General features: G+C 36.9%; 1 protein-coding gene across 1 annotated transcript; it reads right to left on the bottom strand.

Annotated features, from left to right (window-relative positions):
• Positions 1–28,464: 28,464 nt before the first annotated feature.
• On the bottom strand, positions 28,465–29,213 carry LOC110573053 (divergent paired-related homeobox-like). Its single transcript, XM_021681496.1, has 2 exons — positions 28,961–29,213; positions 28,465–28,709 (listed from the first exon to the last, which is right to left on the bottom strand). The coding sequence occupies exons 1-2, from the start codon at positions 29,211–29,213 to the stop codon at positions 28,465–28,467; spliced, it is 498 nt and encodes a 165-aa protein (XP_021537171.1).
• Positions 29,214–72,089: the final 42,876 nt, after the last annotated feature.

Genomic DNA, 72,089 nt, shown 5'->3' on the forward strand with positions numbered 1-72,089 from the left:
CAAATGAGTTAATTTCTCCTATCTAATATGAACATTTCAGACTTGAGAGCAACTAAAAACTGACCAGTATGCTAATTGCAAATACCAGAGATAATGGATTCAAAATATGAGAGCCACTTACGCATGAACAGCCTTCATTTCAAGATAGAAAACCAAAAGCAGGAACTGTTAAAGCAAATCGTCCTCCTATGAAAGTACTCTTATATAATTTCAAACTGTCCATTTCTTTAGAAAAATCTTCAACTGGGATTGTGAAAAGATTCATGTCATTTAAATATCTAGTGTAAGGCTTTAAACTGTTGTACACGTAAATAATTTTGCGAAGTTCAAAATAATTATATATGACTCCCCATAATTAAAATAAAACTGTTAAATTAAAAAAGACAATTAAAGCTGGAGTAAAATGATCTGTGTTAAAATCATAAAATCGTCATTGCTCTAATTATCAGCACGATCCATCTTTAATCTATGACATTTATAAAGCAAGAGATTTTACTTTATCCAGTCTTATTAGCATAATAATCATTGCACTTTACATGGCTTTAACAATAAATTACTTCCCTTATATTTAAGTTTTGCCCAGACAAACAGAATTAAATATGTATTGAACTTAAAGGTTAAAGCCCCTTCATTAATTCTGTTATTGTTTTTCATAAGCCAATTTCTCCATTAGGGTACCTCTTGACTTCATCACATTGATTCTAATCATTTTCTAGCAATGAACCCCAGACTGACATGAGATAATGCCTTTGGGCATTTTCACTTGTAAGAAACCTCAACCCTTAACCCCTTTCACTTCATTTACATAATCATTTGCATAGACCCTCCTACATTTGGGATGTGTCTGTGTTTTTCTGCATTAATTTTCAATTTCACTACCTTGGAACCACTTCTTCCTTGATTAATTTCTCTACATTTTTCTTCATTGCCTCCCCAGTCCTATACCCATTGCACTGAGGTTTCTTGATAGTGGCTGGCCTCCTAGCCTCCACTCATTTGGTCATTACTTAGAAGACACTGTTAAGGATTTTGAAGGACTTTGACTTTGATGGATTTTTTTTTTATTTTGATGGATTTTGATGCACATAAACAAACCACTATAATCCCTCTTTTTTAGGCCATTGTATCCATGATGAAGACTTCAGGTCTTCAAACAGAAGTTCCCCTGGTTCACACAATCCTACTCTCCAAGAGTTCTAGATTGTAACCTGGGGAATGCAGTGGGAACTCTCCCTTTTATTCTACACGTTCTTCACATCATACTTTGTTATTACAAATAATTTGATTGAAAGAGCTGTTAAAATGCAATGTAAGGATTCTCAAACTACAGTATATATGGGGACAGGTAGCATACAGTCGCCTTTCTCCCTTTTAATGTACACTTGGCCTCTTTTATTAGTGTCACCCAACTTCACTCTTACTGTCACACTACTTCACTCACAGGCCAACTGGGAGTTCACTCTGTCCATAACTATTCTTTTAAAAAAGTATTTTTCTCAGTGGTTCTGTTTCCCCATTCCCCCCACCCCAATTAATTTTCCTCATCTCAGACACAGAATTTTTATCTGTTCTGAATTAAATTAAATTCCACTAACTGCTCTTTCTTCAAGGATGGAATTTGACCAACACAGCATCCACTCTAGAATTTCTTTGGGACTTCCCTTTTCTCCAGACTGGGTTCATGTCCCCAGATCTAGTCATACAATCCCAGCTGCTTTCATTACTCATTGATCCGTCTGCTGTTGGTCAAGTATTAATCTATCACAACCTTCTCAAAACCTACTTTTGCTCCATTCATACTTTCAAAAGAGATAGCTACACTGAGCTGAGGCTCTGTATATGTTAATGCCTGTTTAGACAATGAAGAAACTGGTCATGTTATTGCTATTAATCTAAATTCTGCTCAAAATTCTTCACTGGCTTCCCATTGCATTTAGAATAAAATGGCAACTCCTCATCATGGCCTCCAGGCCTGCATGATTTGGCCTCTGCTTCCATCTCCAACATAATTTCTGAACACTAATCCCACCCCCTGCACTGCAGTTTAGAAAGGTCCAAAAGGTCAGGCAGGGTTACCCCTGCCTCTCCTGGAATGTTTCCACAGAACTTTGTCCAGGCCCAACTCTTTCTCAATTACCTATCTTTGTCAGCTTAAATGTCAATTCCCTAGAGAACTTTTCCTGATTACCCCATCTAAAATATAGCCATATATATCCTAATACATCACCCTTTTATCGCTTTACATAATTTATAATTGCTTCTCATATTTGTTTACTTATTTATTATAATTTCCCTCCATCGGAACGTAAGCTCCATGAAAGCAGAGGCCATTCTATCTTGTTCATTCACTCTTGTATCCTTGGCATTTTGCACAGCATCTGGTCTATAGCAGAAACTCACTAAATATTTACTAAATAAATAAACAAGCAGATGTATGTATAGAAACCATGTTAATGCAAGGAATTAATTTCTTTTTGCCAGCTGATGTATGTTAAATCCCACTCTCCCAAAATAAGTGATGTAGGACTCTTAAAGCAATCCGAATTCTCCAAAATCTGTTTGGAACTAGTAGACATTTCATCCAATCAAAAACTTCAAATGACTTACTTTTTATAAGCCACAATTTCTAAATTTCCAAATATTCTAAAATATCTTATTTTCTTCTTTTTGATGTCTTTTAAGCCTAAATTAAATGGAGGGATTAGAAATCAAAGTACCTGGTGTTTCCAGGCAATTGAAAAAGGCAATTTCATAGACTGTAAACTCCTTCCTGAGACTATGAGCTCCTTGAGGGCATGTCTAACCACATCTCGGAAACCCTATTAGTGCCTATAAAATGTCTCCTTGTGAATACACAGCAATAGTTCACAGAAAGCGATGATAAATAGTTATGCAAATTCACTTCAGAGTCTAAACTATTTACAAATGCTAGAATTAACAAAATGATTGTGGATACTTTTTTTTTCAGATTCAAAAATGGAATCCATATTAAATACACATTTGCTCAGCGTTTCGGGAATAATGAGTGCTGAGCACTCTCAGGTAAAGTGCTCTGCGAGGCACAGTCATGCTGTCGGCTCACAGGAAACTCTTTAAAGTGGGAATATGTAATGCATTCAATGGCCTGATTATATCCTAAGGGAAGACCCAACTAAGGACTTCACTTAGTGGTTAGAAATGATTCAGAAACCTGAGGAAATCAAGTCGACCAGGAGGCAAATAATGATTAGAGACTCTGGGAGTCTTTCTTTGACATCAGGAGTTTTAAATGAGAGAAAATAACACTTAAGAAGACCAGATACTAGGTAACATTTTTATATACCATTTTTTTTTAAGTAAATATCTTAGAGGCTTAGTTTGGAACCAATAAACTCTCTGGATTTTGATTAAGAAATAATCAGAAATAATCAGAAATCAGAAATTTTTCCATGAAAGTATTTCATTAAACCTTTTGAAAGCATTCCCATTAAACCTCTAAGTTAGCTTTCAGTACATTTTTTTTTTTTTTTTTTTTTTGGTGTTATGAGCATTTTGTTGAACCGGCAGGGGGGGTGTTAGACCCCGAGAAGACTCTTCCCTTAGGTAGTTAAGTTTTGGAAAAAATGTTAAGAGTTAGGAATCACACAATGCTTGAATAAAAGACATTGTTCAAAGTGATTCTGATTAAAGTGGGCCAAAGAACGCATGCCAAATTATCTAGGCAATAATGTTCTGGTAAATCAGAAAATTTTATCCAGAAAGACTTATCAGGTATAAAGATGATAAAAGCATTAAAGGCAGTCATGAAGCAGCCTGGCAGACTTTCATCAAGGAAGACTACTTCCTTTAGGTGATTATATCATAACTTATTTGAGGGGAGAAAGGGGAAACATTTACCCACCAGCTCCCTTTCCCCATCAGTCAATGACTCATTTCCAACAAGCGTTAATGCTCCTGAATTTGGGGGTTACCCAGATGTGGACACTGAAAGTTGCAAGCATGAAACTAGGATGAACCTCCAATAAGCTGTCAAAGCCCACATGGAACTAGTCTTTGCAGTGGTGCCTGAAATAAGAGATATGTAAGGCCAGGCGTAAGCAGCAGTGCAAAGGAGGTAACCAGTACGCTTCCTAAGCAAGCTCTGGATTCTTGTCAATTTGGGTTTAAAAAGACCCTGCTTCAAATAAATAAATAAATAAATAAATAAATAAATAAATAAATCCTGCTTCAATTCATATATTTATGTGTATTTGTGTGAGTGTGCACAATAATACTACCTTATTAAGAAGACTGGCTTTTTCTCTGTTCTTATCTTGGCAAGAATATTCCCCTAGCCCAACTCTTCCAATCAGTATACTTCTCATAGCTGGACAGAATCTTTAGTGACAGCCAAATACTATCTAGTTCTTCACACACACAAAAAGATAGCTGTCAGGGACGCCTGGGTGGCTCAGTTGTTAAGTGTCTGCCTTTGGCTCAGGTCATGATCCCAGGGTCCTGGGATCGAGCCCCACATCGGGCTCCCTGCTCGGCGGGAAGCCTACTTCTCCCTCTTCCACCCCCCCTGCTTGTGTTCCCTCTCTCGCTGTGTCTCTCTCTGACAAATAAATAAAATCTTAAAAAAAAAATGAAAAAAAAAAGATAGCTGTCAGATGAAATCAAGCATGGCTCACTTTATTCGGAAAAGAGTATGTGTGGCTATAGAGTGTTTTGTGTGCATAGTCCCATTCTGCTCCACTTTTACCTCTGAAAGTGATGGGTAAAGACCTTGAAGATTTACAACAAAAATTATTCTACATTTTAATGAAAACTTAAGATTATAATTACACATACATGGGTTTTTTTTCCCGTTTTTGTTATTTCTGAAGTGATTTGGAATCATATCAAGTGCAAAAATTTTCCTCTGCTTACTGTTACCAGGGCCAAAAAATGCACATGCATGGCATTTTATGTTGTAAAATTTGGAAAATATGCAGATAAGTTTCCCATAGTTGATGCAATTCTAAAACTATAATTATTTATTTCTAGATTTGTAATAAAGACTCTTAAAACATAAAGAAAAAATTCTGAATAATAGCACAAAAAGGGGGGGAGGGGGCTGGGTGGCTCAGTCGGTTAAGCGTCTGCCTTAGGCTCAGGTCATGATCCCAGGGTCGTGGGTTTGAGCCCTGTATCGGGCTCCCTGCTCAGTGGGGAGCCTGCTTCTCCCTCTCCCTCTGCTCCTTCCCCTGCCTGTGCTCTCTCCCTCTCTCTCTTTCTCTCTCTGCCAAATAAATAAATAAAATCTTCAAAAAAATAGCGCAAAAAAAAAAAAAAAAAAGAGCGTGAAACAAAATAGTGATGGGGCAGGTCAGACACTAGCCTTACCAGATATCAGAACTTAACCCAAAGCCACTTGTGGTAGGAAGAATAACAACCCCCAAAAGTTGCCCCCTAATCTACACAACCAGTGATTATGTTATATTACATGGCAAAAGGGATTTCCCAGGTATGATTAAAGTTAAGGATCTTGACATGGAAAGATTATCCTGGATTACCCAGGTGCACCCAACCTAATTACATAAACCTTTATGAAACAGCCTGACTTTAAGACAGAGGATAAGGGCACTGAGGATAGCATTACAGTCCTATTTAAATGGAGTAGAGAACTTTTCAGCTGCAGAGAACCAGGCAGATGGCTGGCTGCAAATGACTTGACCTGTTGTTGCTGGCTTAGAAGACAGAGGAAGGAACTCCATGAAATAGGAATTCGAGCAGTTTCTAGAAGCTGAAAAAGGCAAGGAAATGGATTTTCCCAGAGCCTCCAGAAAGGAACACAGCCCTGCCAACACCTTGATTTTACTGCAGTGAGACCCATGTTAGACTTCTGTCCTCATAACTATAAGATACAAACTTTGTATTGTTTAATTCACCAAGTTTCAGTAATCCGATACAGAAGCAATAGAAAATGAATTCACCAGTATAATCAGGTTCAATGTGATGTTGGAAGCAGAATAAATAGCAAGCAGGTCACTGAAACATAAGATAATGTAGAGATAGATCCCAGTTTACATAAGAATTGAGTATTTGTCCAAGATGGCCATTCTACTCAGTGTGAAAAGGGAAATGGTGACAGGATTATAAAATTGAGCTGGTACAATTTCTGTCTATCTGGAAGAAAATAAAACTGTGTCCTTATTTTAGACCAAGAAAAAGGAAAACTTTTTTTTTTTAATATTTTATTTATTTATTTGACAGAAAGAGAGAGCAGTAGGCAGAGGGAGAAGCAGACTCCCCGAGCAAAGAGGCTGATGCTGCAGGACTCGATCTCAGGACCCTGGGATCGAGCCCCGCATTGGGCTCTCTGCTCTGCAGGAAGCCTGCTTCTCCCTCTCCCACTCCCCCTGCTTGTGTTCCCTCTCTCGCTGTGTCTCTCTCTGTCAAATAAATAAATAAAATTTTAAAAAAAAAAGAAAAAGAAAAACAAAGACTTATTTTAAAAGTATGTATGATATAATAGTGTTTATATATAAAATTGTTTACATATAAATAACTTTTAATAAAGCATAAAACAATTTTCATATGCACATCTCTTTCCTGTCATTTGGTTTCAATTTTTCATATTGTTTTAGCGATAAATGAAGACTATTTGAACACCTGTATAAATTACTGTTAGTAATATATTCAGATCCCATAGAACACAAAGTGTAAAGAAAAATGCTTTTAGATACGACCTTCTTAGTGTTCTCAAAATGCCCACAGGTTGTTCAATATTATTAGTTGTTCATTCAAAACCCTCACTTGCCTCGAGTATCTCTGATCCCTGTTTTATCATCCTTCCTCTGCTCTGTGCTGACAGCTCTCGAGTTGAAATTATCTTCTCCTTGCAGTCAAATTTTAAAAATCCAGTTATCTTTTTCTCTCTTTATTATTCATCTGTCTTAAACCAAATGAGAGGATTTTTTTTTTCCAGTGGGACTTACTCTTCACACTTTTTAAAAATGAAAGTAACTTTCTTTATTGTAGAATTGAATTCATATCAAAAAAAGGTCTGAACCCCATTTAAAAGACGGTTTTCTAATGGAAGAGTTGAAAGGATTTCTTTATGAAATAGCTTCACCTTAAGACAGAGGGTAAAGGCCCTGAGGACAGCATTACAGTGAATCTCAAAGGTACTCTTCTAAATAATGCTAATACAGCCAAAAAGCAGGGTATGATGAAGAATTTGGAAGGGCACTGTCTCAGGAGAAACGAGGGACCGCTTATCACCCAGGACAGCGGCGGCCTTCCTCTGTGATCTGCTGTCTGAAGAAAGGCCTCATGAGGAGAGACAATAGACAATGAAGAACATCTGAGAATGGTAGAGAAAAGAAAAAGGAGGGAGCAAGAGAAGAAAAATAAGATCCTGTGCAAGTAATACTATGACTTTACATGGAACAAATCAACTTGTATTCTCTAACCTGGTCTGACGTGTCACGATTAATAAATCCGGATTGTGTAATATTGTGAGGTGAAAATGGATTTTGGAAAGGAGAGTTCCCTGGGGGCAGAGTAGAGGTGGTTCACTCCATTCAGGCCACGTTTTAGGTGGCCTTTGTTTTATGACCCATGAGGACAATGTATAACTGTGAAGTTGTTTTATTAGACATCATGGAGGGGGAAATACTAGATCACTAGTGTTAGAGATAAGCACAACTCTGTCCTTTCCTGAACTCAGTGGCAACTCTTCTGGTTATTAATCAAAGCTCCTCTGACATAACTCCAGTGGATGAAGGGGGTGGGGGGGAGAAAAGACACTGAGGGTGAGGAAGTGGTGATATGGCTGACATTCTTCAAGAAGCTGTGACTCTCAGAAGATGACTGGCTTCTGGAATTTCTAGGAAAATGCTTAGCCCCCTCAACTCTGGAGGTCTGTCTGAAACTCGGAAGAAAGTTGACTGAACATAATACTGCTGCCACATTTAGAAACTTGCCTACATCTTCTGCAGAAAATATTGTGGGCTATTTAGAGTCTACTTTAAATATCTATAGATTATATTTCCAGTTTAATACTTGGGGCATTAACTCTATTCATTTCACCAGCTTCAGTGAATTTCCCTTTTAGAGCATAATATTGCATTGAAAATGTGTCCTCTAACCTATGATATTTATGTGTCATTTAATATGAAATTTATGAGGTTCCATTTCTGATTTCCAAATGGATGCAAATAGAACACAGAGTATTTACCTTCCTTCATTTCTAGCCCACATACATAAAGTTTGACTTTAAAATGCCACTGTGCTTGTCTGCTTCATAGAAGCCGTATGTATTTGTATGTCCTTTGTGTCTCTAGAACATTCGGGATTTTAGTTTTTAATTTAATATTGGGCAAGGGTTGGTTATAAAAATACTATGCTATTGAGGGTAGAAGTGAATCTTTTTTTTTTTCTTTTAATTCCCGAGACATTTATAGGTTAGAGTAGAATTTGTAACCACATCATCATCTAACATTTTCATGTCTTCTTTGGAGATTAACAGTTAAAAGTCTATAAATTCTTTTTGCTACTCAGAAAATATTCTGGGTAGAAGAGATATTTTGGTCTGTTCCCATTTACTTTGTTCAGAGAAGATAGATCTTTAGAAAATGAGAACCCTGTTTGTTGCAGATAAATGTTTGTTTTCAAAAAGAAATATCTATATTCCCTTTCTTTTAATAAGCATTTTATGTTGGTTGAATACTGTGAACTATTTGCATTTCCACAGGTGATATTTTGGTGGTGAAATGCAAACCTATGACTTAAAATCATAAGTAATTTTCTAAAAATTCTTTTTTTTAAGATTTTATGTATGTGAGAGAGAGAGAAAGGGAGAGAGAGAGAGAACAAGGGAGAGCATAAGGGGGGTGGGGGAGAGGGAGAAGCAGGCTCTCCGAGGATCCCAGGACCCTGAGATCATCACCTGAGATGAAACCGCGCCACCCAGGCACCCCTAAAAATTATTTTCTAAGGTGGTGGAAGGCAGTGGTTGGACAAATCGCCTGTGAATATAGTCACTGACTTTGCAATGGTAATTGCAAAGGGAAAACCTGCTGTAAAGGAACCAGTATTTTTTGTGTGCAATTTGGACAAAATATTTGAAATGCCAGTAATTTTTAGATATTATTATTGTTGATAAAATAGTGCTCTGTTAGTAATTCTGCTTCAGGAATTGAAATACAGGAAAATGACATAAATATTTCAAGAAAGATATTAAGACAGCACGTATGTCTTCTACACCTTCATCATTTTCCTTCCAATTGCATTTCATGTAAAACTATTTATACTTACAAATTGTCACTTTTTTGTCTTCTGATAAATTTGTGATACATAACCTGTTCCTTCACTTTCCAAAACAAACAAAACCGTTCATTCAGCCAACAAAATGTCCTTACCATACTGATTATTAGTCTTTTAAAAAAAAACATTTTATTTATTTATTTGAGAGAGATAGAGCAGGAGATAGAGCAAGGGGGAGGAGCAGAGGGAGAGGGAGAAGCAGACTCCCCACCGAGCAGGGAGCCCCAAGCGGGGTTCCCTCCCAGGACCCCGGGATCATGACCCGAGCCGAAGGCAGATGCCTAACAGACTGAGTCACCCAGGTGCCCTTAGTCTTGAACTCTATAAAAATTGTGTTAAAATACTTTGTTAAAAAGGTCTGAATTAATAAACAAAACCATTTTTTTAGAAGTGGAAGATGAGTATTTAAAAATGTGTTTGCATAGGGGCGCCTGGGTGGCTCAGTTGGTTAAGCGACTGCCTTCGGCTCAGGTCATGATCCTGGAGTCCCAGGATCGAATCCCGCATCGGGCTCCCTGCTCGGCAGGGAGTCTGCTTCTCCCTCTGACACCCCCCCCCTCATGTGCTCTCTCATTCTCTCTCTGTCAAATAAATAAATAAAATCTTAAAAAAAAATGTGTTTGCATAAAATCTGAATAAAAACTAGGTTAATACAAGCAGATAGAAAAAGAATTGATCTTCTCTCTCATATTCAAAATAAAATCAAATTGGTGTGGGTAATATACACGATAAGAATTCAGGACACCTGGGTTCCATGTCCTGATTTTGTCACTGGGTATGTAACGGTGGTGGATAAAGTCTCCATTCCTTTGTTTCTTTCCTTGTAAAAGCAGGCTACTAATTTTTAACCTTACTTGATAAAATTATTGTGAAAATCAAATATGTAAAAATGCTCTGTAAATAGTGAAGGTGTCAATAAATATAAAGTGGCATTGTCATAATTCCCAGACTTTTGAATAGTGTTTCGTTGTCAACTTGGAAGGAAACAAATTCCAAAAATATGCACATATGAGTATCCTCTAGATTCCTCTAGAGCCTAGAGCTCTAAGTCAGTGAAATTTTGGGAATTAAAATATTGTGGCCAAATCAAGAATTTTGCTTTTGTGGTTTCTAGCCTTCCATTATACATTTTCTTTGCTTGTTTTTTATTGCCTCATTAAATAGCTCCAGAACATATGCTAATATTAATATCAAAGGAACTATTTTCCAACAGATTTACAAAGTTTTACAACTTGAGCTCAACAATACAAGAAAAATTCATGTTCTGTTGTTTTTTACACCTAAGCGTTCATAAGTTCATGGAAATCTACTTTGAAGTTATAAATAGGTGCAAACTTGAACATATAAATATTCCTGGACTTTCTGATAAAATTTGTCTAAAAAAAAAAAAGTAGGGGTGCCTGGCTGACTCAGTTGGAAGAGCATGCAACTTATGATTTTGGGGTTGTGAGTTCAAGCCCCACGTTGGGTGTAGAGATTGCTTAAAAATCAAATCTTAAAAGTAAATAAATAAATACATAAATTTTTAAAAAGTTAAATGTATTTATTTCCATTTGTTATGAAGAATAACTTTGGACAGTATTTTTTTTTTTTGGCCAAACAAACAGATCTTACATCACTTCAGTAGAGATTTATTTTGTTTTTATCATGTGCTTAGGAAAATTGGACCACTGACACCTTTTAACAGTGTAATACTATTAATATTAATAGAGAACTTTCCCAGCAGTCCAGGATCCAGTCATTTATATGGTTCCAGTGCTAATAAGAAACTAATCGTTCTAGATAATTAAAGTCCAGAAATCAAGATTCTAGAATAGAATCATACATAAATATCCTAATACATACACATAAATATGCTAATGACCCATACCATTCTAATATTTATTTTCTATAATACCCATTAAGGTACATTATTTTCTGACTCTATAATAATTCTATAAATGTTTTACTGGCTTTCCGGTTTTAGGAAAACTTGATAAATGTATTTCGGGAACTTCAAATGTTTGAAGATTAATAGAATTAAGCCATACATTGAGGTATATTTATATGCACTTAGGTTTAGTTCTTAATCTTCATTCTGTGTTTATTTATCTTACATTGTTATTTTCTCTGTTTTTCTTTTCCTTTTCTTTTTTAACTTCACTGTTAGTCTTTCCATTTTTCTTAAGTAAATTATTTCCCCTGACCTAGTAATAAAATATATATTTTACAGTTATTCGTTGAATACAAAATGCCCATCTCTCACATCAAGATAGACCATATTAGGGGTGCCTGGGTGGCTCAGTTGGTTAAACATCCACCTCTTGATATCAACTCAGGTCTTGTTCTCAGGGTGTGAGTTCAAGCCTGGCATTGAACCAGCAGGGAGCCTACTTAAAAAAAAAAAAATGTTGACCATTTTACCCCCAAGCCTTTCATTTACTTCTCACCACATTATGATGAAACACTTAGATAACTTTCCCCTTTTCTCTCTTCTGCTCTTTTCTCAGCCTCACCTCTAAAAATGAGGTAGAATATTTTTGTCACTCCCCTCTCTGACCTTCAAGTCATTACTAATGCATAAGTTTGCTGAAATTACTTACTGCTTTTAGGCATATATCAATATTGGAAGGTCTCTCATTGCATATCCCTTTTGTTATGAGTCCTTATTTAGGAAAGATATTACATATTCTTAGTGTATCCTATTTATTTAGCCTTATATTAAAAGAAGGTAAGGGAGAAAGAGTAGTTGCTCACCGTTTTCTCTTCTTTCATATCTTGAAGTCTTTTTCTAGTTCACATTTTTTTTTTTTAGTTGGCCCAAAGACTCTTCCTTAAGTATTTTCTTCAATGGATTAATTGGGTGTATTTTCTGAGTTGTTACATATCTTCAATTTTTTTTTTTTTCCTGGCAAGTTAACATAGAAGGATTCTTGGATTGCAGACCCTTTTGCTTAGCAGTTCATAGATGCTCTTAGTATTCTACCTTCCAGGGCTGCAAATGAGAAGTCCAATGCCAGTTTATGTTATTTTTTTCTATTTGCCTAAAAGCTCAATATTTTTTTCTTTCTCATTAGCATGCAAGGAATTTAGCAGGTTATAACTGTGTACCATTTGTCTTCAGTTCAGTCTGAAGGTTGGTAAACATCTTTAATTAATGGGTATCAGATCTCTCTTTACCTCAGGAAAATTTTCTTCTATCACTTCTTTGTTATTGCTTCTAACATTTAACCACCCCCCGCCCCTGGAACTATGTTGTTAATTGCTTGTTAGGTCACCAGGAATCTATCTTTCATGTCATCTTTTTTTCTTTTCCTTTTCTCATGATTTCTACCTCTATATAATTTGCCTTTATCTTGGAGCTATTTCTTGCACCTCGTTTGATTCAGATCCCTGATTCAGATATCAAGTGACTATCGTATCTTTAAATCAACTATTAAATTGTTTGGATGACAAATCACATTTTCATTTTAAGCATTTATTTTATCCTATTTTATTTTATTTTAGGTGTGAAACTTTCCTTTCAATATGTACTTTCGTTAGTATATGTCATTCAAGTGGTTGTTCACCTCATGCTGCAGTTTTGCTGGGTAAATGTTATTCTGACCAGAATGATCACTCTTTCTGAGTGCTTTCCATTTTAGATGGGTTGTAACTTACCAGGCTGAGCTCCAGGGTCATAGGTATGGTTATTGTTACTAAGCAACAAGAGTTCCACAGGGGCTGGGAGACAAAACAACCACTTCTCTTATAGGCCAGTAGTGAATAAAAAGGCAGGTTTTCCAGCTTCTCTGAAACACCCCCCACCGCCACCAAAGAATCCTCTCTGGTCTTTGTGCCCAGAGAAACCCTGGATGGCTTTGTGCCCGGAGAAACCAGATATATTCATGTCCCTGTGATTTCTACAATTCTCTGAGAACCAATACCTTCCCATGATGCTCCATCTTCCATACTTCTTTCAAGACTTCCAGTACCCAATTCTCTCCATGTAACTCCAACAAAATCCAGGTTTCACTTGCCTATACTCATCCACCTGAAGGCACAAACTACCATGAAGCCCAGAGGCAGCAAATATATTGGGGCTGGAAGTAGAGGGAAAAAAGGAGATTATGTTCAGATTGCATATGCTTTATTTATTCCCAGAACTCTACCAAAGTGTTAAAAAAGGAAAAACAAGGGTGCCTGGGTGGCTCAGATGGTTAAGCGTCTGCCTTCGGCTCAGGTCATGATCCCAGGGTCCTGGATTGAGTCCCGCATCGGGCTCCCTGCTAGGTGGGGAGCCTGCTTCTCCCTCTGCCTCTGCCTCTCTCTCTCTCTCTCTCTGACTCTCATGAATAAATAAATAAAACATTTAAAAAAAAAAAGGAAAAACAAAACAAAACTGAATTATCAACTTTTGTTAGTGTTAACCTATACACCATTGGATCATAGTGTTGTAAATTTATGTATATTCATATTTATAAGGATTTATTTATATTGACCCATTAAAAATAACTGATTATTCATAGAATTTTATTTCTAGGTCATAGATAAATTATATATATATTTTTAATTTTCTTCCTCATGTTTTGTGTTTTCCAAGTTTTCAAGCATGTGTATAAAGTGAATGCTGGTGTGTGTGTGTGTGTGCGTGTGTACATAGATATAATCAGAAAAAAAGTTTTTTATAACACTTTAGGTGTTCAGCATACAGGTTAAGTATTTATTATTTTAGTTTGTCTACTGTACTTTTGAATTTGAAGCTCTGAGTAGATTGCATTATTTGACTTGCTTTTTGATACTCCATGCATCTAGAAGTGTTTTGAAATCGTAAATCTTTTGCTTTTTTAAATTAAGAGGGTAGTAGCTACTGAAGTTTTATCTACTGATAAAGGCTACATCCTCTCTTTGAAGCCTGCACTAGCCCACTTCTTATCAAATGCAGTTTTGCTTTCTGTTTTTTTGTTTGTTTGTTTTTTTATCATACATATGTGAAATTATTCTTTTCAGCAGTCTACTACAGACTCCTGTTGAGAAAGAAATGTATTATCTCAGCTGGACACGACTCCACTAAAATATTGAAAATGAATGAATGGCAGAAACACTAAGTATGAAATTTAGAGTGTAAACAAATACTCCCTAGGCAACAGTGACTTCAAAACTAATGTCACCTGCTGGCAGGTGTAATCTATAGGTTTTACTGCATGTTACTAATATTTATGGCCCCTTCTCCATTTCTTGAAATAAAAGAATTCTATCTTTTATTTTAAATATAGAGCTTAATTTTTAAAATCTAAGATCTAGATTTTATGTAAGGGGGACATAATACATGAACTAAATCTAATGTTCTTATTCCAAGGGATGGAAAAAGTCAAAGAACAAACTTTTTATCTTTTTAGCAGTGGGCCTGAGGGACATGGAATTCCAGAAGTATGCAAGGTATTTCAGAGTGGATATTTTTAGCCCTCCTAAATTTCCCAGGACCTATGTAGACATTTGCCTCAGTAGAATCAGAGATCCATATCATTTCCCCTTCCATTGTATCTCTTACCAGGTTGAACTTTATAGTCTATTTTTACATGTTTGATCTCTCATTAAGCTGTGAGTTATTTCAGGGAAAATGCCGTATCATACTGTTTTTGTCATTAGTATGTCATTAGTATGACACTGCTTAAATGAATGAACAAATACTAGCATAATCTACAAGTTGCAAGAAACTATGAAAATGGACAACCACACACAGAAACAAAAAACAAAATATAAAAACTCCAATCAAACCGTACAGAACAAGCAAAGGAAACAATTGTCAGATTTTAAAAGACACTCTCATAAAATGAAGTGGAGTTTTGTCTTTCATAACTTTTCTGTTTTATGTTATCATATAGGTGCTTTCAATTCACATGTTGTTACCACAACCGAAGTAGGATCTAGTAGAACACACACACACACACACACGAAGAAATGTTTTGTCCTCTATCAGTCAAAATTGTGCTGCAACTAAGAAATTGTGCTGCAGAAATTTCAATAAATGAGAGTGTTATTCATTCATGCAGGCAGTTCTGGGCTAGTTGAGAGTCTCTTTCAAGTCATCGAGAAAGCAGGATGATTTTGCCTTTCTGTTCCACCATGAGTTGTGTTTACCATCCTCAAGATTGCTGCATGGTTCAAAAATCACTGCTGGAACCTCAGCCTTCACTGTTGTTACAGATGGGGACAAAGAAAATAGCAGAGGGACTTTACTTAAAATGTATCAGTCACACATGTCTTCAAGGAGGATTGTAAATGCAGCTTTTCAGCATAGCATCTTGCCAGTTTCCTAGCACCAAAAAAAAAAAAGGACAGAAGGGAGAGTAGGCAGACAGCCAGAATTTCTCACCACATCACAATTCCAAAGAAAAGCTCAATTATCTGGAATAGGCCCTTGACTCAGAATAAGATATACAAACTCAAAAACACTGTGTGGCACTGAATTCTACTAGTTGGGGATACAGATCTTCAGATCAAAGGACAATCCATCTTTTCCTAAGGACTGCGTCTGGTTAGGTCACACGCCCAAGTCAACTCTGCTGAAAGTCAGATAAGGCAGACTTCCTGCCTTTATCAGTAGTAGGCCAATCTCTGACATTCAGCCACATTATTGGCCAAGAATGTAATTTTGCATATGAGATATTATTTTAAATTTAATTATTTTACACTTGCCCAGAGGGCTGGCTTCATGGATGTATATAACTCATGCAGTCTCACACGATACTAAGCTCAAAAGCACCCTGCTCTCATTCTCCAGTGTTGTCGCCTTGTGTTTTCATTTTGCATTAGGAATCACAAATTATGTAGCTAGTCCCGTTCCCACATAACATAGCAGAAGAGTCCAGAAAATAATCAGAAACAGTACTATTGAATGCTTAATACCGGAGGAATGAAAAATAATTGTCCACTACTGGCTATAGATTAAATATATTTATGTCGCCATAGGTAACATTTACTAGACATTGTAAATAGCACACAACTTAGAAATCACATAAATTGTGACCCTGGAGCTAATTAAATTCAGCATCTAATAGAGTGCAATTTATTGACAGCTCACTAAAATGAATTAAGAGAAGCAGTAACTGCAGTGTGTTAAAAGTAATAAAGTGTTGATTTTTTTCCTAAGCTTTTGGAAGATTATTATAAAATTGCTCTAGGCCACTCAGTTAATGTGCTACACCCAATTACTATTCTTAAATCAGTGAGGACATGTCTATTTATTGAAAAGTAACTTACTTGTTATTGTTTCTAGTTTTTATTCATACTTAAGAAATTGGACACTTATTAAATATTGAAATTGAGCAAGGCACATTATAGATGTCAGGTTAATGACATGCAAAGACCAATTTGCATTGTATTATCTCTGTTTTCAGGCACTTTTCATTTCTAACATAATTTTAGCACAGGGAGCATGAATTTATGCAACCTTCTTCCATGATTTAATTTTTAAAAGCTGAAATTTTTCACAAAGAGAAGAATATTACAGGCAAACATAGAAGCTTATTCACTTTACAGGGACAAAAGTCCTTTTGAAAACTTCCTCATGGGCAAGGAAGATTATATTCAAGTCCTAACTATTCAAGAAAACAAACAAAAAAACCATTTATAGCTGTTATCCATAATCAATTCATATCATCAAGCTGCATATCATACAAAAGGCAAGACCCCTGCCTCTTTTCTCTTACTATCTAAGAAATTCAAGGCAACAAAAGGAATAAAATGTATAGATGATAGCACAAGGAGCAATGCAATTATTTTAAGGAAGCATACGAAACTACAATTTAAATGTCAAGATAGAGAAACCAAGGTAAATATTTAAATTGGATAAATTAGCCATTGCTTATACCTATAAAAGAATTGGGTTTAGGGGCGCCTGGGTGGCTCAGTCGGTTAAGCGTCTGCCTTTGGCTCAGGTCATGATCCCAGGTCCTGGAATCGAGCCCCACATCGGGCTCCCTGCTCAGCGGGAAGCCTGCTTCTCCCTCTCCCTCTGCCTGCCACTTCCCCTGCTTGTGCTCTCTCTCTCTGTCAAATAAATAAATAAAATATTAAAAAAAAAAAAGAATTGGGTTTAAGTGTTTTGTTTTACATTAGCGTTTCAGGTTTTGTTTGTTTGTTTTATTTTGTTAATTTTTAAACCAGGGAGCTCCCTTAAAATAATTCAATGCATGAGATTAACAATGTAAACTTTGTGGCAATATTTCACTTAGGTATGGAGAGATTCTCCGGACTACTGTCGGCCAGTAAAGGGAAATACAAAATGTGCTTTACCAAAGCCATAAACCCATTGTTTACAGTTTGAATGCAATAGTGCAGTCCAGCTCAAAATGCCTTTTAAAAAAGCATAAAGAAAAGTTCAGTCTTTGCTCCAATTCTTTGGCTAATTGACATAATCCCCCACTTTGTTTTATTAGTGAAGATGAATCCTTTAAAAGTTGATGATCTGGCAAAAGAATGTTATACTCATCTTGTACTAAATGGACACAGGCTAATGTAAAACTAAATGAATTCTGAAAAATGGAGCAGCAGGAGTTACAAAAGCAGAAAACTAAAATGATTAAAAACAATCCATCAGTCCTAAAGAAATTCTTCTGTCCACAAAATTCTTAAGGAACCCATTCCTTCGGAAGGGTTTATTTTTGCATTACGTCAAAATGCCATGTTTCCTACGTATATAAATGTCATTTCATACAAGACAGTATTTTAAGTAGGGACTGCATAACTTTTTCACAGCCCCACATTAAAGCACTGGCAAGTGTCCTTTTTAAAATACTCAGGCAAAGGGAGCCTACCTATGAATGCCTCCTCGCTCCTGACTCAGGATCCTGAAGGTTCTGTAATCACTGGAGATGAAGAAGTGTCCCCCTCAATTATTTGCTGCACTGAGACAGAAAGATAGATTAAGATATTTAAATGTTCAGATCTTTACATTTTATAAAATTCTTACCAAAAACTTAAATATAGTAGTGTATAAATTTTAACAAAACAAGTAATTCAACTAAGCTAGGATTGATGCTTTCTCTGCTTTGTGCGAAAGGATGCTAGAGAGGCCAGGGGGTCAAGTGCAGGTATGATTACTCAAGACAAGATGAAAGCTATTGTCTTTATCTTAGTATCGGTGGTAAGGTATTGAAGTATACCCATAAGGAGATACTCAGTACATGCGAACTAACCCTTCTCCCTGTGTACCCATTGCTTGAACTAGTCGTCTATGGCCAACCCACGTACAACCCCAAACATAACTTCTATGTAACTCTAACTAAAAATATATGACCAGCTGTATAACAAATGTCATCTTAGGAAGATTATGATGCCCCCTCTTGAACATATTAACAAATGTAAAAGCTATGTGCAATCTAGAAAAATAAATTAAATATATAAGTTTCAAAATACAAACTAAAACAAAAGCCCTTAGTGCTTTTACTTGAGAATGTTAAAAATGTGTTGTTGTTTTTTCTGTTCTAAAGCATGATTATCTTATTTAAGATAGTATTTTGGGGGGGGCACCTGGGTGGCTCAGTTGGTTGAGCATCCAACTCTTGGTTTCGGCTCAGGTCATGATCTCAGGGTCATGAGATAAAGTGCCCAGCACAGAGTCTACCTGAGATTCTCCCTGAGACTCTCCCTTTCCCTCACTCTCTGCCCCTCCCCCACGTTCATGCTCATGGCCTGCATGCAGTCTCTGTCTCTCTCTCAAATAAATAAATAAAATCTTTTTTAAAAAACAAAATAGTGTTTTTTGTAGGAAAACGCAACATTTTTCGGTCTCTGACCTAATGAAAACAAGATAGAATTATGTTACCTGTAAGAAATCATCAAACAAAGTCTACAGCCCATGTGATTAAAAAAATAAGGATTCAGAACAATAGAAACAGTGGCCCCCTCCTCATTACCTTCTCCTCTACTGGTACATTTTAACTACATATGTCAATAACTGCGGTTGACAAAATCTCCCAATATTGCGTTTAGGAAACCTTTGTGCACCTTATTTTCCCCAAATGAACCAACAGCTTTAGTGGAAGGAGCCCTTAGAGGCAAACTAGGCCTTCCTTTTGCATGGAGCAGAAGTTCGTTCTACTGACTCTGCAAAATATCTCAAGTGACAGAAAGCTCCTTTCACGCTTGGGCACTTTGTGGAACCTAAATCTTCCCTCTTTTAACAACCACCCATTACACCTAATTTGGCTGAGTGTAGCAACATAGAATTCGTTTTAATTCCCTTTCAAAGTGAATTACCACCGCATATTTGCACATATTTACTGTTTTCAATTTTCTTCGGTTGCACCTATCCACACATCCAGGTCGTTCAGCTCCCCCTACAAGGCCCTGTGCGGCTGGACCCGCCCTCTGAATGCCTCTGATTCCACCTTCTCTTTCACAACCTCTTCTCTAGCCAGACCCGTCTTCTTTTTGTTCCTTTAACCCAGTATCCTTGCTTCTGCCTAGGGCTTTATGCTTGCTATTGCCGGGTTCCGGACCTCCAGATTCACATGGCTAACGCCTTCGGATCTTTCAAATCTAAGTTCAAATGTTATCTCCTTTTGTTCATAGCAGCATTTGAAACTGTTTTGTTTACTTAGTGATAAATTATTGCTTCCATCCTCCCCCATCCTAGAATGGAAGCTCCATGTTTACGGAGCCCTTGACTATACTACTGACTGCTGAATCCTATAATAAGTAGATCAGTTCCTGGCACATAACATCTATATAATAAAAGTTTATTTATCGGGCGCCTGGGTGGCTCAGTTGGTTAGGCGACTGCCTTCGGTTCAGGTCATGATCCTGGAGTCCCGGGATCAAGCCCAGCATCAGGCTCCCTGCTCGGTGGGGAGTCTGCTTCTCCCTCTGACCCTCCCCCCTCTCATGTGCTCTCTCTCATTCTCTCTCTCTGAAATAAATAAATAAAATCTTTAAAAAAAAAGAAGTTTATTTATGAGTGAATATATTCTATATTCCATAAAACAGCTAGAATGTTCTTATATGAGTACAAACCCAAAAGCAATTACACCACTCTTGTGCTTGCAGCTATGGAAGCCCTTCCCATCTGGGATCGATGCAGATAGTTGCACAGGCTGTGTGCTACACACTCTGTAGGTGGTTATTTAGGTAGACTACAGTGTGAACACAACTCACTGGAGTGGTGCACTGCCAAGGCCTGTCCCATTGTTCCTAGGAGTAAGTGCAAGCTCCAACGCCTTGCTTATAAAGCCCTCATTATCTGGGGGTGCCTGGGTGGCTCAGTCGTGAAGCGTCTGCCTTCGGCTCAGGTCATGATCCCAGAGTCCTGGGATCGAGCCCCGCATCGGGCTCCCTGCTCTGCGGGAAGCCTGCTTTTCCCTCTCCCCCTCCCCCTGCTTGTGTTCCCTCTCTCGCTGTGTCTCTCTCTGTCAAATAAATAAAATCTTTAAAAAAAAAAAAACCCTCATTATCTGGCCCCACTACTCTTTCTGATTTATCTTTCCTCCTCTTCTCCCTTGAAATTACTCATCAAACTTCCTGACTTACTTTCAGTTCCCCATGGCACCATGCTTTCTCTTATCTGCTAAGCCTTCTACAGAAAACAATGTACACAACTTTCTTCCACACTCTGGTCCTTCCACACACCATCTATTCTCATCCTAAACTTGATTAAGCTCCTTTTTATATCTTCTCTTCATTTTCTCTGTTCTCCCTCCCGTATCATTAATCACCTATTGTGATTTTCACTTGTCTGTTTTCTCATTTCTTCTAGGAGGTGTGATAAGGGAAATCTGTGTCCTAATATGGCCGACCGAGCCAGCAAAGGAGTCCCAGCCCCTGCCCCGGGGCTCTTCTGGGTTTTTCTCTCTGCTCTGCTTCCTGCGCATGCCAAAATTACCAAGTAGGTGGGGCGCCTGGGTGGGTCAGTCTGTTGAGCGGCTGCCTTCGGCTCGGGTCGTGATCCCAGAGTCCTGGGATCCAGCCCCACATCGGGCTCCCTGCTCAGTGGAGAGCCTGCTTCTCCCTCTCCCTCTGCCTGCCTCTCTGCCTACTTGTGCTTTCTCTCTCTCTCTGTCAAATAAATAAATAAAATCTTAAAAAAAAAAAAAATTACCAAGTAGGCAGAAGTGTATAAATTACCCCCTTTTGTTTGTGCTCGGGCTCAGACCTTTGGAGATCATTCTTTGAGCTCACGTGTGTTAAATAAACCTCCTATCCTCCAAGATCTCCGAGTGCTGCTTGGTTCTTCTGTCCCACTATCCAGTCCAGGTTCTGTAACAGGTGGGGCCATGTTTGTCCTATTTACCATTATATCTCCAGTATCTCTGGCAGAGAGCTAGATGAATTTTTCACACGAACAAACAAATAGTCATAACATGTTTTCTATCTCTTTTTGCATTCTCTATTTTATCATTGTCCAATTTTGAAATGTAGAACTCACATTTGATTTGTATTTGTGATCAAATTTCACCTTGGGCTAATCAATACAGAAAACAGTGAGTGTTCTTATATTACTATAGTTTATTAGTACAATTCAGTATGTTCCTATTTTTCTATTGAAAAAAGTCCAAAATATTATTCTACTAAATCTGTGTTGACCGAATTCGAATTTAACAAGATCATCTCATCTCTACTTGATTTGATCAGTATCTTCTATTTCCTTTTTACAAATATTTTTAGCAAATATATTTATTTTCCTTAGAAAGAAGTTTTCCACTAAAAAGTCTGCATAGAAATGATAGGTAAAATATATTTAGGTCCATCTCCTCATTCTCAGCAGCCATAACTTGAACACCTTTTTGATCTTGTTTTATACCTAGTAAATTCCGTGTGGCATTTAAGTCAAGTTAATTTCTGTGACTTTAATAGGACATTGTTACCAGATTTTGGAATGTCCCATATTGTGACACTGATTGCTTCATAAACAACCCAAGCCTGTGGGAGCAATCATAGGGGTACCCTGGCACTCACCTTGACCTCCCATCCCATTTTCTGAACACTAAAAGCAAATACATCTGATTTCTTGCCATCCACTTTTTAAAGAAAAGCCACATCCTCCCTAGAATTTAACGTTCCTATGAAAGGAATTTTTCTCATGGTCGGATCCTTTAATTTTCAGCAGCAGTGTCATTATCACAGAAACACCGGTACCAGCCCTAGAGTATACATTCAAAGTGATATTACTTGAGTTGACCTATTATTCAAGCAAATGGCTCTTTCCAGATTTTTAAAGTTAGGTGGATTCATGCTGCTACTGTAATCTGATTATAAGCTAAGACAAAATTTTAATTTATTTTAAATGGCAACAAATTCAAAATGCAAATCAATGTCACTATGATAGGATCAAATGCCTTTCAAACACAGAGCAGAGAAGGTAAGAATGATTTTCTTTATTATCTTTTAGGTATAAAATTAAGAACTAGATATTAAATCACAGAGACGAGCTGATCTTCTTAAGAAGCTCAATGAATATGAAAGCAAAATGAATGACATGAGAGGTATTAGACTTCAACGAACCTGAGCAGAGTGGGGCAGGCTGAGTGTGTGAGATAAATAGCCCGGAGAAGGAAGATGGAAAAGGGGACAGTGACTGGGAGCTGCAGGAAAGATACCACTCAGATTGGCAGCAGAAGTAGACAGCTCAAGTGTGATAAAGAGCTTTCAAAGGTAAAAACTCCCATCAAGCTTCAGATGGCAGATGTTACTGTATATGAGTCCAGAGTGGAATCACAGCATAAGATAGAAGAGGATGCCAGATAGAAACAAATAATGAAAGACCATAGAAAAGTCAAGAAAAGACTTTGTTAGTTAACACTTTATTTGAAAACAACTGCGTTAACAAGGTGATGATGAATATTCTAGGACAAACATAAAGGGCATTATTGAAATGGTAGATATCAGTCAGGAGAATTGGAAATGAGCTTTCTTTAATTAGGAACAAGAGTGGAATAACAAATGTGGAAGCGACATTTGGAGATACTAAAGATGAGACAATATGTTTTCATATGTTACTATTTGCTGATGGACCTGACGATTCATCGCATCGCTGCAGAGGAACTTAGAGTGAATAATAGTTGACCATCTGGTTGCAAACTTTGACAGTCTTTGAAGATAATAGTTCATAGGGAGCAAGGAGTAAAGAAAATAGAGTTTTACCAACTGCATCAAAGTTATATGGAAGTAAAGGGGTTGCCTACTAATGAAGATAATTACCTCTTCTTGGTAAGAGATGAAGGGACAAAGCTACAGCTGGATAATAAAAAATTCTTCTAGAGCAGAACAGCATAAAATTATATTCAATTCAGGTCCCATGCATTATTAACTCCCTCAAAATTAAAGCATTTCTTTTAGTCTCTGGTGAGGCAGAGGCATGTAATGGAAAGACCACAGGCTTTGAAGTCAGATAAACATGGATTCAAAATCCAGCTCCATCATCTACGAGTGTGTGATTCAGAACAATTCTTCTAACCAATCCTCACTTTTGAAAATGAAGACATAGCTACCTATCTCACAGAGTTTTGAATGGTTGGAAAAAGAGGAGTATATTAGATGACCACCACCGTGACTTGCATTCATTATTCCTTGAACAAATATCTTTTGAGTGCTACCACATATGAAGCACTGTGCTAGTGTCAGATTATACAAAGGTTTTAATTTATTTTAAATGGCAACAAATTCAAAATGCAAATCAATGTCACTATGATAGGATCAAATGCCTTTCAAACACAGAGCAGAGAAGGTAAGAATGATTTTCTTTGAGTATTATCTTTTAGGTATAAAATTAAGAACTAGATATTAAATCACAGAGACGAGCTGATCTTCTTAAGAAGCTCAATGAATATGAGAGCAAAATGAATGACATGAGGGAGTGACCACCAACTAGTACGGAAATGCACGTCACAACCATACAGACCTCATTGGCTTAATCAAGTCACATGGCCATATCTGATTTCAAAGGAGCAGAGAAGTGCTGTTCTACGATGTTTCTGGATTGAGGAGAACCAAACTATTGTTAAATAACCATACCGACTGCATATATTTACTATCATTATGTATTCAAATACATAATGTGTATTGACTGAAGACAGATTAACACCTCATAGGGGGAGGAGATACATTACATTACAGAAATAATGTAAAAATATGTAAAAATAATTATCATGGTAAGTGCTGCAACAGAAACAGTGTAGATAACATGACTATTTGATGTGCTCAGAGAGGTCATGGAGGAGGCATCTGAAAAGTGACACTCGAGCTGATATTAGGAGGCAGCACCGGAATTCACTGGATGAAGAAAAGTAAAAACAGAGCAACAAAGGTAAGTATCACACGCGATGACACTGGAGAGATAGGATAAGATAGTGTAGAATGGAAAGGTCTTAAAGTATGTGCATAAGGACATAAATGAAAGCAACCACTTTCCCCTTTGTATGCATTGCTTCTATGATCTTCTTTGTCCAATCAACATGAAAACACTAACCAAAACTTCTCTGTGTTCCTTAAAATGTCCTTATCTATGTAATAAGGTAGTCTTAAAAGCACTGTGAGTTATCTCTCAAGCAAATTAACATATATAATCACACCCTTGTACAACCTGCAATGGGATAGAAATGGGATAGGAACAGGCATGACCTCTGGGCAATGGGCAGGACCTAGACCACTGACGTTTAGATTCCAGAAGCAAGCACAGCACAGGCCCCCGGACTAACTCTTTCTCTGAAGAGGGTGATTCCCTCCCATGTTCACACTCCCCCCAGACATACTCCCCCAGATTAAATCCACTCTGACACTTGCTTTTGGCTTCTCACATGAAGGAAAGGGCAGAGATTCTCTTAAACCTCTGGATAAGTTAATTGCCCTAACTTATATATGTCAGAAGAATCTAGGTTATGTTAAACTAACAAAAACCCATAATGTTTTAAGACAACACACATTTGTTCCTTGCTCATTTTTCATGACTTTCATAGGTCAGCTGGGGAATCTGCTCCATATTATCTTCATTTTGGGGGGTAGGCTGAGGGAGTGACCACCAACTAGTAAGGAAATGCACGTCACAACCATACAGACCTCATTGGCTTAATCAAGTCACATGGCCATACCTGATTTCAAAGGAGCAGAGAAGTGCTGTTCTACGATGTTTCTGGATTGAGGAGAACCAAACTATTGTTAAATAACCATACCTACTGCATATATTTACTATCATTATGTATTCAAAGAACTAAAAATGACTTTTTCATACCCACTTTCAGGGTTTCCTCTTATCCTGTATTGTGATTTCTTTACCATTTCTTTACTAACTCCAGGGAATTTATTAAACAACTTCCAGCTAATGGGGCATCTGGGTGGCTCAGCCAGTTAAGCATCTGCCTTCGGCTCAGGTCATGATCCCAGAGTCTCAGGATCAAGGTCCATATCGGGCTCCCTGCTCAGTGGGGAGTCTCCTTCCCCTTCTCCCTCTTTGCCCCTCTCCCCAGCCCCCACTCGTTCTCTCTCTCTTTCAAATAAATAAATAAAATATTTTAAAAATATATTAAAAATAATTAAATAAATAAATAATAATTTCCAGCTACTGATGTTTATTTTCAATGACTCTCCTACAACATACATAGCATGTTCGCCTTCTCTTGCCTTAATAAGTCTCTCCAAGCTAATGCTCCCTGGAACGGATAAACTGCAATCAAATCAACTTACTAGTCAAAGTAACATGTTACATTGATATAGAGAAATATTTAAAAGTTACTTTGACAAATAATTTTTCATTTAATATCACAGCCAACTTGGAGGTCAATAGTGTACTCATTTGATAGGGAAAAAAGCTGAAATTCAGATAACAATGACGACTAGGCAGGATGAAGTGCTAATAAGAGATAATGTCCAGATTTGAAGCTATGTCTAATAACAGGAAAGACACCCTTCCCATTGTACTACATATTCTCAAATCTGACACCTACTTTTCATTATTAAAATCTGTGTATATATAAACTGTTATTCTACAGATCACACAACAGAAAGCAAACAAAAGCTTAGAGGCTGATAAGTTGGTATGCACACTCCAGAGACTCTACTTCAAATTCATTAACTAAATGTAGGCAGTCAGAGTCCCAGTGCATTAACCTCATCAGACATTGCAGATAATAACTGACCCCACCCAAATCACAGGATACGGGAAGTATTGACATAAAATAATGGAGTCACATCTTCTAAGTAGTAAAAGGATTAAAATACAGTCAGAGATAAAAGAAGTAAAATACCCTTTCAAAATGTAAATTACTTCTTCCATAGCAACAGTGATAATGTACTAATTCTAAGAGTCAAATAAATTATTCAAGGCCACTGCCATTTAGTTTGTTTCTTGACTCCATAGGGAAAAAGTAATTATGTCTAGCCTAGCCAAGCCTATGATAACAGATGGCTATAAGGGAACAAAAGTGAAGGTAATATCTTCAGAAATCTACCATGATGTTTCATATTTTAGTGAAAAATGTCTTTGGAAGGACCTTAGAATCAATCAGTCCAAGATTCTCATTTTACATCTACAGAAGTTCAGACCCAGAGAGGTTAAATACTTTCCTTGAGGTCACATAGTTTGTGGCAGTACTTAACTTAAAGACAGAAGGCATATTCCAACCATGAAAAGGCTGGGAAGAAAACTACCAATTACTTAGCATGTTCTTTGGTGTTTTATTCACATTGTCTCACCTCATGCTCAAATGAGGACAATGAAAAAGGTATCATTTTCTCTTCTATTATAAGTATATCAGGAAGCCAAAGATAAAATAACTAGCCTGCATTCACATAGGAAAAGGCAGACCTGAGGCCGTCTTTTTTTTTTTTTTTGTCCCCAAAGATGGGTGCTTTCTCCCACACCGAAAGCCCTGTGAGCATATGCACTCCCCTGCTAGTGTGGGTGTTCAAGTCTGGATGACGTTTTGCCAATGGTGCTATTTTAAGGGATTACTGCTTGTTTTAAAAGATTTTTGACTAAAATCTCTTCTAATACTATCATTCTGGGATGTTTGATTGATGTGTCTGTAACTTCTTGAAGGGCTGTCTTATTTGAGGGGTTGGTTAGATAATTGAAATAATTCAGGGGTCATTAAGATGATTGACATTGTCTTCCTGGATTATTGTCCCAGGCCTTTAGAATGCATCTAAATGTAAGGGCCTCCCATAGAGAAGTTTCCTGAAGACTGAAGGAGGGATTGTCTTACAGATTTGCAATGGATTCTCTTAGTGAGAAAAGAGTTGCCATTGTGCTTCTGGAAAGTGGATAATCAGGTCTCCCCGAAAGAACAGGGCCTCTTCCACGTGGCCACACGCACCATAACACACCATATCAATATGATTGGGGCTAGAAATAATACACAGTGCGAGAAAATGATACAACAGTCAACTAAATGACTGAACTACTCCTTTCTTAAGACTGCCCCTTGCCTCACTGCCGTCTTCTAAATACATGTTGGCTTTGTCTTTTCTGTTTTAAGGGATGTGCTGTCTGGTCTAGATCTACATTAACCCCAACAACTGGGGGCACAGGTAAACGGACAGAACCACCCAGGCAGTCCTGGTGACTGACAGCAAAGAACAGCAGCTTGCCCAACACAGGCTTGATTACATTTCTGATACAGTCCCTAGACCTCACTGCATTTTTGGAGAGTTTTTTTTCAACATGCCAGAGACTACAAGCTACCACCCATACCCACAACCTAAATACCACCTCCACCAGGAGAATATCCAACTAAAGGATTAGAGGAATTCAGCCTGGGCATGCCTATTTTTCCCCATTATACATATATTTTTATTGAGATATAATTAAAAATTTTTCTTCTCTAGCTTTACTGAGATACAGTTGTCACACAGCATTGTGCAAGTGTAAGGTGTACAATGAGTTGATTTGATATATTTATATATCAAAAAATGATTACCGCCATGGCATTAGCAAAAACCTCCAGCCTGTCACATGATTGTTTGTTTTTGTGATATAATGTTACAGTCTGTATCTTTGGATGAATTTATACATCCAGGTTACTGCCATCCTAATTACAATGTGAAACATCCCCATCCCAATAAGTTTGTTTAGCTCCTCTTTCTGCTGAATTCCACCACACGGGCACTTTTGTGTCTTTTTTCTTTCACAGAGCATGTTTTTGAAATGCATCCATGTTGTGTAGATCTTGTGTCTGTCTCTTGTATGGGAATTATTGCAAATCATTACAATATGTGACCTTTTGTGTCTAGCTTCTCTCATTAAGTTCTTTCTGGAGATGAAAAACCAAAAGAACTAGCAGTGAAGCTCATGGAAAGAATTTGAGATTCCATAATAGGACAAAGGGAGTAGATGTTAGGATCTTGGTAGCAGCCAAAATGGACTATTTTGTGGCCAACAGAATGGTCTGGGAGAGCCTTAAAATTGGGGCATATGCTGAGTTGGAAGGAAGGTATTGGATGATCTGTATAAACCAGGGAAGCAGGGTAGGCACCATCAGGGAATCCTGAAGGTCCATCCACATTTCTCTTGGAAGAGCTGGTCTTGACTTCCACCCCAGCTAATTGCTGTTGTTTGGCTTTTTTTTTTTTTTTAAGATTTTATTTATTTATTTGAGAGAGACAGAGATAGCGACAGAGAGAACAAGTGAGGAGGAGAGGGAGAAGCAGGCTCCCCGCTGAGCAGGGAGCCTGATGTGGGGCTCGATGCCAGGACCCCAGGATCATGACCTGAGCCAAAGGCAGATGCTTAACCGACTGAGCCACCCAGATGCCCCATGTTGTTGTTTGGCTTTCTTGAGCTTTGTTCTATGGTTCTTGAACCAAACCTGCAGTACTGTGGGATGTATCTCCAGTTTTGAGGCCATTTCTTTCTGAAGGCTGGGAGCAGGGTGTGGGTTCTTGCTGAACAAGAATTCCAAATCTGCCAATTGTTTCTCAGTGAACATTGTTCGTGTCCTTTGTGAATGCTTCTGGTGCTTTCTTTTAGGAAGGTCTCCTGCACCTGACATCCTGAGATCTAGATGTGTTCACATGTTCTGGTCCTGTGTCAAGCCTGGGCATGCCTTCTGAATGAAAACCTTATTTACAGCATTCCAGATCTCATTCAGGCACATTCTGAGAATAAATAATGGCTACAAAGCATATGCAGCTATCCAAAGGCTGTTTGCAAGAGCAGCCTTAATGCTAGGGTTGCCTACAGAGATCAGTCTTTCACTGTCAAGAAGAGACAAGACCCAATCTATAGTCAACATAAATATTTCACTCTCTTCTCCCCCCCCCCCCCCCATTTGCCATCCCTTGGTACTGATGCCCAATCAGAGCCCAGTTCAGATCTCTCAACTGCATTCTTGGATGGAAAAACAGAAGTTCAATCCGTGTCCGGCACTTTGTCACTGCTTGCAGTGAACTAGGAAGAAAAAGACTAGGGAAGGGTGGTAAGTCAGGCAGTATAACCAGAGACCTATTATCATAAGCAAGAAGCACCTGGACCCTCCCAAGGTCCAAATCAAGTTTCCACTGTACTCATCTAAGCCTCGCAATCCATGTAAATATGTGAAACAGTGAAAAAGATTTTAAAACTCTTAATGTAATTTTTTTATAAATTAGATACTTGATGGGCTCAAGAAGCAGTAATCTTACATTTGCACAATACTTTATAATATGCAAAGATTTTTCATTCCTTCCTTGAATCCTTTCAGATAGGAAAAGCAGGTGTTATTTTATTGCAAAAATAAGAAATGAAAGACCATAGAGATTATGGGAAATGTTTCAGGTCACAGAGGAAGTAAATTTTGAAGCAGTCAATAAATGCCTTTTTCTATTTCCTCTCACCCCCCCCTTCCCCTGTCAAGGTATATTTCATCTACAAAGTAGTCATGAGCTGTGGTTTTCCTTTTGTTTCTTTTGACTTTTTTTGGAGATACTTATATTGATCTGCAAGTTTAATAAGAAGCTCTGTAATTATTTTCTCCCCTTGTACTTGTCCAAAAGGAAAAGTAGTTTATATTTCTGTTTAATTCTGTGGGTGGTCTCATTCTTGAAAAATCAAATGCAGTGTGTTTGAAGTCCTGACACTTTTTTAAAAGCTGGGGATGTTTTTGTTGTTGTATTTGGAAAGCTGACTCTGACATTTTAGTTATAGAAAAAAAAATGTTGATAAATCTGTTATGTTTGTCATCTTACCAAAACCAAGAAAGGTAGGAAATGGAACAGCTGGTAGATATTCCAAATTGAGACTGTCAGACAGAATGAGTATGAAGAGAAATCTGTTGATGTCGAGGCTTTTGATCTGACCCCCGCAGGCAGGGGTGGCTCTGGCAGAGAATCACTCCCGAATACCACTTTCAGGTAAAAGCTCTAGTAAGTGCCCACATCCAAAACGCTTGGAGGATTGAAAGGACTTTTCTCCAAAAGAAGTTTCTTTTCCATCTGAAATGCCTACTCTGAATTAGTGATTAAAATCTCTATGGTATGGAATTAAATTCAATGGAAGAGAGAGCACATCTTTAGTATGTTCTCTACTCAAAGTTAGCAGTTGCAGAAACAGGAACCAAAACGATGGATCAAAAGCGGTCACTTCATGGTATTTATATGTTGCATTTTAAACTAGATTTCACATAGCTTTGACAAATATAACTTGAAAAAAAGACTACTCTTGGGTTAAAAAAAGAAAGCCAAATAGTGACTGGTTGGGGAGTTGATGGGAATTATGGGAAAACAATAAAATTTTCACTTAATATTTATCCCCACAGAGCAGATACATGAAAAAATATCTTATCAAATATGGTGAGTTCAATTTCCTGTTATTTTTTTCTCCAAATCAGTTAACTATTCTGCTCAAATGATATATGTTTTCTTCCAAGAGTATTCAATTTTTAATTTTCATACTTAAATGCATTTTTAAAATTTGCTCAAGTGTCCTAAAGGAGACCATTAACTTGATAAATTGATTTATGGTCTCTTCATATTTTGTAGGTTTTTGTTCTGTTTTTTCATATGGAGGCACATGAACACTAAGAAGCTATTTACCAAGTTAGGTTTCTCAATGTATTTTAGGATATCATTTCCTCCTTAGATAAATATGCTGAATTGCTTAGCACTGCTTCAGAAAGCACACAAAGCAATTTGAAAAATATGCAAATATTGTGTTGGGCTTTTTTTTAACATTGAAGGGAAAAATAAAATGTGTCCTACTTGAGCATATTGCCCTTTTTACTTTTGAAGAAAAAAATCCCAGATCCATATAAATAACAGTATCATTGAAAACTTCCAAAGAAAAAAAAAAAGTTATTTCCAGTCAATCTTCAATGGAAACCACTGGAGAATTTTCCAATAAAACAGTCATAGCAATCAGAATAGCTAACAGATTTTTTTTTTTTTTTGGTTGTAGTAAAAATATTTAAATGACTATAGGCAGTTCTAAACAATAATTCCCTCAGATATCTCTCGTCCTCCCGTTGATTCTTACTTCCAAAGAAGTAGGTAGATCAAATATAACTGCCTAAGGAAGTATGTAACTAAAATAAGTACTTTTTATATTTTGAACTCAGGTTTTTACTTTTGAGTACATGTTTCTTAACTTCTGCTAGTTTATATTAACCTTATGGTTAAAATTCCCCCAGCCCCTATCTCCAATAAGATGGTACACACATACATATTTTCAGATCTTTATCTTCTCAACCCTTATAAAGAGATATAATACCTTGAGTCCACAACTAAAAGGGTGGGGGGAAGGGAGGATGTACTTTCTTCTCCAGAAGAGACATTAAACAAGAGCTCACCAAAGAATGTTTTGAAACCCAATTCCTTCTTTCAAAAATTATAAAAATAATGAACCTGGTCCTCTTCAACAAAGTCTTGCAATTTTGAACATTTGTAAAGAATTAAGACCTAGGAAAGACTGATCTCTAATATCGACATATAAACCTTGATTTTGTCACGCGTTTTCTACCTGCATGGTGTCACAGCGAAAATTGTAACAGAAAAAGGTAAACAGGCCAAGAAGACTTTATTCAAGGCTATTGAAATAAACTAGAGAAGCCAGAAATAAGTCTGAACTCCAGCCCACAAAGGGTTTTTAAAGGCTGGAGTGAGAGGGAGAGCATAGGCCATCTGTGTTTGCTAACTGGCTTTAGCCAAAGGAAAAAGAAACTTCTCATATTTTGGACAGAAGACAGTGTTACCAGCTTGGAGCAAGACACCCACAAAAGTTAGGCTCCCACCCTCCAACAGAGACAGGCAGATGAGAATGCTATCTCATTGATGACATTTTAAAGAAATGTTTCCCAGATCCTTGAGAAAGATATTCCTGGGATATAAAACTGGCAAGAAGCTTTTTAAAAAACATATCTTGAAGGGGCAGAGAAAACATTTACAATTAGGCTTCTAAAGTAAATATTCTAAGAAAAGTGAGTTTAGGACCTTAAAGTCAAAAAGAAGCCTATCTAAAGTTCAGTCAAATTGAGGGACAATTAAGATCCTCTTGATCAATAATTATAGATATATATACCTAGATAAAGATGGCACAAAGTGGCTTATAAATTCAACCTTCTTTACTTAGGCACAAATTTTACCTTGCTATTATCCAAGAGAGAAGAAATATAGTTTACAACACATCTTTCCTGGGGACCATCCCTAGCAGGAATAAGAACAAGGAGTTCTTAAGAATTACAAACAGCAACAGCTTCTAAAAATTTATATTAAGTATCATTTAAAAAATATATTTCGGGCGCCTGGGTGGCTCAGTCGTTAAGCGTCTGCCTTCGGCTCAGGTCATGATCCCAGGGTCCTGGGATCGAGTCCCACATCGGGTTCCCTCCTCGGCCCTGCTCTCCCTCTCCCACTCCCACTGCTAGTGTTCCTGCTCTCACTATCTCTGTCTCTGTCAAATAAATAAATAAAATCTTTAAAAAAAAAATAAAATAAATAAATAAATAAAATAAAATAAAAAATATATTTCAAAACACCATTCTAAAACCCGGCACCATGATTATTGTCACAGACTGTAGAATTAAACTTCCTGGGTTCAAATATCAACTCAACTATTTAGTAATTAAATGATCTTCAGCAATTACTGTGCCTCAAATTTCTTTTCTTTTTAATTTATTTTATTTATACATTTTTTTTGAAAGAGAGATAGAGAGAATGGTGGGGGAGGGGGAGAGGGAGAGAGAGAATCTTAAGTAAGCTCCATGACCAGCACAAAGCCCAACGCAGGGATCAATCCCACGACCCTGAGATCATGACCTGAGCTGAAATCAGGAGTGGGACGCATAACTGTCTGAGCCACCCAGGTGCTCCTCTGTGCCTCACATTTCTAAGTTAACTGAATAATAATAATAATTCATCACTGGATAACCAGTAGGGTTGAGTTTATAAATGTAAAGTACACAGAACAGTGCTTCGTATATAATAAGTATGAGAATGACCTTTCTTTAATCTAGTCAAAGAAGATTTGCTACTAGTATTGCATAGCAGAGCCCTTCTCATCTTTTGCACTGCAGAATTCTGAATCAGCTTTTTTCAGGATGGTGATCAATATCTTCAATCCTTTTTTTCTTACTCTCACTAGGTGTCATTGAATTTATTCATACATCTGTAGGATAGATCATCTTATAAATTCATAAATATCCCTGAACTGAGTTCAGCATACTGGACAATAAAGCCATAACTACTGGAATAATAAAAACAAATCTCATGTTGTTGACATGAAATCTAGAATAATAGCAATGGGTGGGTTTTGGAAGTGCATGATACCAACAATTCATCATAGACTTACCCTCACGAAACATCCCAAGAGTCTGGAATAGATTCCTGCCAAAGAAACTCATGATACCTCCTGCTTCTCCTGAATTATTTCCTAAGCTTCTGGCATGAATGAAAAAATAATATAGAGGAGGAAACACTACAACTTTTAGAGTTGGAATCCTAGTTCTTTTAATTGCTACCTATGTGATCTGAGCAAGTTAATTAACTTTTTTGAATATTAGTTTGATCATATCTGTTTATAATTTTTTAAGAATTTAAAAATAGTAATATATTTTAAAACATTTAGCTAATGGTGCTAAATACTTCCTCTTCTGGTGCCGTTTTCCCCTCCCCTTGCATCTTTATGAAACTCGCTAAAACAAGCTCATTCATTCATTCAACATGTGGTGTGTTATGCCCTCCCAATGTAAATCCTAGGAGTACAAGGGGAATATGGGAGACAATGGATACCCTTTACAGAAATTGTGTAGCCAAGTGGGGATGCATATAAGTGAATAGTGAATTAAAACTAAATGTGATAAATACCACAAGAAGGAAATGCAGTGTTCTGTGGAGGAACCTAACACCTCATCTATAGTTGGATGGTCAGGAAAGGCTTATAAGAGACAGTGAAATCACCATAACTGAAGTAGTGTTTTTAATGAGAGTAAATACTATTGCTGAAGCATGAGCTTGGGGAGGAAAGTGGTGAGGATTAAGGCTAAAAAAGTAGGTATTGCCCAAAGAAGGAAGAGATATTTAAGTTATGTAAAAGAGTTTGGATATTATCTCATTGGTAATGGGAACTGAGTCAATGATTTTCAGCTGAGGAGTCACATGATCATATTTATATTTTAGGAAGATAATTGCAGCTATAATACAGAAGATGAAACAAAAGGGAAGAGATAAGTTAGAATCATTGGTAGTAATTGAGGCTGGACTTTCAGGTAGTCTGAACTAGGGTGCTGGAAGTAAATGTGTAGAGAAGTAGATGAACTCAAGACATATGCAAGAGATGCAATCAAGATGAACAAAGGTTGAAAATCAAGGACAACATCTAGGTTTCTAGTTTGAGCAACCGAGTAGAATCATTCTCTAAGATGGGGAACAATGCAGGAAAAAAATGGAGTTGAGGAGGGCAAGGACAAAAAGCCCATCTTTTGACATATTAAATTTTAGGTGTATGTGGGGCAATGAGGTGATAATGATAAGAATTCAAATATATAATTCCAGAACTCAATGCCAGAATATAGATAAATCTCAAAATTGAGGGGTAGATGAAAGTATCTAAGATCAGACTACAGAGTAACAGAAGATATGGACACAAGACAAAATGCTAAGGAGCTCCAATATCTCAGTTAAGTAAAAAAACAAAACAAAAAACCCATAGAGGTGGCTGGGAAAGAGAGGGAAAAGAGGTAGGAGAAATGCTCTGCACATGTGTTATCAGAGAGGTAAGGAAACAGCATACCAACCAGACCTAAGTAAACAAACTTTTAGGTAAATCAATTTTTTAATTGATCAGGCATTAAATAATGTAATATAATATGTTTTATTCCTGACAACTTTCCTTGATGACTGCTAAGCTTCTTACCTGACAGAAGTCAAAAGACAGTTTTTGAAAGATAAAGACCCAAAGTAATAAAATGGAAAACAAAAATAAAAGACAAACAATAAATAAGACAAAAACAATAACCAAACCACAATTACTAAACTCTGATTCCTTAGTTGTTTGTGATGAGTAGCCAGTTTTTATCCTAACTCACCCCTGGAGAAATTATTAGTTCTTTAGTTTTTATTTACATAATGTTGTTAGAATTTGATCTAATTCTGGAGGAAACTTCATAGGCATAGGTATATTTCTAATGTGTGCCAATGTGAAGCCATAAGCTGGTAAGATTAATTCACCAAGCCCAATGAAGATAAATTTCTAATCTGTTAAACATGAAAATAAAATTACTATAAAAACAGTAAATTTTTTGAGGGAACAAATTCTGTCAGAGCTTGTATGCTTATTTCAATTAGAAAATCCATGGAGATAAAATAGTGATGCACAGACAGAACAATTTTCTCCAAATCCACCACTTTTCCCTAAAGCTTTTAAAGTCCTTTCAGTCATTTAAAATAGGCCCAATATATTTAGGGTGAGAAGTAGGGGGGGCAGGTAATATGTACACAGGAAGCTTTCTGTGACATAAGGGTGATAAATTTTATAAATAAGACCTTTTGGTACCTTAATAAATAAGGATAGTCTGATGGAACCTATGAGAGATAGAAAAAGGAGGCAGACTGTTATAAAGAAAAGAGTACAGATTTTAGAGCCAAGCAGACCTTGTTTTGAATCTGTTTTGCCACTTGTCAGCTACATGACATTGGCAAGTTTTTTAACCTCTCTAAGCTTCAGTTATTGCACTCACTTAAAAAAATAGAGAGATATCCTCCGGCAACATTCTAGAAATTAAAGATAATATAAACATATAGATTAAAGATAATGTAAATATTTAAAGATAATGAAAATGCTAATGTAAAGCAACTAGCATGATGATTTGCACTCAATAAATAAGAGTTATTGGGGGGCGGAGCAAGATGGCGGAGGAGTAGGAGACCTGGATTTCGTCTCCTCTCAGGAATTCAGCTGGATAGGGATCAAACCATTCTGAACACCTACAAACCCAACAGGAGATCGAAGAAAGGAATAGCAACAACTCTCTCATCAGAAAAGCGACTACTTTCTGGAAGGTAGGATGTGCAGAAAAGTGAATCCAAGGTGATATTCGAGAGGCTAGACGGCGGCGGTGGGGCCTCCGTCGGCCGCTTCTGGTAAGTGATAGAACCACGGAACACAAAATCGGAACTTTTAAAAGTCTGCTCCGCTGAGGGACGTCACTCTGGTGGCTAAGCGGGGGGTGGAACCCTCCGGGACAGTGTGGTCTCAGGACCCACGGGTCACAGAAAGACTGGGGGTGCCTGAGGGTGGCAGAGCTCCGAGGTAACGGAGCAGGGAAGCCGGCTGCAGAAGCAGAGCCCAGGAGCAGGCTCTCAGCTCCGGGTTGCCATAAACCGTGATCCACGGCACAGTCGGGCCACTACTCCTCCAGCAGGGACCCAACAAGCAGCAGATCCCGGGAGACTCACCTTCCTCCCCCGGGAGGAGCCGCGCGGGAGTGCGCCGCAGGGATCTGCTGGGTTTGGAGACTCCACCCGGGGTCAGGTGCCAGAGATAGAAACGCGCGGTCACAGGCCGGGTGAGCACGGAGTGCGGCCGGAGACTGGGGAGACGGGAGTGACTGACGGCTTTTCTCTGGGGGCTCACTGAGAAGCTGGGCCCCGAGTTCTCGGCTCCTCCGGGGCAGAGATTGGGAGGCCGCCATTTTCACTCTCCGCCTCCAAAGCTGTACGGAAAGCTCGCAGGGAACAAAAGCTCCAGAGAGCAAACCCGAGCAGATTACTTAGCCGGGAGGGGGCAAGGGTGGGGCAATTCCACCTCCGGCAGAGACATTTGGAAACCACGGCAACAGGCCCCTCCCCAGAAGATCAGCGAGAACAGCCAGCCAAGACCGAGTTTACCGATCAATGAGAAGGGCAGAACTCCAGCGCTAGGGGAATAATGCACATAGAATTCATGGCTTTTCCCCATGATTCTTTATTCTTTCAGGGTTAATTTTTTTTAACTGTCTTTTTTTTTTTGAATTTTTCTTTTTCCCTTTTTCAACCAACATCTTATCAAACCCTTTTTAAAAAAATTATTTTTCATTTTTAGAGTCATATTCTATCCCTTCATAGTAGTTACCCATATTTTTGGCATATATATAAAAGTTGTTCTCTCTTTAAAATTTTGAGATAGTTTCTTCTAACAGATCAAAATATACCCTAAATCTCTAGTATATGGTTTTTTCTACTCCCCTGCCTGATCACATTCTCTCCCTTTTTTTTTCTTTTTTCTTTTTTTAAATCCTCTTCTTTCTTTTTTCAAGCAACTTCTTATCAATTCCTTTTATAAAATTTTTTATAATTTCCATCCTTACAGTCATATTCCATCCCTTCATCATATCAACCCTTATTTTTGTACATATATAAGTTTTACTTTCTTTAAAATTTTGGAAGGCACTTTCTTCTAACAGACCAAAATACACCCCAAATCTAGTGTGTGACACTGATCTATATACCAGCCTGATCATATTTGATCACATTCTGGTTCTTTTTGTTGTTGTTGTTTTGTTTGGTTTGGTTTGGTTTGTTTTTATCTTTATCTTTTTCTTTTTCTTTTTTTTCTTTTTCTTTTTTCTCTCTTTCCCTTTCTTTTCCCACTGCTTCAGGTCTTTTCTGATTTGTTTAGAGTATATTTTCTGGGGACGTTGTTACCCTGCTAGCATTTTGTTCCCTCATTAATCTCTTCTCCTCTGCACAAAATGACAAGACGGAAAAAATCACCTCAACAAAAAGAACAAAAGGTAGTACCGACTGCCAGGGACCTACTCAATAGGGACATTAGTACGATGTCAGATCTAGAGTTCAGAATCATCACTTCAAAGATACTAGCTGAGCTTGGGCGCCTGGGTGGCTCAGTTGGTTAAGCGACTGCCTTCGGCTCAGGTCATGATCCTGGAGTCCCGGGATCGAGTCCCGCATCGGGCTCCCTGCTCAGCGGGGAGTCTGCTTCTCCCTCTGACCCTCCTCCCTCTCATGCTCTCTGTCTCTCATTCTCTCTGTCTCAAATAAATAAATAAAATCTTTAAAAAAAAAAAAAGATGCTAGCTGAGCTTGAAAAAAATATGGAAGTTATTAGAGAAACCCTTTCTGGAGAAGTAAAAGAACTAAAATCCAACCAAATAGAAATCAAAAAGGCTATTAATGAGGTGCAATCAAAAATGGGGGCGCTAACTGCTAGAATAAATGAGGCAGAAGAGAGAATCAGTAATATAGAAGATGAAATGATGGAAAATAAAGAAGCTGAGAAAAAGAGAGATAAACAACTACTGGATCACGAGGGCAGAATTCGAGAGATAAGCGATACCATAAGACGAAACAACATTAGAATAATTGGGATCCCAGAAGAAGAAGAAAGAGAGAGAGGGGCAGAAGGTATAATGGAGCAAATTATAGCAGAGAACTTCCCTAATTTGGGAAAGGAAACAGGCATGAAAATCCAGGAAGCACAGAGAACCCCTCTCAAAATCAATAAAAATAGGTCAACACCCCGACATCTAATAGTAAAACTTATGAGTCTCATAGACAAAGAGAAAATCCTGAGAGCAGCTCAGGAGAAGAGATATGTAACCTACAATGGTAGAAACATTAGATTGGCAACAGGCCTATCTACAGAGACCTGGCAGGCCAGAAAGGACTGGCAGGATATATTCAGAGCACTAAATGAGAAAAATATGCAGCCAAGAATACTATATCCAGCTAGGCTGTCATTGAAATTGAAGGAGAGATAAAAAGCTTCGAGGACAAACAAAAACTAAAGGAATTTGCAAACACAACACCAGCCCTACAAGAAATCTTGAAAGGGGTCCTCTAAGCAAAGAGAGACCCTAAAAGCAACATAGACCAGAAAGGAACACAGACAATATATGGTAACAGTCACCTTACAGGCAATACAATGGCACTAAATTCCTCTTTCAATAGTTACCCTGAATGTAAATGGGCTAAATGCCTAATCAAAAGACACAGGCTATCAGATTGGATAAGAAAACAAGACCCATCGATATGCTGTCTGCAAGAGACTCATTTTAGAACCAAAGACACCCCCAGATTGAAAGTGAGGGGGTGGAAAACCATTTACCATGCTAATGGACACCAAAAGAAAGCTGGGGTGGCAATCCTTATATCAGACAAATTAGATTTTAAACCAAAGACTGTAATAAGAGATGAGGAAGGACACTATATCCTACTTCAAGGGTCTATCCAACAAGAAGATCTAACAATTGTAAATATCTATGCCCCTAACATGGGAGCAGCCAATTATATAAGGCAATTAATAACAAAAGCAAAAAAACACATCGACAACAATACAATAATAGTGGGGGACTTTAACACCCCCCTCACTGAAATGGACAGATCGTCTAAGCAAAAGATCAACAAGGAAATAAAGACTTTAAATGACACACTGGACCAAATGGACTTCACAGACATATTCAGAACATTCCATCCCAAAGCAACGGAATACACATTCTTCTCTAGTCCCCATGGAACATTCTCCAGAATAGATCACATCCTAGGTCATAAATCAGGTCTCAACCAGAAGATTGGGATCATTCCCTGCCTATTTTCAGACCACAATGCTTTGAAACTAGAACTCAATCACAAGAGGAAAGTCGGAAAGAACTCAAATACATGGAGGCTAAAGAGCATCCTACTAAAGAATGAATGGGTCAACCAGGAAATTAAAGAAGAATTAAAAAAATACATGGAAACCAATGAAAATGAAAACACAACTATTCAAAATCTTTGGGATGCAGCAAAGGCAGTCCTAAGAGGAAAGTATATAGCAATACAAGCCTTTCTCAAGAAACAAGAAAGGTCTCAAGTACACAACCTAACCCTACACCTAAAGGAGCTGGAGAAAGAACAGCAAATAAAGCCTAAACCCAGCAGGAGAAGAGAAATCATAAAGATCAGAGCAGAAATCAATGAAATAGAAACAAAAGAACAGTAGAACAGATCAACAAAACTAGGAGCTGGTTCTTTGAAGGAATTAACAAGATTAATAAACCCCTGGCCAGACTTATCAAAAAGAAAAGAGAAATGACCCAAATCAACAAAATCATGAATGAAAGAGGAGAGATCACCACCAACACCAAAGAAATACAAACAATTATAAAAACATATTATGAGCAACTCTATGCCAGCAAATTAGATAACCTGGAAGAAATGGATGCATTCCTAGAGATGTATCAACTACCAAAACTGAACCAGGAAGAAATAGAAAACCTGAACAGACCTATAACCACTAAGGAAATTGAAGCAGTCATCAAAAATCTCCCAAAAAACAAAAGCCCAGGGCCAGATGGCTTCCCAGGGGAATTCTACCAAACATTTAAAGAAGAATTAATACCTATTCTTCTGAAGCTGTTCCAAAAAATAGAAATGGAAGGAAAACTTCCAAACTCATTTTATGAGGCCAGCATTACCTTGATCCCAAAACCAGACAAAGACCCCATCAAAAAGGAGAATTACAGACCAATATCCCTGATGAACATGGATGCAAAAATTCTCACCAAAATACTAGCCAATAGGATCCAACAGTACATTAAAAGGATTATTCACCACGACCAAGTGGGATTTATCCCTGGGCTGCAAGGTTGGTTCAACATCCACAAATCAATCAATGTGATACAATACATTAACAAAAGAAAGAACAAGAATCATATGATCCTCTCAATAGATGCAGAAAAAGCTTTTGACAAAGTACAGCATCCTTTCTTGATCAAAACTCTTCAGAGTATAGGCATAGAGGGTACATACCTCAATATCATAAAAGCCATCTATGAAAAACCTACAGCGAATATCATTCTCAATGGGGAAAAACTGAGCTTTCCCCCTAAGGTCAGGAATGCAGCAGGGATGTCCACTATCACCACTGCTATTCAACATAGTATTGGAAGTCCTAGCCACAGCAATCAGACAACAAAAAAGAAATAAAAGGCATCCAAATCGGCAAAGAAGAAGTCAAACTCTCACTCTTTGCAGATGATATGATACTTTATGTGGAAAACCCAAAAGACTCCACCCCAAAACTGCTAGAACTCATACAGGAATTCAGTAAAGTGGCAGGATAGAAAATCAATGCACAGAAATCAGTGGCATTCCTATACACCAACAACAAGACAGAAGAAAGAGAAATTAAGGAGTCGATCTCATTTACAAGTGCACCCAAAACCATAAGATACCTAGGAATAAATCTAACCAAAGAGACAAAGGATCTGTACTCAGAAAACTATAAAATACTCATGAAAGAAATTGAGGAAGACACAAAGAAATGGAAAAATGTTCCATGCTCATGGATTGGAAGAACAAATATTGTGAGGATGCCAATGCTACCTAGAGCAATCTACACATTCAATGCAATCCCCATCAAAATAACATCCACTTTTTTCAAAGAAATGGAACAAATAATCCTAAAATTTGTGTGGAACCAGAAAAGACCCCGAATAGCCAGAGGAATGTTGAAAAAGAAAAACAAAGCTGGCGGCATCACAATTCCGGACTTTCAGCTCTATTACAAAGCTGTCATCATCAAGACAGTATGGTACTGGCACAAAAACAGACACATAGATCAATGGAACAGAATAGAGAGCCCAGAAATGGACCCTCGACTCTATGGTCAACTAATCTTCGACAAAGCAGGAAAGAATGTCCAATGGAAAAAAGACAGTCTCTTCAACAAATGGTGTTGGGAAAATCGGATAGCCACATGCAGAAGAATGAAACTGGACCATTTCTTTACACCACACACAAAAATAGACTCCAAATGGTTGAAAGACCTAAATGTGAGACAGGAGTCCATCAAAATCCTAAAGGAGAACACAGGCAGCAACCTGTTTGACCTCAGCCGACGCAACTTCTTCCTAGAAACATCGCCAAAGGCAAGGGAAGCAAGGGCAAAATTGAACTATTGGGACTTCATCAAGATAAAAAGCTTTTGCAAAACAAAGGAAACAGTCAACAAAACCAAAAGACAACCGACAGAATGGGAGAAGATATTTGCAAATGACATATCACATAAAGGGCTAGTATCCAAAATCTATAAAGAACTCATCAAAGTCAACACCCAAAGAACAAAGAATCCAATCAAGAAATGGGCAGAAGACATGAACAGACATCTCTGCAAAGAAGACATCCAAATGGCCAACAGACACATGAAAAAGTGCTCAACATTGCTCGGCATCAGGGAAATCCAAATCAAAACCTCAATGAGATACCACCTCACACCAGTCAGAATGGCTAAAATTAACAAGTCAGGAAATGACAGATGTTGCCAGGGATGTGGAGAAAGGGGAATCCTCCTACACTTGGTGGGAATGCAAGCTGGTGCAGCCACTCTGGAAAACAGTATGGAGGTTCCTCAAAAAGTTGAAAATAGAGCTACCATATGATCCAGCAATTGCACTACTGGGTATTTACCCCAAAGATACAAAAGTAGGGATCCGAAAGGGTACGTGCACCCCGATGTTTATAGCAGCAATGTCCACAATAGCCAAACTGTGGAAAGAGCCAAGATGTCCATCGACAGATGAATGGATAAAGAAGAGGTGGTATATATATACAATGGAATATTATGCAGCCATCAAAAGGAATGAGATCTTGCCATTTGCAACGACGTGGATGGAACTGGAGGGTATTATGTTGAGTGAAATAAGTCAAACAGAGAAAGACATGTATCATATGACCTCACTGATATGAGGAATTCTTAATCTCAGGAAACAAACTGAGCATTGCTGGAGTGGGGGGTGGGGTGGGAGGGATGGGGTGACTGGGTGATAGACACTTGGGAGCGTATGTGCTCTGGTAAGCGCTGTGAATTGTGCAAGACTGTTGAATCTCAGATCTGTACCTCTGAAACAAATAATGCAATATATGTTAAGAAAAAAAAAAGAAGAAGAAGAAGGTAGCTGGAGGGGAAGAATGAAGGGGGGGGAAATCGGAGGGGTAGACGAACCATGGGAGACGATGGACTCTGAAAAACAAACTGAGGGTTCTAGAGGGGAGGGGGGTGGGAGGATGGGTTAGCCTGGTGGTGGGTATTGAGGAGGGCACATTCTGCATGGAGCACTGGATGTTATGCACAAAAAATGAATCATGGAACACTACATCTAAAACTAATGATGTAATGTATGGGGATTAACATAAGAATAAAAAAAATAATAATAAAATAAATAAATAAGAGTTATATATTTTTATAAATACTAGTATATAAATTGTAATATTGTGTAAGTACATTACCATATTCAATAAATATTGAGTGCCTTGCACAGTGCCAGGTGGTGTGGATGAAGGCCTAAACAAGGCTGACAAGGTCCTCTGCCTGGTAACTTAAGTTCTAGTGTACTTCCCCCAAATCTGCACCTCACTTCCTGCTCCCAAATAACGAAGCACTTTTCTAAATTTAACAGTAAGAAAAATTTGATTTATTATAAAGACCAAGTTGCAGGGAGGGGTGCGCCTGAGTGGCTCAGTAGGCTTTTGATTTCAGCTCAGTCATGATCTTGGGCTTCCTGTTCAGTGCTGAGTCTACTCAAGGATTCTCCCTCTCTCTCTGCCCCTCCCCCTGCTGGTACACACACAAGGGTGCACACATTCTCTCTCTCTCAAATAAATAAATACATCTTAAAAAAAAAAAAAAAAAGACCAAGTTGGCATTTATCCAGGAAGTCCAGGAAATCCACTGAAGGTTTTCTGGCTACATGGTGACAGACCAGACTTGCATTTTAGAAAGATTATTCTGGTGTTAGTACATAGAAAATCCACTAACAGATCTTTGCAATGGTTTGGCTGAGAAATGATACAGCCATAGTAAAGAAGAGAGTGTACTGATGTAACAATGTGTCAGAGACAGAATCAATAGGGTTGGTTTCTGTTTTAGATAATGGATGGCCCATTTTATTACCAACCAATATAGTGAATATAAAAGAAGGCGTTAGTTGGAGTGAAAACCAGGTAAAAGAGTTTTTGTTAGATGAATTTCACTTGGTTTTCATTTCACCAAGCCACTTGCTCATTTTGCATTATGTGTAATGGGAAATAAGGTCTTTCAAATCCCAGTTCAGATGTTCTATTCTCCATGAAGCCAGCTTAACCCAAGAACAATTGAACTCTCCTCCCTCTTCTGGGTTTCTTGTATACTCCTTAGTTACTGGCTATATCTCCACATCATACTATATCATACATTTACCTCTCTCTACTACCGTGTGCTTCTTGAAATTGGGCCTGATGTTTCATCTACACATATTTATCCAAGAATGGCAAAATGCTAGGCACATATAAATAATTTTGAATTGAATTTCTTAAGATAGCTTCTTATAGATCAAGATCTATAGAATTACAAATATTATCTTTATGTAACCATTTATTAGTGCTCTCAAAATAAATACACAGTAAGGTGTCTGTGGACACATTAAAACAATCTTTATATAAATAGAGTCAAGAAACTGGTTTCAGGCTCTGGATCCATCAATTACTAGCTGTATGACATTGGAAATAAACATTTTTTTAACTTTCTGAGTCAGATTTATAATCTAAACATAGGTAAAATGATACCTGTTCGATCCATCAAACATAATTGAATGGTTCAGATGAGACGACATTCTTAAGAGCAGACTTCAAAACCACAAAAGAATATAGGCATGCAAGTTATATGTTATCTTGAGGAATAGTTCTTTAAATAATGCATGTTTGTTGATCTTTTTATACTTTCTAAAAGATATGCAATATGTAAATATGCTATTGCATTTTTAGTGCATATTTTATAATTAAAATATAGGAATAACAGAAACAAATATTCAAATATAAACTATCCTTCTGTTCTTCATTTCTGTAGAAAGTCAATTTTTTTATCATTGAACTTTCTAAAATTTACATATTTCTACAAAATATAAATTTTATACTGAGCTGGATTGGGATGAAAAACAACCAATTACCACTGGAATTTATTCTTGCAAATCATAAAAACAATAATTAATATGGTGCATTTAGAAACAAGTGGTATTAATTCTTTAATTCCTGAGTTTTGTATCCAAAAAAAGTTATATGAATGTTAAAAAAGAAAAAATATTCAGCCAGAAATAAATAAAGTAGAGAAATCAGTAGAAAAAAATCGACAAAACTAAGAGTTGGTTTTCTGGAAAGATAAACACAATTGGCAAACTTAGCTAGACCAACTGAGAAAAAAGAGAAAAGACTAATAAATATTTCTGATGCCACAGAAATAAATGTTAAGAGACAACTATAAACATTTATTCACCAACAAATCGGACAACCTAGAAGAAATGGGTAAATTCCTAGAAACAATACAACATACCAAATATAGAAGAAATAGAAAGTCTGAGTAGATCTATAATTAGGAAGGATATTGAATCAGTAAACAAAAATCTTTCAAAGAGGTCTAGGAAAAGTCTAAGACTAGATGGCTTCACTAGTAAATTCTACCAAACATTTAAAAAAAAAATAATGCCAATCTTTCTCAAACTCTTCCAAAAGGAAATTAAAGAAGACAAAAGAAATGGAAAGACATCCTGTGTTCATGGGTTGGAAGACTTAATATTGTTAAAATGTCTATATTAACCAAAGTTATCTACAGATTCAATGCCATTCTTATCAAAATCCCTCTGGTGTTTTTTACAGAAACAGTAAGAAAACAATAATAAAAATCATATGGAACTGCATAAACCCAGAATAGACAAAACAATCTTAACAAAGAAAGAAAAAGCTAGAGGCCTCACACTTCCTGATTGCAAAATACTTTACAAAGCTACAGTCAACAAACAGTATGGCATTTACATAAAAACAGACATATAGGTCAATGGAACAGAGTAGAAAGCTCAGAAACAGACCCATAACTATAAGGTCAACTGATTTTTGACAAGAGTCCCAAAAAACACAACAGGGAAAGGACAGTCTCTTCAATGAATGATGTTGAGAGAATTGAATATCTACATGCAGTAGAATGAAATTGGACCCTTATCTTACACCATACACAAAATTCAACTCAAAATAAATTTAATACTTGAATTTAAAACCTCAAACTGTAGAACTCCTAGAAGAAAACAGGAAAAAATCTTCATGACATTGGTCTTGGCAATGATTTCATAGATATGACAGGTAACAAAAACAAAAATAGACAAGTGGGACTACGTTAAAGTAAAAACCTTCCTTGTAGGCAAAGGAAGCAGTCAAGAGGGTGAAAAGGCAAGCTATGGAAGGGAAGAAAATATCTTCAAATCATGTTTCTGATAAAGGGTTAATATCCAAAATATATAAAGAATCACTCTACTCAATAGCAAAAAAGTCCACAAATGGCCTGATTAGAAAATGAACTCAAGACTTAAATAGACATTTCTCCAATGAAGACACACAAATGGTCAACAGGTATATGAAAATATGACCAATGGTCCCTAGTTATCAGAAAAATGCAAATCAAACTCACAATGAGGCTAGGGTGGCTATTAGCTAAAAAACAAAAGACGAGTGTTGGTGAGGAGGCAGAGAAATTGAAGCCCTAGTAACACTGCTGCTGGGAATGTAAAATGGTGCAAACATTATATTAAAAGGTATGGAGATTCCTCAAAAATTAAAAATAGAACTATTACATGACCCTGCAATACTGTTTCTGGGTATATACCCAAAATAATTGAAATCAGTATATCAAAGAGATATCTGTATTCCTGTGTTCATTGCAGCATTATTTACAATAGCCAAATAAGGAAACGACATAAATATCTGTCCACAGATGAATGGACAAAAAAAATGTGTTATATACATGCAGTGTAATATTATTCCTTTAAAGAGAAGGAAATTCTGAAATATGCAACAACGTGCATGAGCCTTGAAGACATTATGCTAAGTGTAATAAAGCAGCCACAGAAGGACAAAAACGGCATGATGCCACTACATGACTTATCTAAAATAGTCAGACTACTAGAACCAGAGGATGGAATGATAGATACTTGGGGCAGAGAGAAGTGGAAAATGTGGAGCTGCTATCAAAGAGCATAAAGTCTCAGTTATGAAAGATGTGTAAGTTTTTAAGATCTGCTGTACAACATCGTGCCTATAGTTACCAATACTGCATTGTATAGCTAAAAATGTATTCAGAGGGTGAATTCCACCCTGTGGTATTCTTACCACAATAAAATAAAAATTTTAGAAGTTGCCTCATTGATTATTTAAATTATGCCTTCAAAAATTTGGAATTTGCCAGTCTCAGGGATCATGTGGTTGACTCTTTCCCTTAAACTAACTCAATAAGGATATCAACACCTTTTCTATTAAATTCTTTCATTAAATATGTTAAAGGATACTTAAAGTCATTGCTAAAAGCAGCTACAAACTATTTTTTTTATTACACAGTGTCTTACTAAATGAACATTTGCTTCGGAAGAAGAAAAGAAAGAAAGAAAGAAAGAAAGAAAGAAAGAAAGAAAGAAAGGGAAAAGAAAGAAAGAAAGAAAGAGAAAAGAAAAGAAAAAAAGAAAGAGGGAGGGAAGGAGGGAGGGAGGAAGGAAGAAAAGAAGGAAGGAAGGAAGGAAAGAAGGAAGGAAGAAGGAAAGAAAGGGAAGAAAAGAAAGAAAAGTAGAATAAGTGTATCATCTTGCCCATTTCCTCTGGCACTGCTGATGAGTATAGTCAATTTGTTTTCGTTTTTGTTTTTTTTTTTTAGATTTTATTTATTTATTTGACAGAGAGAGACACAGCGAGAGAGGGAACACAAGCAGGAGGAGTGGGAGAGGGAAAAGCAGGCTTCCCGCTGAGCAGGGAGCCCGATGCGGGGCTCAATCCCAGGACCCTGGGATCATGACCTGAGCCGAAAGCAGATGCTTAATGACTGAGCCACCCAGGCGCTCCAGTCAATTTGTTTTTGTGACCCCAATTTTTCTCTGGTTCTCGCTGACCATTCCCTGTTGTTGGCATATGAATTCTATACAAATCTTAACGCTACCAGTTAAGCAGGGTAGTAATTTAAAGAGAATGGGTTTTGTATCTTGCCTTCATCTATTATTAGCTAGGTAACCTCACCCAAGTGAATGATTTCAAACACAAAATACGGTGCATAGGATCCTATTATAAAAGCTTAGGCTAAAACATGAAGTCCGTTAGGCCTTCCTTCTTTCCATCTTTCCTTTTCTAAGGAAGTTCTAGCCTTAAACTGAATAAATAAAAATCAACAGTCTCTGAAGAAAAAGAATTCTCAGCAATTTCCAATCCTTACTAAAATAAGAACCTGTACTGAATCTTGCATATTACATTTTATACTAGATGATTTAACTTTATCATCAAAATATAAAAATGAAAGAGATTAGCAAATCTGATTAAAATAATGGTGTAGCATACTAGATTATATTTGCTCATTACTTTTCTTTGTATTTTTTCTTGCTATGTTATGAAATAAAATAGTCACAAGGCCTGCATATGAAAGCTGCAGTTAAAGGTCAAGGCTTCCTAAAGCACCCTCAGTAAACATTCTTATTGTAGTAAATTGTTCTTCCATTTCTTAGAGATTTAAAAGGACAGGTTTAGTGGAGAAATAACCGGAGTAATAAATTCCCTTAAGAGAGACAAAGTGGTTTGAATTTGTTATAAAATTTGATTGAAAATAAACTTTAAGAGATTATTTTTAACCTATAAATGCATGGTTTCTAATTCCACTTTCATATCTCTAAGGAAAAAAAAAACCTGTTAGATCATTACTTTTACTTTTACAGTGTGCATAGGGTCCCCAAGTAATAATTTTCCAAAGTATTTTTGATGTGAAAGATAAAATCCTGCCCTTGATATTAAAAAATATTATCAAGGCAGTAAAGCTGCTCATCTAAATTGAGGGATTATCACTATTAAATTGAACATGTATATTTCTGTAGGAGATCTATAATCCCCAATTTTTGGAACAATGATTTTCATCTTTACTTGCCTGTCAAACATCTATAATTCAGATTAACTTGACAGCCTTATGAGACATGATAATTCTGTCCATTTGAATGCAACAGGGCAGGGATTTTATTTTTTCTACCAAGAAGCCATAACAATATTACAAATATCAATGTAACATCTAGCTATGACATTAATGATGTTATTTCGTTCCTAGATGACTAGATTACAACAGTCTTCTGTATGTATTAAAAATGATAATAATCTCCAATAAACAAAAAAAAGCACATATCTTTAAATAATTCCTCTTGTCCTTAGTTTTCATTTGGCCAAGAATATAAACTAGACTTTTAGTGTACAATAGCATGCGGCTGCTAAAAAAGGAAAGATCACATGGAAATTTGGGCTGACAAGTTATGGCCTGATTGTGGAATTGTGTCAATCCACAAAGAAGCAAATTCACCAAGAAGCCTTCACCAAGGCATAAAGATTGTGTTTTTCTGATTCTAAGTGACATCAAGGGGCACCTGGGTGACTCAGTTGGTTAAGCGGTTAAGCCTCTGCCTTCGGCTTAAGTGGTGATCCCAGGGTCCTGTGATTGAGCCGTGTCGGGCTCCTGGCTCAGCGGGGTGTCTGCTTCCCCTTCTCCCTCTGACCAGCCCCCACCCCGCTCCTACACATGTGCTCTCTCTCTCTCAAATAAATAAATAAAATCTTAAGAAAAAATAAGTGACATCAAGAGACTTTTTCAGGTGTTACCAAATTCTCTTCGCTGTCACAAATTCTACTCAGTTTATGTCTGAAAGAAGAATAACATTTTTTGTTTTGTAAGTGTTCATTAAAGGTATATGTTTAAGAAAAAAATTGACTTTGCTTAGTGCTTTACACTGAAGTTGATGTGGACAGTTCAGAAAACTTCCTGGATACTGACTGCAAGGCAGCAGAGGGCAGGACAGGCAAGGCCAGGTCTTTGGCTGAAGAGCCGATATATACCCCCGGACAGATGACTCCATATTGTATAGCAGCAGGGAGTGACTTGGTCCTACAATGGCTACTATTCACCTTGAAAACTGTGCATCAGCCAGATTTATAGACACAAAAGGTGAACTGATATTGAAAGTATAACAAAGAGGCAAGAATCCTGAGCACAAATGGCGCTTACTAAATGCCCATCACAGTGGGAAAAAGACAGCGTGTGGGAGTGCAGGGCTTTAGAAAACCATGGGTACATGGCTTTATTCTTCTCTTTCTCTTTTAGATACTAAAGCAGAAACAGAGAGTTTAGGCTTCCTTAATAAAAATGAAAACCTCCCAGATAGCATATTGAGGTGCCTTGCCGAAGTAAGAGAACTGTTTATAGAAACTACTTACAGGGGGCGCCTGGCTGGCTCAGTCGGCTAAGCGGCTGCCTTCGGCTCAGGTCATGATCCCAGAATCCTGGGATCGAGCCCCGCATCGGGCTCCCTGCTCGGCGGGAAGCCTGCTTCTCCCTCTCCCTCTGCCTGCCACTCTGCCTACCTGTGCTGTCTCTCTATCTCTCTGTCAAATAAATAAATAAAATCTTAAAAAAAAAAAAGAAACCACTTATGGTAAGCTGTTAAATCTTTTTGTTGTTGTTTTGGTTCAGGAAAAGGATGTATTTTTAGTTTACTTTTTGCTGTTATTGTTACCGTTATTTAAGAGTCTATCTTATAATGCCTGCCTATTTTTAAACAAGCCATAGGATATTTGGCAATGTGTTTTGAAATAAAATGAAATTATATAGCAATTACTTTTCATTAAGGAAATTGGGAGCATTTGGGGCCTATTTTGAAAAACAAATAAAACCTTTTTAAAAAGATGAGTGATTATAAGTTAGTGTGAGTACAAGAAAAAAATTGTCATTCTATGAACACATTTGACAGAGGTTCAATAATCATTATTAATTAACTAATAATGAAAGCTTTCATTATTTCAAATGTTCACCAATTAGCTAAAAAGAATGAGTTTACACAAGGTAACTGTATCATTTATGGGATAGAGGATCTGTTATTTTTAAATCTCATTCACCAATTGGTGGTACGTTAGTTAGTAATTTTGATAGGAAAATGGCCTAATAAAGTAACATTAATAATGTATTTTCACTTTAGTCACATAAAAACTTCACAAAATCTAGGCTGAAAGAAGTGACAATAGTTAATTAGCTTTAGTTTTCCACAATTCAAAACAATAACAACAACAAAGCTTCCTTACAAACTTTTATATATCCATTTAAAAAGAAAACATAGCAAGCTTACGTGGGTGAGAAGAAATCTAGGAATGATAGAAAACACACAAAAAAGAAACAAATTTTCAAAATATGAACTTGGGCTAGGGTAATAAATTAAAACCAAGTCCATCAAAGATGTTTGATATAATAACAATAAATGTTAATGTTTGGTCATTAAGAAAACCCAATGAAAATAATTTCTATACTGAGGTACTATATTTTCTCTCAGATTGGCAAAGATTAGAAAGAGCATTAATGTCTGGGATTAACTGACTATGAAAATGGAAGAACATGTGCATAACATTGGTAAATAAAACCTTCCAGAAGGAAAATTTGGCAATATGGATCAAAATATTTTACAAAGTTATCTGCTTACTCTTTCTCCAACAATTCTACTTCTGAGAATTTATTCTAATGAAGGAAAACCAAACATATTCCCTCCTGTTTTGCTTATGATAGAAAATAAATCCAACAACAGAGATTTAGCTAAAGAATTTATGGTACTTTAGTTTTTTAGAATAGTGATATAAGTGAAAATAAGATCACAAAACTTTACATAATGAGGAATACATATACAAAATATATACACACATTCATATGCACATATACATTTACATATATTAACAGTGACTGTCTCCAATTGGTAAAAGTCCAGATTGTTTTATTGTTTTTAAGACTTTTCTGTTTTCTAGTTTTTTGCAGACATCATATATTTTTTATGAGATAGGGAAAAATGAAGATAATTATAGTTCCCATTGGTAGCTGATTCTAATATATAAATAAGACAAGCACTCAGACCACAGATAAGCAGCATGTCTAATAGTTAAGGTTAATGCCTCTGATTACCATACGGCCTGAGTTCAAGTCCCAGAGTCATGAGTTATCAGCTGCGTAACTTAGCCAAGTTACCTAACATCTTCGTTTCAAGGTTTCCTTATGTGTAAAATATATTAATTGTTCCTTATTAGGTTTGGATGGCCAAGTGAGTTAATGTGCATAAAGAACAATGAACCTGCTTCACGGTAAGCACTACAAAAGAATTACCAATTTTTATTGTTTCCACTTGAACATAGGCACCACAAAGACAAGCTTATTAATTAATTAATTTATTTATTTATTTATTTATTTATTTGAGATAGAGCATGAGCAACAGGAGGGTCAGGGGGGAGGGAGAAGCAAACTCCCTGCAGAGCAGGGAGCCAGATGTGGGGCTCAATCCCAGAACCCCAAGATCATGACCTGAGCCAAATGCAGATGCTTAACCAACCAAGCCACCCAGATGCCCCAAGACATTTTTATGTATTTTGTTCACTGACAAATTCCCAAACATGGAACAGTAAATGGTAGGCAATAAATGCATGATGAATGAATATATGTAGAAAGGAAAGGGAAGAAAGAAGGAATATTTCCTTTATTTTAATAAGAATTATAACTCACATGTAATAACATGGCAGGAATATTATTAATGTTGAAGATTGTGTACTTATTAGGGTGTATTTGAATACCTTTTATCTAATTCAGTTCTTTTTCAAATTAAATAAGAAAAGCATAGATTCTGTACCTTTTCTTAGAAATCTCTATAACTCATTCTCTCTCATGTGTACTGGAATAAATTTTGACCAATTGTTGACTTAATTTTGAACTTTTTGTATTATCACCTAACTCTAAGTCTATATTTTCCCTTTAACTTACACAGAGATCCATTTATTTTAGAGGAGAACCCCACGCTCTATATGGACAGTGGGGGATAAAAAAAATAACATGGTGGTATTTGGACAGTACCAAACAGCAGAGTTTGAAAGGTGTAAAGTATTTCATATTTTCCTTAAGGATATGTAAATGCTTTGAAAATGTCATGAAGTGATTGTTTTTTCTGGAAAGTCCATTTTCATTATTGATGAATGTTGTGGTAGAATGTTATCAGGTTAGTCAGCCTGCTTTTAAAGTATCTTCAAAAGAGATTAGTCATCAAATAACTGACACTTAGGAAGCCAACTGTGGACTTCCATTTCAAGATGACAAAGTAAAGATATTTTTGTACCTTTTTCTTAAAAAATCACTTCTAAAATGACAAGGAGAAAAAAACACGGAATCAAAAATGATCATTGGTAAAAACAGGAGACATCTGCAACCCTGAATCGCAATACATAAGGGCTATAAGTATGACTTATAGAAAGGGGGAAAATCATACTTAAATGTTGATGGAAATACCAACGAGGAGAAAACTCATTTACCACTACAGAACTCCAGAAAGACTCAGGATTATAGGCTTAATCAGCTTAAATTAGTGTTGATGTTGGAGCGGAAAACAGGGTGATGTCTTTTTTTTCCTTTTTAATGACTATGTAAGGAGCAGTCAGATGCCCCAATTCTTACTCCCAGCTACCAGGCCTGTCAGCCCCCAAAGAAACCAGATATTTATATTCTGGATCTTGTCGGGCTCCAGAGTAAAAGATTCCAGGCAGAGGAAAGGAAGAAAATGCAATCTATACTAAAAACTAGGATTTTAAGTACACTCCTTATGTGAAACTACCTATTATGCTTAAGGGTGAAATAACTACATAAATTATTTGGAATTTTCATGGAAGATTTGTCTGTTCTCCATTTATTTTTTCAATTATTTTTCACATCACTATGGCCTCATGGATATTTATTTTATACTCTGGGTTATAATCCAGTAATACTTTCTTATCAAATTATGCCATCTTTGACCATTGACATCCCTTTCAGTTGGTTTCTGTGTGTCATTTTGTTATGTCACCATCATGGTGTTGGTATTATACTTTCAGCACTTCATTACTTTCTGTCATTTCAAGATGCTCTAGGGTTATCTTGAATATTCAGTCTTGGTCCTACAGTCAGACATTTCCTCAAGAAGCCCTGTTTTCTTTAATTGGAGCATTGCACTAGAATCCCAAATCTGGATGCTAAGCATGCTATCTTTCTGTTTCTGATTTCTAGCTTAAGTCCATTGTGGTCTGAGAAGACACTATGTATTATTTCTATTCTTTAAAATTTGTTAAGGTGGGGACACCTGGGTGGCTCAGTGGGTTAAGTGTAGTACTCTTGATTTCAGCTCAGGTCATGATCTCAGGGTTGTGAGATTGGGCCCTGCATTGGGCTCTGTGCTGGGCATGGAGCCTGCTTAGGATTCTTGCTCTTGCTCTCCCTCTGCCTCGGCCCACCCCCAATATTTTTTTTTTTTTTAACTTGCCAAGGTGTGTTTTATGGCCCAGAATGTGGTCTATCTTGGTAAATGTGCCATGTGAGCTTGAGAAAAACATGTTTTCTGCTCTTATCGAATGACGTATTCTATAAATATCAATAATAACAAATTAATTGATAATGTTTTTCAGGTCAGCTACATTCTTATTGATTTTCTGCTTGTTTGAGCTATCAATTAATTACTGTCAGAAGGTGTTGAAGTCTCTAATTATGAGTATATTTGTCTATTTCTCCTTACCTAACATTTTTATTCTTTGTTGTTTAGTACATACATGTTTAGGATTGTTAAATCTTCCTAAAGAATTCCTCCCTGTATAATTATGTAGTACCTCTCTTTATCCTTGATTATTTTTGTTGCTTTGAAGTCTGCTTTGTCTGAAACTAATACAGCTACTCCAAGCTTTGTTCTGATTAGTGTTTGTCTGGTACATCTTTCTCCATCCCTTTACTTTTAACTGATCAGAGTCTTTGCATTTAAAGTGGGTTTCTTATAGACAACATATAGTTGTGTTTTTATCTTCTCTGACAATCTCTGCCTTTTAATTGGTGTATTTAGACCAATCACATTTAAAGTGATCATTGATTTACTTGGATTCATGTAAACAATATTTGTAACTGTGGTCTACTTATGACCAGAGCTGCCTTCTTCTGCCGTCTTTGGTTTTAATTGGGCATTTTGTATGATTCCATTTTATCTCCTTTTTTAGTGGATCAATTATATTTCTTTAAAAAAAAAAAAAAAACTTTTAGTGGTTGTTCCAGAGTTTAAAATAATACGTTTTTAACTTATCTAAGGCCACCTTCAAATAACACTATTCCACTTGGTTTTGGTTCCTTATAACAGAATAAACTAAATTCCTCCCTCCTGTCCCTTATAACATTGCTGTCATTCATTTTACTTATCCACATGCTATACTCACCCAATACATTGTTGCTATTATTGCTTTTGGAATGTTTTCTTTTAGACCAATTAAGAATAAGAATAAGAAATTATTTTACCTTAGCTTATTTTATCTCTGCTACTCTTCCTTTCTTTACATAAATTCATGTTCCTGACTTATATCATTTCCCTTTGCCCAAAGAACATCTTAATATTTCTTCTGAAGCAGATGTGCTGGTGATAAATTACCTCAGTTTTTGTTTGTCTGAGAAAGTCTTTATTTCTCCCTCATTTTTGAAGGATAATTTCATTAGGTATAGAATATTAGGTAGGAGGTTGTTTTTCCATCAACAAGGCTCTGGTAAAGTCTTTCCTCCTAGCAAGTAAGCCTTTCTTATGGAAAAAGCCCTGGGTGTTTTTCACAATTATCTTTTCCCTCCCCCTGCCAGAGACTGGAAGGGATCTTTCTCAGATCATCACTAAGAGAACCTGGTAGGGTTCCTGGAGGTAAAGCTCCAAAAGTGTGTTGGCTCTCCATAACTGTGGCTCCCAGGAGTCTACCATTGTATAATCTCCAGCTAGCCTCTAGCAATTCATCAAAATTGTTCTTTTAGTGTTCCTATCAATTTCTGGCTCCAGTGACTTCTGTTCCAGGTAAGCTGATCTCAGATGGGACTCTCTGTATTTTCCTATTTCTCCAGATTTCAAGGTGATGGTTTGCTCTGAAAACTCAGTCCTCTGAGGGGTCCAAGAAAAACCACTGATTTTCAGTTTGTTCAAGTTTTTGTTTTTGTAAGGACAGAAGTAACAATTTCAAACTCTTTACATGTCAGAGCTAAAACTTGAAGTCTGAATGTAAAATTTTGATGATAAAAGTTCAAAATTAAAAGGTGACTTTGGACTCAAACAAAAAAGTTGGGCAATTAATTTTGTAATCTTGTGATATAAGTGATATGGAATTATATACAGAAAACAATACTATCTGCCCTGAAAATTATTTACAAACCACTTCCAGCTATATTCATCTATTCCACTCAAATATTTCCTGAGGGATACGGACAGCTGCAATGCCGGCTATAACATAGGGTTCATATTGGTCATTCACAAAATATAGAGAAGTAGAAATTTTTAACTTTTAGAAAAGTAAGCATAAAGAGAAATTAATGATAAATGAGGAGCAATTGGCTGCTTTCAGTAATTTTCATATTAACACTTTTTTTTTAAAGATTTATTTATTTATTTATTAGAGAGAGAGAGCATGAGAGGGGGGAAGGGCAGAGGGAGAAGCAGACTCCCCTCCGAGCAAGGAGCCCGATGTGGGACTCAATCCCGGGACTCAAGGATCATGACCTGAGCCGAAGGCAGTCGCTTAACCAACTGAGCCACCCAGGCGCCCCATATTAACACTTTTAAAGAAAACATTTTATGAAAAATATTCCTAAAGCAAGTCTATATCTCTATTGACAATATTTTTAAAAATATATTTACAACTTTAGTCATCACCAGCTAATGTTAATTTTCTTATTGAAAATAGAGTAAAAAATGCTAGCTCCATCATATAGGTTTTCATGATGCATTGAAGATTATTTGAGTAGGATTATGACACTAATTGATTAAATACTATATTTTTTAATGGGTAATTATAAGAAGAAACAAAATACCATAATGGGCCATGAATAAGGTACACTTGGGACTAATAGTGGGGATAAATTAAGACATACTAGTATGCTAATGACAATGGATAATGGTTTGGATTGTGTGGAGAACTCTGGTCCCATTTCCTCATTCCTAGCCCTGTGAGTTATCTAAATGACCATCTAGAAAACCCCAGTACAGATGATTCAACAAGTTTATGTCTTTAGCTTTCACGTAGAAGAATATTCCATTCCAAAAATATTTATGATTTAGTTAACATATTTCTCCAGACTTAAAAATGCTCAGCCACAAGCATATACTAAATGTTTAATAGTGTTAAGAGTGATAGGGATGTTATAGTGTAGAATGTCCCCTATTATAAATGACCTACAGTGGTAGGATGGTTCCCCTATATCCATACTGTTTTGTTTTGTTTTTTACAAACAAAAATTCAATTTGGAAAATTTTTTTCGAAAATTCCCTGGTGGCACCTTTTTGAAATAATAGAAAATCCGACCACACTAAGCCAGAAATTCTACATAGTAACAATCATTTAGAACTGAACATAGGTTCAGATCTATACACACCAGGGTGATCAATCAATAAAAGATGGAGGTTTGGCTTTAATTTTTGAGCAGTCTCCTTTAGCGCAAAAATTGTCTCAATTTAAGTGTAGCTTACATTCACTTAGTTTTTTTTTTTTTTTAATTGGGGACAATCTGAATTTGTTGACCTAAACTAAAAGCAAGTGTTTTAGATTGATTATTTAAGCCTTTGGTTCTCACTGTAATCTGAGTACATGCTGTATAGAGCTAAGCACTAGAAGACTCGTTGTTTCTTTCTGAGAAATGTTTCCTACTCTAAGCTTGTGTCATTCTCTTACCTTACCTGACTTTCCTCTGAGGCCATTTGAATTCAGGATCCCTGATTTATAGTCAGACCAACCTGGGTGAAATTCCAATTCTGCCACTTACAGGTTGTAAAATTTGGGGCAAATCAACCAACCTCTTTGAGTCTCAGTATAAATAAATAAATAAATAAATAAATAAATAAATAAATAAATAAACCAACCAACCTATTACGTCGTGTGCAGTCCAAAAGCAGAGCTACAAGAGCCTTATAGGAATAAATTCCTTATATAATCTTGGGGTTGGGGTATGGGCAGGCTGGACATCTGGAAAAAGGAGTTGGAACATCAGAGAAAGTCACTAATTCATCTGATGCACTGGCACTGTGCACAAGTCAGAGTTTTCTGGACAATCCAAGAGTCCAAGCCTGTCGAACCACCAAAACAAGACTATGAGAAGGCAGTTCCTGGAGAGGTCCAGGAAAACCTATGGCCTCTGTTTATCTGTGTGCCCACAGTCAAGTGTCTGATCTGGATCCTGTTGCTGCTGTTGGCCAGCAGGCCTATCCGTCCAGAAAACAAGTTCAATACAGGACAAAGGAGCAGCAAGCTAGAATTCATGGGGCACTTCTGTTTCTGACCATCACAATTATCTGTGAGTAATGACTGTTTTCCTCACTTGCATCCTCCAAATCTCACACAAGTTCCTCCTTCAGACAACTCTAACCAAAACTCGACAAGAAAGGTAATTCAGGAACATGAATTCCAACTTTGCCAAGTAGATGCAGAACAAGAATTTACCTTACAGAGCTATGAAAATTATTAATATATTACTATAATCCAGCCAATCAGTTGTCCCTGAGAGGAATGCCATGTCAGATCTGAATGAAAACTCTATACCTCTGAAACTTAGTATAAAGATTACAATTATTGTTAAACAATGAGTGAGCAGGGTAAACTGGACGAAAAATTTCATTAGTGAGAATTTATAATGCAGAATCTAAAGAATATCATTTGAAAGAAATCCCTACTAAACATCCCTTTATCATCACCGAGTTTTTCTCCCTTTGATTTCTTGCCCTCTTTCCCAAATATTTTGTCTTTTGGGCTCCTGTCTTGCTCCATTTTTTGATATGTCCTGCGATGGTTAATTTCATAGGTCAAGTTGACCACAAATGGGGACCCAGGTATTTGGCTAAACTTTATTTATGGGTGTGTCTCAAGGATGTTTCAGGATGAGATGGGCATTTGGATAAGTAGACTGAATGAAGCAGATTATCTTTCCTAATGTGGGTGGGGTGGATATTATCCAAACCATTGAGAAAGGAAGAATTCACTCCCTTTCTGACTGTTGAGCTGGGACACCGGTCTTCTCCTACACTCAGACCAGGACTCATACTATCAGATTGTCTGACTTCAAACTCTGACTGGGACTGACACCACTGGGTCCACAAACTTAATGGCTTAAAACAACACACAATTACTGAGGTTTCCATGGGTCAAGAATCCACGCATGGCTTAGGTGGGTCTTCTGCTCAGGGTCCTACAGACTGCCATCAAGATGTTCACTGCACTATGCTCTAACCTGGAGGCTTAAGATGGGAAGAATCTGCCCGAGGTCATTCAGGTTGTTGGCAGAATCATTTTCTTGCAGCAGAAGTCACAGTGATTTCCTTCATCAAGGTCAACAGGAAAACATCTCTGAACACAGGGAGGGCCTAAGATTCTCTTTTAAGAGCTTTCACTGGATTATATCAGAGACCCACCCAAGAGAATTTTTCTTTAGATTAACTCAAAAGCTCTCCATGTGAGGATGCATAAAGTTGGCAGTCTGTATCTGGAAGAGGGCTCTCACTAGAACCTGCCCATGCTGATACCCTGATCTTGGACTTCCAGCCTTCATAACTGTGAGAGATAAATTTCTGTTGTTTATAGGACATCCAGTTTATACTATTTTGGTATAGCAATCTAAGCTAAGACATTTGTGCAACAACATGTATTAATCTTTCTATGATATCAAAAATTAAGAGCAATATAAATATGCAAAAGTAGAGAATAGTTAAGTAAATTTGGTTTATTAATACTTTGATATTTGTGATATCATTATTAGATCATGTTAGAGAGGAGTATTTACCCTAATGTAGAAAAAAAATGTTTAGATAGATTTCTCGGTAGAGAATAAAAACAGATTATAAAACAGTATGGATAATATATAACTATTTTACTTAATATATACACTAAAAATACACCTCTTTGATTCTTCCTTTTTTTTTTTTTTAAGATTTATGTATTTACTTTAGACAGACAGGGTGAGCACAAGCAGGAAAAGCAGAGGGAGAGGGAGAGAAAGAATCTCAAGCAGACTCCAGACTGAGTACAGAGCCTGACGTAGGGCTCGATCTCACGACCATGAGATCATGAGATCATGACCATGAGATCACGACCTGAGCTAAAACCAAGAGTAGGAGGCTTAACTGACTTATGCCACCCAGGTGCCCCTGATTCTTCCATTTGTACAAGGCCTTTCCTTCTGCTGATGTGGTAATACAGGGAAGAGTGAAGAGACCAATCCTAGAATCACACTGCCTCAGTGCCAACTCTGGCTCCACAACCTACCAGCCTATGACATGCGCAAATGGTTTAACCTCATTCTGCCTCAGTTTCTTTTCTATAAATAGGGAACCCTTACAGGTTTATTACTGCTACAGGGTTATTGTTTAACTATGAGAATCAAATGGGAGATAATGCATGGAAACACAGCATAAGGTCTAACACAGAGAAAACAATACTCAATTTTAACTATTAATTTACTAAGTGACCAAAAATATATGGAAGAACTGAATCAGTAACATGGATGATAGAACAATCTAGATTATCTGAGAAGAATGTCTCACAATTTGTTCACAAATTCGTGAAATATAAATTTAATTTACACAATCCATAATGGATATTATTGGCCTATCCTTTCCAACAGAAAACAGAACAAATTGCCTAAATCATTACCTAGTATACTATGTTATAGAGAAAAAAATAGAGTCTTAACAAATGACGTGGAAAATAAGAAATATTAATGTCAGGAGTAATTAGTCTTGGTAGGAAATAATCAGCACAAAATAAAACTGGCATTGTCTAAAAGTCCCTGGTGAAGTTTGGTATTCATTTAAAAATAGCAGAAGAGGGGAACCTGGGTGGCTCAGTCAGTTAAAGTGTCTGCTTTCAGCTCAGGTCATGATCCCAGGATCCTGGGATTGAGCCACATGTCAGGCTCCTTGCTCAGCGGAAAGCCTGCTTCTCCCTCTCCCTCTGCCCCTCCACCCTGTTCATGCTCTCTCTATTGCTCTCTCTCTCTTTCTCAAATAAATAAATAAAATCTATAAAAAAATGGAACCAAATTTTATTTCAAAAAGATAAATCTCTAATTATCACCAGTGAACATGGATTGGATAGAAATAATGATTTCAAAAGAAAACTCAGAATAGGAGGGCATAGAAGTAATTATTTTGATCTAGAGAAAAAAACTGGCTTTGGATCCAAGTTCAGTGTTTGACCCACTATAAATCACCACCTCCAAGAGAATAAAACGAACTAAAAAAGATCAGAATGACTAAGAACTGATATTTCTATGACCTAAAATTGTCATCTTAAGGTAAATATTAGCTGCTGAAAGGCAAGCAAAGGGAATAAAACCGAGTCTGGAACCTGCATCGAGTAGGGGCTTTAAATGGGGTTACCTAGTCACTTCTCAGCAGGGCATCAAGAACTCCTTATTGGGGCTCTGTGAGATTCATGGAATTAATGAAAAGTTGACAATATTTTTCTTTCAACTATAGCATTGTTAAATGGCCAAGTTAATTGCTATAAAATGAAGAATCCGTGCACAAAAGGAATCTCTGCTTACATTGACCGCAAAAATGAGTGGAAGGATCAGGACAGAAAGGTAGACAACCTCTGAGAAAAAACAGCATTGGGACACAAAAGAACTTACATATATCTTAAACTATTGGTAAAGCTTTCACCACCACCACAATTTCACACTTAATGTTTCCTATTTCATACAGTGCTGTCTCTGAATCCTTAGAAATGTAATTGTACTCTGGTTCAGAGTAGGCGTTTGAGAAATAATTCTGTTTGCGAGCAACCTTTACAAATCCAACAAGACAAATTATATTTTCCCATGTAAGCACAGAATTTTTTTTCAGTATTACCCATCCAGTGAATTGCTTTGTTGCCTATAGTGAATAATGTAAACATCTCTCTCTATCTCTCTCTCCCTCCCTTCCTCCCTTCCTCCCTCCCTCCCTTCCCCCACCATTTCCCTCCCCATGCCTTCCCTCTCTCTCTCCATCTCTCCCCTCTTTTTCCCCTCTTTCACTGTCCTTCCCCCTCTCTCTCTCTGAAAATCCTTCATCAACTTACGTCAACCAAAAGTAGATTTGAGGCTGGATACAAATAATGAATACATAAAATAAAAACATAAATTACATATATGTGTGACTTTCGTATGCTTTCTGAATTTGGATGGAATTAAGAACATAATGTAAAAGTAGATGTGTGAGGAGAAGTAATGCCCTGGACTAAAGTCAGAATGCCCTCCACCTTCCAAGAACAGTTCTGAGGCTTGCATCTACTTCACTCTCTGTAAACTGATAATGTCAAAGCAGGGGATCACTGCATAACCTAAAATTCTATGAGGTGATGTAAGCAGAGCATTGAGAATTAGTAATAAGGACTTAGAGAAATAAAGTATAGTACTGAAATCTCTTTCACTAGGAAAAAAAAAAAAGTGAGAACAGAGATAAAAAGAGAAGAAGTCAACCAGCTAATACTAGATCCAAATATCTATCCTCTGGGAAGGCTTCCCAACATTCTCAGTTATACCTTTCCTGATGTGTCTCTGACATTTTAGACATGTGCCTATTACAGCGCACAACACATTGTCGTCATCATCTCTTACACGTTGGCTTCTCCCATTGTGCTGGGAGTAGCCGGGAGCAGAAGCACTCTTTCGTATCCTTGCAGCGTCAGCATTAGCAACGAATACGTAACATATAGTCAATAGAGTCAACATATAGTCAATTAATAGCTGCATTAATAAATGAATTAATTAATTAATTATTTAGTCAGGCTTAGCATGATAAATAGCTATCCAGAAACTAAATACATTAATCTCCCTCCCATCCCCATTTTTTTTCAGAAAATAGCAAATTAGGGTTTCAGTAGAATTTTACTTTCTTTATCCAGTTATAGCATGTATTTTAAGCACATATTCCATATAAATAACCAAAGGTATATTTACACATTGATCAAACTAACAAGAAAGAAGTCATCACTCCTAAAATTCTTTTAGAATCAAATATTCTACTTTTAACAGTTTTATTTAACCTGCAATCTTCTTTGCATATTATGCTCTCTAGTCGATCATTTTCTACATGTATTTTATGAATATAGAAGCAAATCATATTAAATATCAAATTAAGAAAAAATACATACAATCCATGGTAACCTTAGAAAACAATTTGAAGCCATTATAGGCATATGAAACATAACTTTAAGAAATATAGAATGTGAATTTAACAAATTTGAATTAATAAAAAAGAAAAATAATAGACACTAAGAATAATCTTCAGTGTCTATAAAATCCTTTATATTTTATAAGGCACTTCTGATACATGAACCCTATATCTTTGTAAGAATTGGATACATTAGGGCACCTGGGTGGCTCAGTCGTTAAGCGTCTGCCTTCGGCTCAGGTCATGATCCCAGGGTCCTGGGATCGAGTCCCACATCGGGCTCCCTGCTCCGCGGGAAGCCTGCTTCTCCCTCTCCCACTCCCCCTGCTTGTGTTCCTACTCTCGCTATGTCTTTCTCTGTCAAATAAATAAATAGAAAATCTTAAAAAAAAAGAAAGAATTGGATACATTATTTCCACTTGCCAAGGCATAAACTGAGCCTTAGTAAATTACATGACTTGTTGGATTTCATGCTAATTATAAGTGGTAGAGTTGAAACTACAGCTGAGAGCTCCGGATTCATACTTCACTTTGCTTTGCATCAAAAACCACACAGTACATCCTTGTTACATACCAATTCTGGTAAATAAATGTATTTTAAGCATACAGTCCACACATATTACCATTAATAAGATTCCTATTTTAGTACTTTGCAGAAATATCAGAATGCATAAATGTTAAGTACTTTAATAAGCATAAAGCAGTATTATTAAAACACAATACTATGGCATTTAAAAATTGACTTGTCTCAATTGATGGAGAATCCAATTTAGGTTAAATAACTATGTTTATGAAATTACTTCAGGATTTATTGGCTGTAGCATGATAACTCATCAACTACAGTTGAGCTTACAGGAACCTGAGCAGAAAAGTTAATTAACAACAGTTTTAAAACTGCCAAAAGCTGCTGCAGTTCACTTTGCACTCTGCATACATAGCAACATGTGCCGGGCTTCAAAAAGAAAGTCATTTTCTAAAACTGTTTACTTTCATGTCATTGAACTCATTATTAAAAATAAGTGAGCAATATTGATTTGGATTGTTTAATAATTCAAAATGGTTAAAGGCAATAACAGCACTTGAACAGACAAATATTTCCTATTATTGTTTACCACCAACTTTATACTGACTCAATTAATCCAGGCATCGTTTCCCAAAACAAATTGAAATGCAATTACCAGACCAATAAGATACTAAAGTCAGTAACTTAAACCTCAGGGAGGAGATTTTATAAAGTGATATAATCAATATTGCATTTGAGGTGGTATATGGTGATGTTAATTTGCCACAGAAAATACAGAAATTCTATTACCTTTTAAAAATTAAAATATCTCAAAATCTACTGATATGATATTGGCTGTACTTTGAATGGCTGCTTTGCAGAAACTATATGATTTAAAAAAAACAGCTTACATTCATACACTTTGAACGAGGACATCTGCCTCTTAGGTAAGAGAAATTGTGGCTGATAAATGCTTGGCCTTCAGTAACACTTAGTAAGAACACAAGTTGTCTTACCAACACACAAACAATTTTCATATATTCCTTGTGTTGCAGAAATAGCTATCCATGATTTTTGCTCAAAAATCCATTCACAGCCATCACATTTATTGTCTTATCAAATTTCCCTTCAAAACAATAAGTATTGGCCCTAAAACCAAGTTGTTTCTACATCTGCCCATCGTAACTCTTTAAAAACTGAAGAAAACAGAAGAACAGTAACATACCTTTGATAGAGAAAATCATGCACCTGTTCCAGTTTCCCTTCTTGGACTATGACTAGTTTTCTTCATAAATCCTCCAATTCACTATTACCAGTTTAAAAGAAGTGAAATGCACAAAGCTAGAAATCAAACTCAAGTAAGGACTGAGACTGATCAGGAACTACCTTAAGCCAAAGGCAAAATCTATTATTGGCTAATAGTGCACTTTCTGTGTGTTGTTTTTCTATATGAAAGCACTCTTACATCCAACCACAGAATAAGAATAACTACTAATTGGTTTTCTGCTCAAAGAGACATATCATTGGTTGGCAACTAAGGTAGCAAGAATAGTATTTTCACCCACTCACAGCTTTAAAAATGAGAAGAAAATCTGATGTACTGAATATAGATAAAATCTTTCAGATTCAATAAACTCGCTGAGGAAATATTCTTATTTTCCTTTAAATTCTGATTGGTATAATGATGACCATTGTCTTTAGAAAATATAATCAGCATCAAATGCAAAAAATGAGAGACTTTATAAATTTTAACATTGTTAAAGGTAAACTCTGTAAGAGATTAAAAAATGGAAAGATATATAAAGATAAAATTAATATTTCCACCCACATACTCCCCATTCCAACCTCCTAAAATGACAATATGAAGACCCAGGTGTATGTACTTCCAGCAAGTTCTCCAAGCCTGTACAAAGACACACATCTATCTTAGCAGATGTCTTGTTGCAGCACCAGATTCATGAAGCATAGTTTACCCCAGCTATTGGAAGTACATCTGTAAGATGGCTTTCACTGTCAGTTACCCTCAGGATGGCCTCAGCTAAATAAAACTGCCTCTTCAAAACTCATGTTTGCTTGCAGGGGCAGTCAGCATCTAAAGACTGCTCATCTCAGGGGTGAAAAGGTCCGCTCCCTCATCCCAACCCAGAACAAATGTGAGAACTATGCCAGTTCTAAAACACACATGAAGTAGCTGGAGGCTTGTATTGGTTCTTGGTCCTGAATCTTCTCCCCCTCCCCAATCCTGTCTCAGCCCCTTCCTCCCACAGGTAGGGATGTGAAGAGCACTCCTAGTAAAGATCCAGCTTATCATCTCAGAAGATTTACAAAGACATTGGAAATAACATTTACTATTTCACAAATAGGGTTAAGAGCCTTAAAACAGTGTGATTTTAATTATCCATCCCCTGCCTTTGTGCATCTTTTGTCTTATATTTTACTGCTACATACGCTATAAACCCCCCACTACCTTCTTATTATTTTTGCTTTAAATAGTCAATATTTTATTAGAGAAATGTAATTACACACATACACAGAAGGAGAGAAGAGGAGTGGGAGAGAGAGAGAGAGAGACCTTTACAAAGGTACTAAAATGTCTTTTACATTGACCCTCTCAGATATTTACTTGGTCTGATGTTCTTCATTCCTTGGTAAAGATCTGGAATCAAATCTGGTATCATTCATTCATTATCCTTTGGTCTAAAGAACTTTTTAACATCAACTGTTATAGAGAGCTCTTAGCTCTCGTCTCTCTGAGAATGCCATTATTTTTCCTCCATTTTTGAAGAATATTTTGGTTCAATACAAAATTTAGATGGACAGCTTTTTCTTTTAGTGCTCTAACGGTGTCCATCTGACATCTGGTCTTCATTATTTATGAGGATATTTCATTATCATTTCCTTTCACTTTTCCAGGTATGTAATAGGTCTTTTTTTTTTTTTTTACTACTTTTGAAATTTCTTCTTTACTTATGATTTTTAGCAGGTTGGCCATAATACACTTAGGTTTTTCTATTGTTGTTATTGTCTGTATTTGCTCTGCTTGGGGTTTGCTGAATTTCTTGGACTGTGGGTTCATATCTTTTATTGAGTTTTGAAACACCTCTCACATTATCTCCTCAGAGATTTCTTTGTCCCCGTAGACTCCAGCAATACATAAGTTAGACTGTTTCTTATTGCCTTATAGATCTTGACTATTTTGTCCCTTTTCACTTTTTATTCTCTTCTTCATTTTGTATAGTTTCTATTGACCTTTCTTCTATTTCACTGATCTTTCATTTGCTGTGTTCCGTATTCTGTTAAACACATTTAATATTCCATTTCTAAAATCATATATTTTACTTCTAGCCTCTCTATTTGGCTATTGGAAATTTCCATTTCCATTAGATTAAGTCTCTGCTGAAGTTTCTTTTTATAAAATTGTCACAATTTTCCTTCTAGATTCTTACCATTTTTTCATAATTAATTTAAATATCCCTATCAGATAATTCTGTTGGGGCCATCTTTTAGTCTGCTTCTATTGACTATTGCACTTTTTTTTTTAAGATTTTATTTATTTATTTGAGAGAGAGAGAGCACACGAACGGAGGAAGAGGGAGAAGCAGACTTCTGCCTGCTGAGCAGGGAGACTGACATGGGCCTGGACCCCAGTATCCTGAGATCATGACCTGAGCCAAAGGAAGACGCTTAACCCACTGAACCAGCAAGGTGCCCCGACTATTACCTTTCTTGGCTTTGAGTTACAACCATCCATCCTTCTTTCCTTCCTTTCATGTGTTACAATTTATTTTTTATATGCCACACATTTCTATTAAAGACCAGTGGGGACTGAAGTAGTAAGTCCCAGCAGACTTTCTTTTGTCAGTCTAGCTACCATAGTGGTGGATCTAAGTCAATTTGATCTAGAATGAGGCTGTGTCTAAGCTTTTTAAATTTTAGTTTGATTCATTTCACCGCGGACTTCAAATATTTTGAGCAGGGTCAGGATTTTTCTCTTGTCAGGGCCTTTGATCTGAGAACTTGTATGATTCCACAGATTTACCTGTGTTTGAAAACTGAGCCATCTGGCTGTAGTTACTCTCAATTTGTGTTCCAATCTGGCTGCCTGCTTCTTGGATAACAGAGAAATCACTATTGCTCTTCAGTCATGCTCCCTGTTTTCTGAGCCTTTCAGTCCTGCTATCTACCTGAGTCTTCCTGGACAGCAGCCCTATACTCCTAGAAAGCTTCAAGTGTCCCAGTAGGGTTTTTCTCAGCTACCCTCCAGCCCCCCAGTGTTGGCAATTGATTCTCTGAGTGTCTCCAGAGATCTATCTCAGCTCCCTTGTCCTCCTCCCTGACTTAGGGCGGTAGCTGCCTTGTACCTATTGAGCTTTCCTTTTTTGTCTCCTTCGTTTCGTTCTCATTAAAGACCTATAGAAACAAAATGTCACAGGTGGACACTTGCTCTGTGACTAGAAAGTCTAATCTTTCAAAGCAGCCCACATGTGGTCATTAAAATTTGATTCAAATTTTGACTGGCTTCTCTTTTCCCGGTCTATGGTGTATTCCTCCTCTTTCAACAGTTCTGCCAAAGATGAGAGGAGCTGTGGTTCTTTCCTTTCCTATAATGGGCTCCTCACTTCCTGGATTTCAGTTCATTTAAGTTTTTGTCTCTAATGGGTTTTAAAACCTATTATTTTGAAGTTTATCATGCTTTTATGGCTGCTGGCCTGAAAATAAGAGTCTCATGATTTTATTTTACATCTATAGAGTTCTTTTTCTATTGAGAATATTAAATCTTATGAATTGATATTTGAACCTTTCTAAGAAGTTTTTAGTCAATCTATACCAGATTTAATTTTTAAAATATTAAAATCCTCAATTATTTTGTCTCCTTTGAATTATCAAAGATATGGATAAAAGGGTTAATTCTTGCTCTAGAATAAATTATTTCATCACTCAAGGAAATTCAACTCTCAACAGTAATTGCTGCCACTAACCCAGGCTTTTAATAAATTGATCAAAATGTACAGTAGGTGGTTTATATTTATACCAGATTGCAGGACATTATTTTGGTATATATTTTACAGAAATGTATCCTATGACAGAATAAATTTAAAAATTAACAAAAACACTTGATATAAGTCTAATATATTCTGAAATATAAAAGTACTATGTGCATCTAACCACTGATAATGATCACTTATCTAGGATATAATTTATGCCAACATCAGACAACCTAAGATCTCAAGGAGTTGATTCTCTAGTAGCGCCTTTTGCCTTAAAGTCTATTTTGTATTGTATACATATAGCTATCAGGTTTTTTTGGTTTTTATTTACCCAGCTGTATTTCTAATCTTTTTATTTTGAATCTTTCATTATTCCTACTTTTTGCATTTCTTTAAACAGCATATAGTTGATTTTTTTATCCATTTATCTTTTAATTGAACTGAAGCATTTTACCTAATCATTTATAATTACTAATATAATTTGATTTATTTTGACTATCTTATTCTATGCTTTTTGTCTCAGATTTTTACATTTTTTTCCTTATTTCTGTCTTTTGTTGGATATTTTTATTTTACTCGTCCTCTGTACTTGTTTAGAGATCACCCTAGAGATTTGTACATCCATGTTCATCAATATCTGTACATTCCTCCCAAACAGTTTACCACTTCACACTTGATAGCCTGGTTTTTCTGTGTTTCAGTTATTCTTATCTTTTTTTTTTTTTTCTGTCCTGACAAGACATTATTACTACTGTGCTATGAATTCAGTGTTATCTAATTCTTTTTACTTCAATGGTAGAATAGACAGAGTAGACTTAGTCTGATCAATCACCTCCCTTCTGGGATTGGTGAAACTTCTGGAATCAATTTGTGCATCAGTTATCTTTTGCTATATAATGAATTACTCCAAAACATACCAGGTTATAACCAAAACAAGTCATTATTTCTCATAATTGGTGGGTTGACTGAGCTCACCTCAGATAGATGGAATTGATGAAAATTTCTCTCACATATGCTTCTTATTGTCCTCTTAACAGCAGCAGCATTCCAAGAAGATAAGCACAAGCACTTATCAAGCCCACTACTTATGTCTTATTTGCTGATTTCATATGGACCAAAGCAAGTCACATGGCCAAGCACAGAGTCAATATGGGAGGGAATACATAAAGGCATTGTGGAGGAAAGGAGAAGAATCAGCTGACCTGGATTACTGAAACCCTTCACATTTGCTAGGAAGGCTTATCTTCAGGATAGGCCCTTGGAAGAAGAACTTTGAGCCCTTGTAATAGTCTGCCTAAAATGAATGTTTTTGTATGCCTGAGGCCTTACATCATAGCATACCACTTTGATGAGATAATTTATGCTAACAATGCCTTTTATGGTGAATGACTGTTTTTGTATGCCTCAGGGGATGGGCCAGTTCCATCAGATAGTTTATGCTAACATATGTAGTTTATAGAGAAGGCCTGTTTTTGCTCTGTAAAGCAGGAATTTGAGTAGCTGAGATCAGTCACACAAGTACCACATGCCTATAGAAGTGAACCCCAGTAAAAACACTGGACATCATGGCTCAAGTGAGCTTCCTTGGCTGTTAACACTTCATATATGTTGTCATACATTGTTGTTGCCACTCCCCTGGGCAAAGACACCCAGAAACTTATACGTGGTTTTTCATGGACTTTGCCTCATATATCGCTTTTCCCTTTGCTGATTTTAATCTGTATCTTCTCACAGTAATATACTGCAACCAGAAGTATAAGTTTCTGTGAGTCCTTATAATGAATCACAGAGCCTGAGGGTGGTCTTGGGGACTCCCACCAAAGGCATGAATGCACATAGGCAAGATTATCGGTGATCTTCAATGTAGGAATCTATTACAGAGAGTGACAAAGACCCAGACTTCAAACAAATAGATTCTAAATATTGCCTGAAGTTCAAAGATATCCCAATACACAGCTCATGAAGGAATGAATCTGTTACCTTTCATTACTTTTCTCACTGGCCAATTACACACCTCATGGAGAAGTTTAATGCCAGTTTTCTCTGTAAGGAGCCTAAGGTTTCATCCATACCTGGTAGCCCATCTGGTTTAGTGGTAAGAAGTAGTTTGAAGATGAAAGTAAATCAGAAGGGAAATAACAATGGATTAAAGCTGAAAAATCTGCAAGACATACACTCTCTCTAGAAACAGTATATAGGAAACCACCAAAACTAAAAGTAGGGATAAAAACAAGGACACTATAGAAATTCAAAGCCTGGTTCTCACAGTTAAAATAAATATTAAACATAGCCCAACTCCTGGGCCGATTAACATAAATCATCACATTAAATGCGTTTTATCTCAGTACCTATGACCTAACACATCATATCATGCTTTCACCAAAAATTATAAATCATACCAAAAGGCAAGAAAGGCTCAATATAAAGAGATAGAACAATCATCATATTAGAATTGCCAGACTGATGGGCCACCTGGGTGGCTCAGTTGGTTAAGTATCTGCCTTCGGCTCAGGTCATGATCTCCGGGTCCTGGGATTGAGTCCCGCATTGGGCTCCCCACTCAGTGGGAAGCCTGCTTCTCCCTCTACCTGCTGCTCCCCCTGCTTGTGCTGTCTCTCTCTCTCCATTAAGTAAATAAATAAAATCTTTAAAAGAAAAATTACCAGACTGAGAACTTTTTTAAAAACTATATCAAATATACTAATGGCTCTAATAGAGAAA

The sequence above is a fragment of the Neomonachus schauinslandi genome, chromosome 2, assembly GCF_002201575.2.
Source record: "Neomonachus schauinslandi chromosome 2, ASM220157v2, whole genome shotgun sequence".
Lineage (NCBI taxonomy): Eukaryota > Metazoa > Chordata > Mammalia > Carnivora > Phocidae > Neomonachus > Neomonachus schauinslandi.

Coding starts and splice junctions, on each gene's coding strand:
- LOC110573053 (XM_021681496.1), bottom strand. CDS start 29,213: ATGTCAGGTGCAGGAGACCTTCCTAAAAGAAAGCACCAGAAGCATTCA. Junction 28,710..28,960: donor TGGGGCATCTGGGTGGCTCA/GTCGGTTAAGCA, acceptor ATGGACCTTCAG/GATTCCCTGATGGTGCCTAC.